The sequence below is a fragment of the Sabethes cyaneus genome, chromosome 1 (genome assembly GCF_943734655.1).
Source record: "Sabethes cyaneus chromosome 1, idSabCyanKW18_F2, whole genome shotgun sequence".
Classification (NCBI taxonomy): domain Eukaryota; kingdom Metazoa; phylum Arthropoda; class Insecta; order Diptera; family Culicidae; genus Sabethes; species Sabethes cyaneus.
Genome location: NC_071353.1, coordinates 92,902,780 through 92,974,868, shown reverse-complemented (window position 1 = coordinate 92,974,868; position 72,089 = coordinate 92,902,780). Strand labels below are relative to the sequence as shown.

Below are 72,089 nucleotides of genomic sequence, written 5' to 3'. Positions count from 1 at the left end.
ATCCTTTTTTTGATATTGTAATTTTTGTATTTTTTAGAATTGTTTAAAGTCCATTTTTTCGTACCGTACCCGTACTTTTATGTTTGAATATCCGTCATTTTGTTATGCGTTCGAATTTAAAAAAAAGGATGGGTCAAACACGAGATAATTTAATATACTTTCATGTCGTTTTGGAATTTTTCATTTTGGATAAGCCCCCGAGCGCCAATCCATGGTACCGCATTTCATGTTTTTTTCGAATGATCATGTTCAAGGGGCCGTAGGGGATGGGGGAAGAGGTTCCCATATGTAAACAAAATTGTAAATATTAGTACAAAATACAATGTTTACAATGCAAAAAACCCGAATCGATTCGCCTTTCGCGTTATCAAGAAAAAAATATTTGAAATAAGGCCAAAAATATGGCGTAAAAAGTACTATGCCCCCTTAATGGTGATTGTGTGCTTTTAATGAGTATAATAGTTTTTATCTAGGACAGGACGTGCCAAGTGTCAACCGCGGCGTTGACCCAAAATTGACCCAATTTCTGATTGGCTGAAAGTAACGAGCAACCGTTCACTGGAAAATATAACGCGGAATCGCTTTCAGTGTTGCTGAAACTCATTAGTGGGAATACGTCAATAAATGTTATTTCCGAATTTTGATTTCTTTTGTATTCTGTAGTTCTATGCTTGGTTCTATATTAGTTTTGTTTGTACACGAATTTTAATATTCAAAATGAAATGCAAAACATGATTTTGGTCGCATTAATTGTGGCGTATTCGGGAGCTGTTTTTCGGCAAACGAAGTTATTCTTAAAACAATATGTGCAGGCAACAGTGGTGCAGAGTGTAAAAAGAATATTCAATCGGGATGGCGGTCATAATCAAAAGAAGAGAAAGAAGCCAGTTGGCACGTCCTGTCCTAGGCTTTTATTACATATTAAGATAACTACTAGAGAGCCTTAGAGAGTCGCCATCTTAAACCGAAAATTCCAATCGAACAGAATCAGTTGTCAAAAATAAGTCCAATCGAACAGGAGACTTGTCAAAAAACCGATTAGAGAGCCTTAAAAAGAGTAACGACTAGAGAGCCTGTTAATGATAGAGATACGCCATCTCAAATCAAGAACATTTTTTGAGCAGATTTTTCTGAATTTTTAGCAGCTTTTTATGAATTATTCAAAATAAAAGCTTCAGAGAAAGGTAATTCGAGTATGTTGTTATTATACAGTCAACTTTCGTTCGTTGGGCTATCTTTAACTGGGCTACGTTTTAATCGGGCTCCCGTTAATTGGGCTATAGCCCATCTAAAACGAAGTCAAACGTCATTTCTGACAGCGTATTTTTTCTTCCGAGGGGCTCTTGAATATAGTTCATTTAAGTTTGGAAAATAATTTATACAGAAAATATTAAAATTAATTGAATGGAACACAATTGCATCATATCGTTTTCCGATCACTTATGAACTTGACCCTCCTTTTTTTAGCATCACGGTGAAACAGTTAAAAATGCCAATATATATTAACATTGTAGCATGAAATTCAGCTATATACTTATTAAACAATCTAGAACTAAATTTCAACAATGAAAAGATTAGGTTCCACTTTGATTCTGTATTTAATATAAGTGTATATTTTTATAAACCTTTCTGCGACGATTTCGACAAAAACAATCGATATATCCCTCGGTTTTGACATCTCAGCCCAATTAACGAAAGTCTTTCACTAAACGGGCTAAGAGCTTAGTGCAATTAGCGAAAGTTGACTGTATATAGCACCGAGAAACTCGAAATCTTTAATTTAAATCGCTGGTTCTCAAAAGAATTAGCAATTACAGAAAACAGCAGCATAACTATTTACGGTACGACCATTAACTGTAGTAAAATTATCATGAAAAGGAAAAGCAATATTTTAGATATATCAACCAGCAGAATCGTATAATTTTGGTAGGTATTTAAAGCCAACATTATGGTGCACCATGTTATCATGTAGTTCAATCGGAAACTGATAAATTGAGCGTTCAAATTGTTTTTACACACTATCCCCCGACATAATCCCTCCATTACTGGAGCATCTACCCTAATTCAAAAATTGTCATAAAAAACCCGCGTCAATTCAAAAATCGTAAAAAAACGTGTAAAATGAGACTTGAGTGTATGTAAGCACCAGTCGTATGAGACTAACCTGGATATTCGAAACCCCTGTTGTAAAACCAGTGATTATTTATTTATTGATCTCCAAAAACTTAAGACTTCTGTCTTTTATGTTCAAGTGCCGAGGGTAAGACAAGTGATACGCGTGAAAAATTAACAATAAGAAAATCTATACATGTAGAAACGTGAAACATTGATTGATTGAAAAAAACCTTAATTTGAGAAAACTCAAAAGAAATACTCGAAACATAATCTTCTGAATCCTACTGTTGAATTGTTTAACTGTATGCTAGATGGTAACTCATTCCATGTGCTGATACATACCTCTTACAAATAACGAGCTACCATAGTGGGATTACAGGATTACAAAAATTAAGATCAAAAATTCCCCCTTTTTATAAATTTAATGTAATGGTAATGTTACTAACCAACCTTAATTTGTTAATTTATATCAAAAAATATGCACATGCGAGATTTATGGTGGTTCGAAAACCTCTTGAATTTATTATATCTGAAAACAAAAATCGGGCATAATGAAACGAATCAATATAGTCCCTAAGTTGATAAGCATTTCCTCCTATCAACGCTAATATGCAGAGATATAGCGCCCTAGAGATATGCTAATTACCAGATGATACTTTTTTTTTAACAAATAAACAAATAAACTCTAGTTTTGTGTTATTCGCAGCTAGAAGACCTTCACCGTAAAGAAGCTATATCGCGTCTAACCTTATATTTTACTTACCAATAATTCTCGTTTCAATGTACCGCAACCTATCTTTATCAAATGGTTTTTTCCCAACGTCTTCATTTTCATAGCGAATGATATCATAAACTAGATATCGTGGCTTGCGCTGTTTTCCGACGATGTCTATAACCATTTCCTAATGAAAAACATGTGTTACGTACAAAGCAATCAGTTTCAGCGTTCATTATCTTACCCCATCTAATAAAGTGTTTTTTAAATGATTGTGTAAATCCGCATGGTTGGGGAAGCTGATACCATTAACCGCAAAACATGAGTTGTCACGGTCGAAGAAATATATTTCGTTTTCTTTTACAATAAGCATCATATATCTCGTACCATCAGCTTTCCATGATACTTTATAGGGCTTGAGATGTAGTAATTTAAGGTTATTGTTATCCATGGAAACAGGCTGGCAACCGGGAAAACCGGTTGATTTCCAGCCACACATGTTTTGTACTAGTTGCTGAAGCTGACTAACTCGTGGTTGGTCCTGCACAAGTGAAACACCGCTAATACCTTCCATAAATTTGGCATTCTTATTGAGGAATTCCTTTCTCATTTTTTTCCTCTTGTTTCCGCCAATAGAATCATTTATCGAGGAACTGCTTTCGCCATCCATGTTGCGTTTCGATCTTAATGTCTCGTTATCGTTGCCGACATCATTCTCGATAGAATCGTCGTATTCTGCAAATAGAGACGTTATTATGTAAATCAAATCGATTAATCTGACTCGATTCAGTCAATGTTTAACCGAGCGAAATAGCTGCAGTGAGTGGTTTTTTCAGTCGAGTTACTCATGTCCAGTGCGGCTTCTATAATACCAAAATAGACCTGTTGAGTAAAGTTACACTCGACATGACTTCATTGGCCCAATTATGTAAATCTTGTCGAGTATCACTTGCTCGACTGACTTATTTTGGTATTGTTATAGAGGTAGAGCTCGACATGGCCGAGAAACTCGACTGAATCAACCGCTCAGCGAGGAAAAATTGCTTGACTTGACCGTAAGCACGCCTAATCGCCTGCACATTGATCTTAATCACGTCCAAATATAGCCAAATATATATACACGTAGCTATTGGTTTGAGAATTTTGTGAATTTTTAAATAAAATATGCGGTGAGCAGAATTAGGAACCACGCGCAGCATTAAAAGATGAATAGAGCCGTTTTCTTTACGACGTGTCCGGTTCATCGTAATACCTTTATACTATATATTTATATAGTAGAAAGGCAAAACCACTTGTTTTTCATGTCGATACATTCGCTGTAACATAAAGATTCAAAATATAGGAAATCGAAAAAAACTACAAGGTATACAGCCCTAAGGTTGTACGAAAGGGTGACGTAGGACTATATCAGATCATTAGATCAAAGACTAATGTAAACTGCATTTCAGGCATATGTATGTTTATAAGAATCTGTGAGTGCCATAAAGAGAAAAAGTGAAATATTCAGATTCAATTTTTCATTGAATGCAATGGTGGCTTTGAAAATACGTGGACGGGGGTTCATAAGTACAACACCTGCAACCATTGAGATATAGAAATTTCTTTTAAAAATCACTTGTGTGGATCATAAAGGTTGAAATGGTAATTAATGACCAGCCCACAGATTATTGTATTAAATATAATTATGCGTAGCTTTAAATGTGCTAATAATCTTACTTTAACTCCCTTGTGGCCTTTAAAAAGGTCATTAGTTACAAGTAACATTAAAGCCAAAGCACGTTAATCGTAAATATGACGTGCCATTCGAATGTCCTTCTCTTTTGACATGAATGGCAACAGTCACGTAAGTTAGCGGCGTCGATTCACTATCTTTTGCTTCGATAAGGTTTAACTAGCTTACTATCACACCTTACCGCTTGTTACATAGCAGAAGGGGCAGGACAGGGGTGAGGGGTCTCAAACCATCATAAAATAAATTCATGCCTCCAAAAACCCGCACATGCCAAATTTGGTTCCATCTGCTTGATTAGTTCACGAGTTAGGAGGAAATTGGTATTTTATTTGTATGGAAGCCTCACCTCCTAAACAGTGGAGGGGCCATAATTCATCATAGAAAAAATTCTTGCCTTCTGAAACCTTACTTACTTACTTAGGTGGCCTGCCGTCCTAAGACAAAGCCTGTTGAACAAAATTTCTCCATGTAACTCGGTTGAGGGCTACCGCTCTCCAATTCCTCGGACACCGAGTACTCTCCGCCAGATCTCGCTCCACCTGGTCTAACCATCTTGCTCGCTGCGCTCCTGGTCGTCTTGTTCCTACCGGATTTGAGGCGAACACCATCTTTGCAGGGTAGTTGTCCGGCATTCTTGCAACATGCCCTGCCCATCGCATCCGTCCAGCTTTAGCTACCTTCTGGATACTGGGTTCGCCATAGAGCTGTGCGAGTTCATGGTTCATCCTCCGCCTCCATACTCCGTTCTCCTGTACGCCGCCGAAGATCGTTCTTAGCACTCGTCGTTCGAAAACTCCGAGCACCCGCAGGTCCTCCTCGAGCATTGTCCATGTTTCATGCCCGTAGAGAACAACCGGTCTAATAAGCGTCTTGTACATGGTGCACTTTGTACGGGAACTTAGTCTGCTCGACCGCAATTGCTTGTGGAGCCCATAGTAAGCACGACTTCCGCTGATAATACGCCTCCGAATCTCACGGCTGGTATCATTGTCCGCCGTTACCAGTGAGCCAAGGTAGACAAATTCATCGACTACCTCAAACTCATCGCCGTCGATCAGTATACTACTGCCCAAGCGGTGTCGTTCGGCATCGGTTCCGCTGGCCAACATGTACTTTGTTTTAGACGTATTTACCTTTAACCCAATCTTTTCTGTTTCGCGCTTTAGTCTGGTGTACTGTTCAGCCACCGCCACAGATGTTCTGCCGATAATATCCATGTCATCGGCAAAGCAGACGAATTGACTAGATTGGTTGAATATCGTGCCCCGCGTGTTGATATCCGCTCGGTTCATAACACCTTGTAGCGCTATGTTGAACAGCAGGCATGAAAGACCATCACCTTGACGAAGCCCTCTGTGTGATTCGAATGAACTTGACAATCCACCCGAAATCCGAACACAGCACTGCGTACCATCCATCGTAGATTTAATCAGTTTGATGAGCTTCCTGGGGAAGCTGTTCTCGTCCATGATTTTCCATAGCTCTTTCCGGTCGATGGTATCATATGCGGCTTTGAAGTCAACGAATAAATGATGCGTGGGAACTCTGTATTCACGGCCCTTTTGGAGGATTTGCAGCAGTGTAAATATTTGGTCCGTTGTAGACCGACCTTCGACGAAGCCGGCTTGGTAAGTTCCCACAAATCTATTCGCAATTGGTGATAGACGGCGGAAAATGATTTGGGACAGCACTTTATAAGCGGCATTGAGAACGGTGATCGCTCGATAGTTCTCACAGTCCAACTTGTCGCCCTTTTTGTAGATCGGGCAGATAACCCCATCTTTCCACTCCTCCGGTAGCTGTTCCGTATCCCAAATTCTAACAATTAGTCGGTGCAGACAAACGGCCAGCTTTTCTGGTCCCATTTTAATAAGCTCCGCTCCGATGCCATCTTTTCCAGCTGACTTGTTGTTCTTTAGCTGCATGATGGCCTCCTTAACTTCGCCTATCGTTGGGGCTGGCACCTCTTCCCCGTTTGCTGCACCGTCGAAATCGCTTTCCCCGCCGCCATGGTTTTCCGCCTGGGCGCCATTCAGGTGTTCGTCGAAGTGCTGCTTCCACCTATCCGTCACCTCACGATCGTCCGTCAGAATACTGCCAGTCTTATCCCGACACATTTCGGCTCGCGGCACAAAGCCTTTGCGGGATCCGTTCAGTTTCTGGTAGAACTTCCGCGTTTCCTGAGAACGATGCAGCCGCTCCAACTCTGCATATTCCTGCTCTTCCAGGGTGCGCTTTTTCTCCCGAAAGATTTGGTTTCGCTGCATCTTCTTCTGTTTGTGTCTTTCCACGTTCTGACGTGTGGCACTGCGCATCTTGGCCGCCCGCGCAGCGTTCTCCTCATCCATCACCCTCCTACATTCATCGTCAAACCAATCGTTCCGCTGATTCCGGGCCACATGCCCGATGGAGCTCTCCGCTACACTGCTGATGGCTGTTTTGATAGTGTTCCAACAGTCCTCGAGAGGGGCTTCGTCCAGCTCGTCCTCTTCCGGCAGCGCAGCTTCGAGTGAATGCGCGTAGTTTGCGGCGACGTCTGGCTGCTTCAGCCGCGCGAGATCTAACCGAGGCTGGCGTCGGTACCGAATGTTGTTCACAACGGAGAGTCTTGGGCGCATCTTAACCATAACTAGGTAGTGGTCCGAGTCAACGTTAGCGCTTCGATAGGATCTGACGTCGATAATGTCTGAGAAGTGCCGACTGTCGAACAAAACGTGGTCGATCTGTGATTCTGTCCGATTTGGTGACCTCCAGGTGTACTTATGGTGGATTCTGTGCTGGAAAAAGGTACTACGTAAGGCCTTCTGAAACCTCCACATGCCAAATTTGATTCCATTTGCTTGATTAGTTCTGGAATTATGAGGAAATTTGTATTTCATTTGTATGGGAGCCTCTTTGGAGGGTAAGGGGTCTCTGTACACCATGGAAAAAGTTCTTACCTCCAAAATCCCTCACATGCCAAATTTGGTTCCTTTTACTTGATTAGTTCCGAGTTATGAGGAAATTTGTATATTATTTGTATGGGAGCCCCCCCTCCTATAGAGGGAAAGGATCGTAATCCATCATAGAAAAAATTCTTGCCTTCTGAAACCTCCACATGCTAAATTTGGTTCCATTTGCTTGATAAGTTCTAGAGTTATGAGGAAATTTGTATTTCATTTGTATGGGAGCCCCCCCCCCCCTCATAGAAGGGGAAGGGGTCTCAGTACATCATAGAAAAAAATCCTGCCTTCTGAAACCTGCACACGCCAAATTTGATTCCATTTGTTTGATTAATTCTCGAGTTTTGAGGTAATTTGTTTTTCATTTGTATAGGAACCCCCCCCCCCTCTCTTACGCCCTCCTTAAAATTGCTCTCTTACCCTCCATAAAACTGCTGGTCATTTTATCTATCCAACGACATATAAATTGTTCAGTTTCATACAGTAGTTCAGAAGTTAGTACAATTTGAAATCTTTCATTCAAACGTTACACTTCAATTGTTTGTTTTCACAAAGTGCTACCCAGTCCCAGTAAATAGTAAACAAAGACGTCAGGTATCAGGTATCAGCATTTGTGGCTCGAGCAGCACGTTCTTCACAATCGTGTGGAAGATTTGTACCTTGCCCATCTTGCCCGTGTCATCATTTACCTGATGAGGACGGGAAGGAAAACAGAAGGAATAGGAAGGGGTGGATAGAGAATTTTACAAATACAAAACCACATAGATACCTAGTGATTACTGTACCCCCGAGGGGGTGCTGTAATCCTTGGTAGTTATATTATCAATAGTACACCCCCTGGGGGGTATACACATGATAAATGAGAGCCCATTAGCTCAATACCGGTTTCGGTAAGAAACATCAAAATGTCTCGCAATGTCAGTTTCCTGAAATTCGATTCATTTAAGATGTAAGATCCGAAGATCTTCTGACGTAATTGTGCTACTGCAAGACAGTTGCAAATTACGTGATACGGTGATATAACTACGTGTACCGTAGTTGGATTCACATAAAACACAATAAAAGATTCAGCAAGCTGAATCATAGCCGTGTGATAATTAAGGTTCAAACACGCATCATGAACTCCAGGAAATTTCAAAAGCAGTTTCCACGCTCAAAAACCAAAGATATGTTCACGAAAATTTATCATGGTGTTCTGGCAGACGCAAAGAACAAAATGATAACTTTCCGCGAACACCCCCCATATTCCGAGCACGAGAACCGCCCTCGAAATCCCACAAATCAATTACGCATGCTTGAACCTTAAGTTTGCAGTGACCGGTCAGTGAGCTGACAAGTACACTGCAATTTAACTTAAGGTGTTGCAAAAGAAATTTTGCCACCTTGTTACAAGGTTGATATCCACCGCTGAGCAGCATTTACACTTCTTCCCCCAAAATCACTGAAAGACATAGCAAACAGAATAGGGGTATCCACGTAGCGCCCGCGCTGCATTGCGTATGCATGTATACACTGCCGCTACTCGCATAACAGCTCCAACTCCATAGAAACTGGGACTGTAATGCGAATAACGGCAGTGCACACACGGAATACACCGTTTACGCAACACAGCAAGCGCCACGCGAACACCCCTAATATGTCTGTTAATATAGTCAATCAGCTGATAAGTTGAAAGAGCACTGACACTGCTGCTAGTGGAGTTACATGTACGGTAAATGCCATATTCACGCATTTTTCATTTGCGGACGAATTGAACCGTATCGAACTAGAACATCCACGTTCTTCGTTCTCTGTTCAGTTCGAACGCAATATTGTTTCACTGCCGCGCGCCGTGGAGAAATGGGACAGTAGTAACAATTGAAGCACTTCCCCCCACTAACAAAGCTGCCAGCAAGAGCCGTTCGTCAGACACCGTCCGATACAAGCGAATCGTTCGCTTGCATTCGTCCGATGTCGTTCGCACAGCTGGACTGATCACATTGTCAGATGGAGCAAGAAAGAGCGATAGATAAATGCATACTAATCCAGAGGGGTTCCAACAGAGTTGAGTCTGCAGGTCGCCCCGAGAGAATCACATATTTATCTTGTGTGTACAGCGTGCCACACTACTAAGAAGTGGCACGGTAGTAGGTATAGAGTTGCCGAAGAAACCGTTTTGCCTTTCTACTATATCAATATATAGTATAAAGGTATAGAAATCACTTGGAAAACCGGAAATGGAAAGAAGGTCCTGCGGGCCGAATGTCATATACCATTCGACTCAGTTTCGAAAACTGAGCATTTTCTGTGTGTGTATGTATGTGTGTGTGTGTGTGTGTGTGTGTGTGTGTGTGTGTATGTGTGTGTGTGTGTATGTGACGCTTTTAATCTCACTCACTTTTCTCGGAGATGGCTGGACCGATTTTAATGTTCTTAGTGTCAAATGAAAGGTCTAGGTGTCCCATTGGTCGCTATTGAATTTCATACTGATCGGACTTTTAGTTCAAAAGTTATGTATAAAAATATGAAAAATATGGGACTTCATTATCTCATAGGTCCCTTAACCGATTTGAACAAAATTGATTGCATATGAAAGAGGAGCCTTGCAAACCCTTAACTTCCAAATTTCATGACGATTGGGCTTGTAGTTTGAAAGTTACATAAAGAAATGTGAAAAAATAGTATTTAAAACATATTTTTGTAACATATAAGCATTAATTCAATGAAAAACATCACACATTTTATTATTATTTGAAAATTACTACTGAGATCTATCAAACGAAACCGAGTTATTTAAAATCGGACAGTTCATTCAAAAGTTATTTAAACTTTAACACTTAAGCACCGTATATTAAACCGTTAAAACGTGTGAATTCAAAACAAATGTTGATTGTATTCAATGTGTGTGATGTATGTGTGTATGTATGTATGTATGTATGTATGTATGTATGTATGTATGTATGTATGTATGTATGTATGTATGTATGTATGTATGTATGTATGTATGTATGTATGTATGTATGTATGTATGTATGTATGCATATATGCTTGTATGTATGTATGTATGTATGTATGTATGTATGTATATATGTATGTATATATGTATGTATGTATGTATGTATGTATGTGTGTGTATGTGATCCCAAGCACAATGTGAGTTTGATTGTACTCTTCTGGTGGTTTTCATGACCAATTTTGGTCTTGAATGTCATCATAAGAGTGTAATAAAACTCAAATTGTTACTTGGGATGACAATTTACAATTTTTAAATTTGCATTGAAATTCAAGAAAATATGTTTCTAACTTTTCTGAATCAATTGTCTGAAATTTTTGAAGCCTCTTAGTGGAATACGAAATTTGAAATTAAAGAAAAGAAAAAACTTTTACCGACTAAATCCCACTATTTAATATTTATTCGCAACAGATACGTATACGCTTTGAAATAAGACGCTGTTGAAGCCTGCACGTCGTAGGCGAACTACGTATCTGTTGCAAATAAATATTAAATAATGGGATTCAATCGAAAAGCTTTTTCTTTTCTTTGATTTCAGATTTCAATTGTCATTTTGTTCACTTGCTGTTACTCACAATTGTACACGAAAAGCAAACAGCGAAGAAAAGCAGTTAATTTAAGCATGAAGGTATAGTGGTGTATAGGATTAAAAATGAGTTGATTTTTCCAAATAAATTTATACAAATTTCAAACAAATTTTGCGCATCAATAGATGCTCTTTTCAATCAATAGATAGAGCTTAGAAATGTTATATGAAAAATAGGAAGTAAACGTTGCACGGTAGTAATTTTGTAAGATTTGTTTTCGTTAATGACATTTTAAAGGACAGATGTCTTATGTCATGTATCATGTTTCAACAAATAAATCAAAAATGACAAACACTGAAAATCATATCGATCATATTTCCCATTCTCAAGCATGTTTAAGGCGCAGCTTTTGCAACCCTCTTGTTTTCCTAACCCTCCAACATTGTAAAAACGATGCGATCAAGCTAATGACTATCTTTTCATGAAAGTACATTCAAAAAAAGCATAAGTTTTGATTTTCATGCAAAAATAATTATCTGAAGGAGCGCCAGCTAAGAAAAAGTTCAATTTCTCTTTTTCATATCTAATGCTCTATTCAGTTATTTTTTCTAATTCAGATATATTGCAAAATTGAAACCAAGCAAACTAATAGTAAAATTTTGAGATTAATCATTTTGTTGTCGATATTCTTTGTCTTCAAAGGCGAAGTATAATAATAATTTTTCTGAACTCTTGTTTTTCAAAGATGCTAACTTTTGAACACATGGTATTAATTAATTAGCAACAAATCTGTTCTGAACACATATTTCATATTGTCAATTCAAAACAAGTTTCCTATGTGGCTCTGAAGCCCGAAAGTTTAGGCCGACCGATTATAAAACTAAATAAGGTGTTACAAGTATCTACGCACACAAGGAAAGAAAATTTAATTATTCTACGCAATACGTTGTGAATTTTACTGGCAAATAAGGATTTTGAGGAATACGGAACGGATATTTAAAAATGTAGTCAAGTTAATTATACATAGATGTTCCTGAGAAATTAAATGATGATTATTGTGACAGTAGAAAGGCTAGGTCACGCCGCTAGGTGGATTAATTCGGGTTTTTCTTTACTAGCCCTAATGAGACTGAGTGCGCACGCGCTTGTGTGACTCAAGTGGGGGTGTTCAGAAAACAATGCTAAAGAGCAATTACAATTCATATTTTCTTTTTTTTTTTTTTTTTTTATGACAAGTACCCGTCGGAATATGAAAAGGTTATAATTTACCTGAATTGGTGAATTGGAGGGGTAGACATACTTACTATCCTGGGATAATTTATAATCCTTACCCCTATTTAGGAAATCTTACCATTCAGAGCAACCATCTCTAGGTGAACGGACAATTCGCACTAGTGCGTAAGTAAAACAACATGCCATCTACTTACAACTGTTATGACGCGCCGTTCCATACTACACCATTGCGATTTCCGTCACGCAAGATTTGTTACTCTTTTGATTTAATTTCGACCACCAGAAAAACACTTTGCAAAAATGTATTTGCTTTGGTATCCTGAAATTAGTATTCAATAATTTGCCCTTTGAATACACTCGGCACTCTTGGTGCTGTTGAACATATAAGATCACTTGGTTGAGAGATGTGCGAGAGGCACTAACACAACAGTATTTGCCTTTAGCGGCAATATGGAACACACTGAGAACACAATAAAAAGTCCCGCACTGATGGCGGTAGCTTTCGTTTGATAGAAATCAGAACATTCTGATTCTATTTTGGGGCGCGTTACGAAAACACTTTACGCGCGAAATTTTAGATTACGTTTTCGCGAACACTTGGCGTACCACAGCGGTACTTTAATTCCCCGTCTTCGCGACTAACGACACATCTAAACACGACGATGCAGACAGCACGTCCACCTCCAACGAGCTCTCAGCTCGAACTCCATAGAAAAAAATCCTGCCTTCTGAAACCTGCACACGCCAAATTTGATTCCATTTGTTTGATTAATTCTCGAGTTTTGAGGTAATTTGTTTTTCATTTGTATAGGAATCCCCCCCCCCCCCCCCCCCTCTCTTACGCCCTCCTTAAAATTGCTCTCTTACCCTCCATAAAACTGCTGGTCATTTTATCTATCCAACGACATATAAATTGTTCAGTTTCATACAGTAGTTCAGAAGTTAGTACAATTTAAAATATTTCATTCAAACGTTACACTTCAATTGTTTGTTTTCACAAAGTGCTACCCAGTCCCAGTAAATAGTAAACAAAGACGTAGTCCTACGTCAAAAATTCTATGATTTAAGGCAAAATTAAGAACAAACCCCGATTTAATCCAGCTAGTGTTGAAAGGAACCTTTATTATACCATCGTCATTTGATATGGGCATCTCCAGCTCAAATATTGCTGTTCGCCTCTGAACGATCTTCTGGCAGTGGACTGTCTGTGGTTAAAGGTTAACTTGTCTTCAAGTTTGCTTCAAGATACTTTATTTCGTTTACGCGATCAATTACTTCACCATCAATTACAACGTTAACGTCTGTTTTGGCGTTAGCCGAGATGATCAAATATTTTGTCTTACTAATGTCCCCAACAAGGAAAAAAAAATTAGTTTAAGCTGTTCAAACTTCAACCAATTCGAAAAATAATGTAAATCTTGGTTCAAAAGTGTTACAATTTCATTGGTATCCTGTGGCGCACTTTTGAATGGATTTTTTTTCATGCAATCAGCAATAATACGTGCAATGTGTCATATTTCGATAAACTATTGAAAAGGGCCAATCAATCAAATGTAAACATACAGAGTGATAGTTCTTTTTCGCTCCTCCAGCATTGAATGGCCCCTTCAAATGCTTATCGAGATATGTTTGACTGAAGTTTTTGGAGTGTCTTAGTAGAATACGAAACCTGGAAATTAAATAAAAAGAAAACTTATCCAATTTAATTCTACTAAATATGTATATTTTGTTCTTGACAGATACGCATTTCGCCTACGACTTGCAGGCTTCCTCAGTGTCTGTTTTCGAACTTTCGAGTTTGCGTAAGCGTAGGCAAAATACGTATCTGTCAAGAATAAAATATGCATATTTAGTAGAATTAAATTGGATAAGCTTTCTTAATTTCCAGGAGATATGTTTGTTAAACAACAATTATTGTTCGTTGAGCATACTTACGATTACACCATTGAGGAAGAGCAGGTGCAGGTGTGGCGTCATTCTCATCTTCATACCGTCGGAATAATTCTTTGATATAATCAGCCTTATATATACCGGGTGGTCGTGCTTTAGCGAACGCAGATAATCCTGCCTCAACTGACCAATCTAACTTCTCTACCACGTATGATACAATTAAAAATCCCGTACGGTTAAACCCATGAGTACAATGCACTCCGACAATTTCCATAGGATGATCTCGATTGAACTCATCCACAAGTTCAATAAAAGCATTGGTTTGTTCCTGCGTTGGAGTTTCTCCGTGTCCACGACATTGCAATTTTACATATTTACACTTGTTCTGCTCGACATCATTACGATCGTAAAACCGGTCTGTATTAGTCAAATCTATCCAAAGTCCAATTTTTACCTGTAGTGAAAAGATGTTGAAAAATATGTATTCGTTTAAGTAATCTTCTCACTCACATTATATGTTTTCATCAACTGGAAGAGCATTTCTGGTGTAAAACAACATTCAGCCGGCATCTGAGACTCGAAATCATCTTTTAATGGTGTTTTAAAAGCTAGAAACTTTCCTGCTATTAGTGTTTCGGACTGGCGTGGGCAATAAAGCCATCGATTCGGTAGTGGACCAGGACCACGAGACATCATTAATGATAATCTAATATCCACCCGTATTTCTTTCGTGTTTTAAAATATTTTGATTGCAACTACTATGTATTATGTACCATAATACGCGTCAGGTTGTTAAATTTCAGGTGTAAAACTGTTAATGCGTCAAATTTATAATTGAAATGAGATATGTAATATACACATAAACCGCTCTTGTTTGCTGGATAAATATACAACAGTAGATTAATAATAACTAAAACATTACATATTGCCTGACGATCGCGAATAATTATTGACTACCGATACCGAACCGAACTGATGTCGAAAAACTGTTTAGTTCAGTTCAGGCTTCAGGGTTTTACTAGAGTGACTATATACAGAGTGGCGCCAAGTCATCCCAAATGTATGCAATGCGGCTTATCCTAGGTTTTTCTTTCTCTTTCCTGCATACGCGTTGGATAGGTTGTCTGCTCGATTGGAATGACACTGACAGATAATTATCATTCCAATTTTGACATTGTCGCCACTCTGTATATAGTCACTCTAGGTTTTACTTTTAGCGTGAGAAAAAAAGAAAAGGAAATATTTGAAGAGAGAATTAACAAAAGGGCGAATGTCGCAAGCGTAAACAAACCGAGTGAGGGTTACTTTTCCTATGCTGGTCCAGCAAAAAGTAACTCTCACCCGTTTTGTTTACATTTGCGACATTCGCCCTTTTGTTAATTCTATCTAGATTTTTGCTTTTGTCATTACATCAGGCACACGTTGACAGTCCGCTGCACACGGAAAACTGAAAGTACCCAATATTAAGTTCCTTCAACCCAATTCGTACCACGCGTACAGGAAGCTAATTTTGGGTATTTTCAATGGTTGTACAACATTTTCCCGAAAACCGTTTCCCCGAAACCCAGTTCTCCGAAAGATATTTTCCCGAAGCCTATTTCCCCAAATGAACTGTTTTCCCGAATGTACCACTTTCCCGAAAACCATTTCCCCGAATATCCAGCTTTCCATGAGGGATAATGGCGGATATTGAGCGCAAGTGGGCACAATCTTTTGACATGCATTGGAGGAGCGCCGAGTGGAGGAGCGTTCGTTCGTACACTGAGAAAACTTTTCATATACACTCAACCCCCGCTAATATGAAAAACAGCTCGTTCAGATTGGGCGAGTTCATTTTTAATCTGAATATTTGGTAACTCTATTCATTTTCACACACGCGCAAGACGCGCACCCTATGAACTTGTTGTTTTGATTTGACGAAAACAAACGTTTTGAAAACATTTCAAACATGCGCGAATTCTAAAGGTTCGGTTTGTATGAGACGAAATTGGCTCGGCAGTTTCGACTAAAATGGACCATTTTGAGTGCTGGAGAGAGGTAAGTTGCATATGAGCTATATTGCCAAAGCTCCTGAGCAAGAGGAAACGCATTAAGATTTTTTGCTTTTTTTAATTTACCGGTCAACTTTAACGTCAATTGTGTGTGACGCTTGATTGGTTTTTAATGTGAACGCATTCATACCACAGGGGTACAGATTAAAACTGTTCAGATTAAAGTAGGCCATACCAACGGGGGTACACGGTAGTATTTATGTGTTTCGCACATAGATTTTTTCCATGTGCCCCAAGGATTAGATGCTCTAAGCAAGCTTTATTGCCGTTACCGGCATCAAAAGAGATTTTGAACACTGCTCACACTTGCAGGAAATCTTGCGAACGTACGCGTGATAACAGAAAAAATGCTTCCCTCTCTTTTTGTCTTACGCAAAATCCTGCACCGCCGATTGAATAAACATCAACACGAATCTATAGGCCATATGCATACGGATAATATGCAAGAAATATTTCTATACATGTATGCCATCACATAAAAAGAAAATAAAAGGTAGGTAATTCTCCCAAAGCGCAACTTATGGAAGATATGTGAAAAACAAAATCTTTCCCTCCATTCCGCCTTGATAAGCAAATCAAACATCCGAGTTAAGAATTTCGGTAATTTAAGTAGAGCTATCGACCTTTTTGCGTTCGTAATGGCGGCTAGTGGGTACAGCTTTCGGAAAACGTTAGCATGGCTTTGGCAACTTTGTTCACGTCAGATTGATACTTCCAGCTTTGATTGTTGTTCCCAAAAGCAAATAAACGTTGTCAAAAAGTGTACCCACTAGCCGCCATTAGGCACGCGAAAAGGTGGATTGGCAGCTGACTCGCAACTACCGTTTACAGATCAACTGGTAAAGGCGTTGCCCTACTCCTCTATTCCTATTCCTATCGACAGATTGGCTGGCGGTTCAATTCTAACCGAAAAAGAAAATAACAAAAAGCAATCTTGAAACGTCAACAAAGTACGCCATATAAGCATAACAGAGAGGGAAGATAAAAAGGGTGTACAATATATTTTTCGCTTTTTTTTATGTTTGACGTTTTACCGTTACGCAACAGGCGTTACGTTTTATGACTTTTGTAAAGCTCCAAGCACTAATGTAGCCGGATATTTCGCAAAAACCGGCTTTCTAGCAGCTTTTTATAGGCATATTGAACTATGCTGCACGATATGGTGTGCACCATAGGCTAATAAAAAGCTAGATTTCTGCTTCTTTAAGTGCTCACTGGTTACTTGGGCAGATCTTGTAACTCGAAGCACTAAACATTGCATTCTATAGGTTCTATTACTTTTTGGGGCATAACTTGCACTAAATACTGAGATTTCTGATGCCCAATTAAAATTCATCACTATATTTTCGCTTTTACGCCGATTTTTCTTTAATTTTTTTCGGCCGTGCCATTCATCACATCACTCGAGAAACTTAACTTGAAACACAGAAAACTTGAATTTACCACCCAAACAGTTATCTGGTAAGATATTATAATGATTTTGCCCAAACTGTTCACTTGAGTTGATATGAAAAACTTTACTTCGTTTCGATTGCAATTCCGAATCCGCGACCGACGTTGTTGATACGTTACCAAGGAAACGGGAGTGATGCCATATTTACGTTGAGCATGAAATTGGCCAATAATTTTCGCTATTAAATTAACGGTCGTAAAGTGTCGAAAATATGCTTATAAAATTCTCTGATAATAAAATTCACCGTAAACAACATTTTAAGCATAGTATACAGTTCCAAGCGAAGTGAAAATCGAAGCAAGTGAAAAAGCGTGTCTTTTCGCTCGCGGAAAATAAAGACTGTGGATCTCTTCATAATTTCATGAGCTTTCGGTTTACAGTTCATGCGAAGTGAATTGAAGGGTTTACAGTTCGAGCGAAGTGAAAACAAATTTAAAGCCAATGCGGTATTTACAAGTGGGGCAATGGTGCTGCAGTAATTAAGTGTAGCGCAAAACATTATCAATACGTTTTTAAAACCTAAAAATCAGTAATAACGGTTTGGCGTGACGTCTAATTCTACAAAAAATCCACATTGCTCGTTGCGGTATGTTTTTGGAGTCATGAAGTTTTTTTTGCCAATATTAATAAATATTTCCCTTTTCCACACCTGTACACACTCATTGGCTTGAAACGTCAAGTTTTCGCTAGCTGCAGCTTTGTTCACGAACGTAGACGCGCGCGAAAGAAAAGTACCCAAGTGAAAAAGATGTCATCCACAATCTTTAATTTCGGTGGATCACGTTTGTTTACAGTTCCGAGTGAAGCGAAATGCAGTTTTTGCGCTAGTGAAAAAGTTGAACGTTTTGTATGGGATTTTCACTTCGCTCGGAACTCTATACAGGGCTTTATGTGATAGAATTACTGTCGGATCTAGTTCAACAGCAAAAATGGATTCGCGACTCTACGTTTCCTAATTGTTCATAACAGATTATTACCTACTACTACTTAGCAACTCAGCATAAACTTAGCATAAACAAAACGATAGTGGAAACAAGTACTGAAATCATTAAAAAGCAGCTGGCCTCTGACGACCTTCACCTTAAAAACCATCGTCCTACACATTTTGCACACTAGCACCCTCTGTTATGCATGTTGCGGAGTAGCTTGCATTTGCAGGGTTTTATGCTGTAGGGTTTTGTACATTTGAATGGTTTTATACTGAAAACTCAAAGCAACACTCGCGCGCCGCGGTGTGGCCATGTTGCGAAATATGCTTTTTTGAAAAATAAGTGGTTTTTGATTGGACGATGGAATTATCGCGAGTGTCTCGTCTGTTTGTCTGTGGAAACACTTTTGATACCCGAATGATTGACATATGAAACAAGATTATCAATATTAGCACGTTGAAATTCATGTGTGACATCTTTTGGTAACGCCGTATCTATTTTTATCAGTGTATGTTTACAACCGCAAAAATTGTTTCAATAAATTTCTTGGTTGTTGCAATCAACATTTTTGGTTACATTCAGGTTTATTTCAAAAAACAATATTAGTAGTTTCAAACGTTTCAATGTTTGACTTTTCCAGTCGCTTAATCAACGCTTCATTAACCTTTATGCAGCCAAAAAAATCTATTTTTAAATTTAAAAAATGGAACGCGTAATTTTTATTTTACTTAAGATTTAATCAGTTTGTTTTAAACTAAAATTTGTTTAGATCAAACTATAAAGTTTGGTTAATATTACCTGCTGCTTTAGGAATTAACTTCAATTCAACAAATATTTGCTTGAAATAACCAGAATCTTGGTTGTTTGGTTTTGACACTTGATATCTTTTAGGTAGGACAGTCAAACCGACAGTCTACCAACGGCATTCAGTTTTATTGTTGTTTATGTACGTCGCAAGTTGTTTGGTCACTGTGCGATTACAGCTCACCGCAACAGCCTAATATTTTACATAGTTAATTTCAAGCATCGTGGTTTGTCAAAGTAACCAAGTATATATTTACGCAAATCTCAATGAGAAAAGCTGGTTAAAGCAACCTTAAATATGGTTGTTTTTGCCATACATTTTTCTCCGTGTAGAAAATTAATTTTTGTTTAAAATTTAAGAAAACAAAAAGAAACGTTTTTAACGAAAATAAGCCATAAATGTAAAATTTATTATCGAAATCTCGGGAAATTTTTCAAATGGCCTTACCTAACATTTGCATCGAACTGAGAAAATCAACATTGAAACTATTTACTCATCATTTTAAATCCTATTCAGCTTTTTACGCGCTATCCAGCTTTTTACGCGCTATAATGGCGGACGCTATAAATTGTGTTCGTAATATTCGAACAATCTTTTTGAAAACTCTGCATCCATCAAAACTGGGCACTCTTCACATGTAAGGCAGTGTTGCTCTTTCTTTCGTTTACGTAAAAGAAGGAGAGCAATAGTTTTGTTTACATTTCGTACATTTTTGCTCTCCTTCTTGGGCGTAAACGAAAGAAAGAGCACGGTAGTGTTGCAAGAGAAGAGTGCCAGATTTGATGTATGCAGAGTTGTCAAAAAGATTGTTCGCATTAGAGTGACTATATACAGAGTGGCGACAAGTCATCCCAAATGTATCCAGCTTTTTACGCGCTATAATGATGGCCGCTATAAATTGTGTTCGTAATATGCGAACAATCTTTTTGACAACTCTGCATACATCAAATCTGGCACTTTTCTCTTGCAACACTACCGTGCTCTTTCTTTCGTTTACGTCAAAGAAGGAGAGCAAAAATGTGCGAAATGTAAACAAAACTATTGCTCTCATTCTTTTGCGTAAACGAAAGAAAGAGCAACACTGCCGTACATGAGAAAAGTGCCCAGTTTTGATGGATGCAGAGTTGTCAAAAAGATTGTTCGAATATTACGAACACAATTTATAGCGTCCGCCATTATAGCGCGTAAAAAGCTGGATACAATGCGGTTTTTCCAAGGTTTTTCTTTCTCTTTCCTGCATACGCGTTGGATAGGTCGTCTGCTCGATTGGAATGACACTGACAGATAATTATCATTTCAATTTTGACATTGTAGCCGCTCTGTATATAGTCACTCTAGTTCGCATATTACGAACACAATTTATAGCGTCCGCCATTATAGACCAAATCATCATACCGTCAACTGACAAATACTGGCGCCCTTGTTTACATTTTGGAAAATTTTCCTTTTCGTTTATAGCGAATGTAGCGTGTGTTTTACCATTTTACAGGCATAATGGCTTTTTAAATTTAGTCCTAATGCTGTTTAAACTCGGTTTAAACAACAAACTTGCTGTTTAAACAGTTGAAACTTTTTTGGATTCTGCGGTCTGTTTGTAAACAAGGGCGCCAGTATCTGCCAGATGACGTCACCTTGATTTGGTCTATAGCGCGTAAAAAGCTGGATACAATGCGGTTTTTCCAAGGTTTTTCTTTCTCTTTCCTGCATACGCGTTGGATAGGTCGTCTGCTCGATTGGAATGACACTGACAGATAATTATCATTCCAATTTTGACATTGTCGCCACTCTGTATATAGTCACTCTAGTTCGCATATTACGAACACAATTTATAGCGTCCGCCATTATAGCGCGTAAAAAGCTGGATAATGGTGGCCGCTATAAATTGTGTTCGTAATATGCGAACAATCTTTTTGACAACTCTGCATACATCAAATCTGGCACTCTTCTCTTGCAACACTATCGTGCTCTTTCTTTCGTTTACGTCAAAGAAGGTAAGCAAAACTGTGCGAAATGTAAACAAAACTATTGCCTTCCTTCTTTTGCGTAAACGAAAGAAAGAGCAACCCCAAGTAACAATTTCAGGCTGATCAAACGCTTTTATAGCTGATTTTATTCAACCTGTTGGCTGATCTATGGCTTAGGTTTAGAAATGAAAACCTTTTTTCAGCTCTTAAACATCTAAATCTGGTGATTTTATCAAGCTTCAGGCTAATTAATAGCTGCTTTCGAAGCTGCAATGAAGCTTAATAGAAACTTTTTTGCCCTTTTAAATAGCCAATTTGCGCAATGCTGTCAATTCTATTTTTAGAACGAGAAATAGTTTTACAACCTACTTTTCCAGTCGCTTAATCAACGCTTCATCAACCTTTATGCAGCCAAAAAAAATCTATTTTTAAACTTAAAAAAATGGAACGCGTCATTTTTATTTCGCCGTCAACGCGATATTTTTAGTTTCGAATAACTTTAATTCGAACAAGTAAGCTAGCTAATTAAAAATGCATATCTTTTTTCCGGGAATTGAACCCGCCATCTTTTGATCCATAAGCACTCACCGTATAACCCGCCCCATTCGCATCTGCAGAACAGACAGTGAGAATATCTTTACACCTGAAGCCAAGCCCGTCTAGCGTGAAGCAGTCGATAATGTCGATAACTGACAAACTTTTGCTGTCAGTCGAATTGCGAAATTCTATGATCTGACAGTATGTGTGCTGTGAGCCGAATGAAAACTTGGTAGAAGTTTGTAAAGCCACTTTAACACTCTTAAGCAGACTTCAAGTATAGTTTGAAAGCTGTGAGCCTAATGAAAGCTTCCACTCTACATTTTATCACCTTTAAGCAGCCGTAAAACGGTTTGATGTTTATGGCTATTTAGAAGCAGATTGTTTAGCAAAAAAAATCCGCTATTAAGCTTTTTTATCAGCTTTTGGGAGAGAACTGGTTTGAAAAACTTAAAGTAGCTTATACATCGCTTATTTAAACGCCATTTGAGCGCTTACTTTATGCAGCTTTGATCGCCTTAAACCAACCCGTAAACAGTCATTGCTCTTGCAATTCAGCTTCCGTTGTTACTTGGGGCCAGAGATGCCAGAAGTGAAGACATGTCTTCCTTTTGAAGACATTTTGGTTACAAAAGAGTGAAATGTCTTCGCTTGAAGACATGTCTTCACCATGCAATTTAAATGAGCGGAAACCGAAAGAAGACAAATGAAGACATTTTTCCTTGATTCGTGAAGACTTTTCAAAAAATCACCTGGCATCCCTGCTTGGGGCACTGCCGTACAGGAGAAGAGTGCCCAGTTTTGATGTATGCAGAGTTGTCAAAAAGATTGTTCACATATTACGAACAAAATTTATAGCGTCCGCCATTATAGCGCGTAAAAAGCTGGATTTAAAAATCCGGCAATTTTTATCTTAGTGGATACTGCTTAACGGTACTTTTTACTATGGTTTTGCATTATTGTAGTAAGGGTTCTAAGTATTTTTAAAAATAACTGAGTTTTGAGCAAAAATAAAGTATACAACGCTTCGGTTCAGTAAAAAACACATACACCCGATCATAAGACATAATGACAGCTAGCGTGTTACTCTCCACTTGGCGTAACGCACGCTATAAACTGGTGCGTTACCTTACGTCAAAATGTTGTGTCAGATTGAAAACCGTTATGTTATATGCGTCAAAATCGTAAATATGTTTACATCGTTCAATGCAATCGAATGTTACTAACGTCGAATTGAACATAAGCATATTATGCTGCATTATCGACCTTTTCGCGTGCCTAATGGCGGCTACTGTGTTACCTGACTCACTGCGAATATGCGTTGTGTTGGCGGGATCGTGTTGGTTCGAAAGGTTTCGAAAAATATCGCCTTTGTATCGAAAATATCGTTAATTTTGATCACTAAAAATAACGTACTTAAACGTTATATATCAAGTGCCAGTAGTACGCAATAATTGGATTGTGAAACTGAATTTTTATTCATGCAACTTTTTACAAATTAAATGCAATAACAAAAGCACAACTTATAAAAAATCGTTTGTTATCGATATTAATTGCACATGCGTTATAAACGAATAAAACGTATGGTTAAGTTTTATTTCAATAATACGCATATTCGCAGTGAGTCAGGTAAAACAGTAGTTAAAGCCCTATCCAGCTTTTTACGCGCTATAATGGCGGACGCTATAAATTGTGTTCGTAATATGTGAACAATCTTTTTGACAACTCTGCATCCAGCTTTTTACGCGCTATAATGGCGGACGCTATAAATTGTGTTCGTAATATGTGAACAATCTTTTTGACAACTCTGCATACATCAAAACTGGGCACTCTTCTCCTGTACGGCAGTGTTGCTCTTTCTTTCGTTTACGCAAAAGAAGGAAGGCAATAGTTTTGTTTACATTTCGCACAGTTTTGCTTTCCTTCTTTGACGTAAACGAAAGAAAGAGCACGGTAGTGTTGCAAGAGAAGAGTGCCAGATTTGATGTATGCAGAGTTGTCAAAAAGATTGTTCGCATATTACGAACACAATTTATAGCGGCCATCATTATAGCGCGTAAAAAGCTGGATGCATCAAAACTGGGGACTCTTCTCCTGTACGGCAGTGTTGCTCTTTCTTTCGTTTACGCAAAAGAAGGAAGGCAATAGTTTTGTTTACATTTCGCACAGTTTTGCTTTCCTTCTTTGACGTAAACGAAAGAAAGAGCACGGTAGTGTTGCAAGAGAAGAGTGCCAGATTTGATGTATGCAGAGTTGTCAAAAAGATTGTTCGCATATTACGAACACAATTTATAGCGGCCACCATTATAGCGCGTAAAAAGCTGGATAAAGATATCCAGCTTTTTACACGCTATCCAGCTTTTCACGCGCTATAATGGCGGACGCTATAAATTGTGTTCGTAATATGTGATCAATCTTTTTGACAACTCTGCATCCATCAAAACTGGGCACTCTTCTCCTGTACGGCAGTGTTGCTCTTTCTTTCGTTTACGCAAAAGAAGGAAGGCAATAGTTTTGTTTACATTTCGCACAGTTTTGCTTTCCTTCTTTGACGTAAACGAAAGAAAGAGAACGGTAGTGTTGCAAGAGAAGAGTGCCAGATTTGATGTATGCAGAGTTGTCAAAAAGATTGTTCGCATTTTACGAACACAATTTATAGCGGCCACCATTATAGCGCGTAAAAAGCTGGATAATGGTGGCCGCTATAAATTGTGTTCGTAATATGCGAACAATCTATTTGACAACTCTGTATACATCAAATCTGGCACTCTTCTCTTGCAACACTGCCGTGCCCTTTCTTTCGTTTACGCCAAAGAAGGAGAGCAAAAATGTGCGAAATGTAAACAAAATTATTGCTCTCCTTCTTTTGCGTAAACGAAAGAAAGAGCAACACTGCTGTACAGGAGAAGAGTGCCCAGTTTTGATGGATGCAGAGTTGTCAAAAAGATTGTTTGCACATTACGAACACAATTTATAGCGTCCGCCATTATAGCGCGTAAAAAGCTGGATACATTTATCCAGCTAGAAGCTAGATTTCTGCTTCTTTAAGTGCTCACTGCCCAAGTAACCAGTGAGCACTTAAAGAAGCAGCTTTTCTAGCTTTTTATTAGTCTTTGGTGCACACCATATCGTGCAGAATAGTTCAATATGCCTATAAAAAGCTGCTAGAAAGCCGGTTTTGGCGAAATATCCGGCTGAATTAGTGCTTGTAGATTTACAAATGTCATAAAACGTAACGCCTGTTGCGTAACGGTAAAACGTCAAACATAAAAAATGCGAAAAATATATTGTACATCCTTTTTTATCTTCCCTCTCTGTTAATGCTTATATGGTGGTACTTTGTTGACGTTTCAAGATTGCTTTTTTGTTATTTTCTTTTTCGGTTAGAATTGAACCGCCAGCCAATCTGTCGATTGACGTGACTTGGAGTGGAGGAGTAGAGCAACGCCTTTACCAGTTGATCTGTAAACGATAGTTGCGAGTCAGCTGCCAATAGCTCTACTTAAATTACCGAAATTCTTAACTCGGAAGTTTGAATTGCTTATCAAGGCGGAATGGAGGGAAAGATGTTGTTTTTCACATTTCTTCCATAAGTTGCGCTTTGGGAGAATTACCTACCTTTTATTTTCTTTTCATGTGATAGCATACATGTATAGAAATATTTCTTGCATATTATCCGTATGCATATGGCCTATAGATTCGTGTTGATGTTTATTCAATCGGCGGTGCAGGATTTTGAGTAAGATAAAAAGAGAGGGAAGCATTTTTTCTGGTATCACACGTACGTTCGCAAGGCGATTTCCTGCAAGTGTGAGCAGTGTTTAAAATCTCTTTTGATGCCGGTAACGGCAATAAGGCTTGCTTAGAGCATCTAATTAGCTTTTCATAGTGCTTCAAGTAAATTTTAATTCAGCATTGAGAATGCCATTTTAAAGCTGCTATGCTTTGACAATGCTGAATTATATCTGGCAGCATGTAACTTGCAAATATAGAACAGCTTTCAAGCTTAAGGCCGTTCCCAACGCAAAGTTTTAAATATGTTTTAAACTGCTCGACAAATTTATAATTTGCAACTGTCAAAAATAGAACTGCATCATGTGCTACGCAACGCATGTTTTAAAAATTTCGAAGCCGCCACCTTATTTTGTGTGTGTTTGTGCTGAGAATACTGTGCTGTGACGTTTTTATTCGATCGGTATGGCTAGTGAGGAAAAGTTGGTTTTTGGTAGATTTGTTATTCATTTTTGATTTGCATAAATTTATATAATTCTTTTCTAGTTTTTCGAACGGGCGTTTCAGCGTAGATTAACTGGTAGTCAGCAACCGCAACAAGCAAACCCGGTGTAGCCTTTAGCTCATAGCAAACGCTACGCGAGAGGTGCAGGTGATACTTATTCAAAACACACCGGAATCTATTTTTCGTCCGGGCAAGGAAAAATCAGGATCGTGCACGGCGTATAATCCATCTCGAGTAGAGATTGCAGAAGCGAAAGCAAGGCACGCGTTATGCTAAGGCTGACCAGACGTCCCGGCTTATGCGGGACAGTCCCGAAACTGGATGGCTTGTTCCGGATTACTAACCGTCCCGGAAAGTGTCCCGCATTGATTAATTTTTGAATCGAAACAGTTTCTGAGGATGAGATATAGGAAATTATGTAACATAGCATGAAAAAACCTACTGCTGGCAGCTCGTCCGCCGGTGCACACCCTCCCCAGTTACGACCCCGGCCAGCCGTCACCTCGAACTCCTCATCTGATCAATGTCGTTGGTGACTGTTTTCTTCATCTTTAGCTTTCTCTTCATTATCTGTCAGTAATTCAATACTAGACGAACCCGGGGACAATTTGGTGCACTCAGCTCTTTTGAGATAAACTGAAGTCCATTGTCCATTGTAGCATACAAGCTGAAACTGTGTTAGGCTATCATGGGGCTTAATGAAGGGTAAAGGTGAGGCACCTTGTATATCTCCGAATTCTTATCCATCAAAAACACTGGTTTTCACACGGATGCCAATGAAACAGATCCCTTGCCAAGTCATGACCTTTTATAACGAACCCCTCCCCAAAACCAATCTCGAATCTGTTACAAACCCTACAGCGAGTCAGAACATGAAGAATTTAATCCCTGGGTCCCTGAAATCGGCCTTCTCTGAAGCTTATTCATCGTCAAATCAGACACATGCATCGCGTTTCGTCACACCGGCCGCAAAGCCTTTGTTTATCGTTTGAGGCTTCTGTTGGGCTCCCCACTTGCTCGGGATCACTTGCAGTACTTCCGAAACGGATTCGCCGTAGCAGTCTGTATTCAGTTCTTTCGTCAAAGCACATTCCGTGATGTTGAGAACAGCCTTGACTTTCCGAATGACACTCAACCGCAGTTGACGATCAAGAGTTCAACTCCAACGTTTGACCTGCGCCTTGCGGAGCCCTGAGAGTATCCTTGCACCCCTCAATTATTTACACCACTGCTCTTTTAGAATAGTCCGTCAGTCCCGCCACCTCCCGAGCCGACGTTGATGGATTCTGCAGGTGACCGCACATAATTACTTTCATTTCTCCTCCTGCATGATGAATATTTCAAAAGCATGTTACCTTTAAACTGCGGAAAAAGTATATCGAGCAGAACTGTTTACAAATAACACAACACTATACCAAAACCTAGCATCCATGGCCACTGGGAGCGCCGCTTTCGCCAAAATAAAGTGCCCAATTTCTAAATGATCCCATCTTTACTGTCCAACCGATTTAGCAAATAAGCCATTCAATATATCCCGCATTCTTCCAAAAAAAAATCTGGTCACTTTATAGATAAGAGCTACCCGACCCTAAAACAAATCATAACAATGAACGTACCGTTAAAAATTGATATATTCTTATTTTAACATACTTCTATTTAATTTAATCAATCGTCTTGTGACCCCAGAAGGTATGGTTGACATCGTGCATTCAACACGTGGACTGCAATCTACCGTGAACGTATATCATATTCTGCGCAGTTAAGACATTTTTATGATTCTTTCGCTATTCTGAGTATTCTAGATTTAAATTAACAACGTGGATAGCAGCAACGTGTAGTGCCACTGTTTATAATATCTGGTAAAAAATATAGGAATTATAAGTCGACGAACAATTGAGTATATTTTTCGTTTTGTAAACTTATCCACGGTGCCTAATTCTGCGCACTTTCTTGCCCATGTTCCTAATTCTGCGCATGTTTGCTCCTAATTCTGCGCACCCAAAAAGTGAAAATAAATACTCCTGCCATGCTGTTTATGTCTTTATACGCTGAAAGCACATAAAAAAATCCGGCATTAGTCATTACCATAATTAAATCCAGGATCCGGCCTTCTTGTGCCACCCGGGCAAAGGAATATTGTTATCATTTTGATTGCCTCATTTTAAATATTTTATTCTCGATAACGTAAGGTTTTCTGCATACTGAACATTGCACTTCAGACTAATACTAAAATTGTGTTTTCATATAGAAACCACTTCCCCACTCTCTGACAGCTTCATGAGGTAGGACATTAAAAAAAATAGAAGACATGGCTTCATGAATTGGCGCTCGTAGGTTTGGACCCAGATACACAGCAGAGGATTTCAATCAATACAAGTTAAATAATCTACTTGAATTTTCATGCCTCTATACCTCAGCCATTTAGGTGAGGCTGCGTATTCCTTCGCGATTTCTTCGTAGGATATATTACTGCGCAGAATTTGGAACATGAACAAAAAATTTGTGCCTAAATCTGCGTATATTGCATCGCATTTTTCTAAGGAAAGTAATGCATGCAATCACTTTTTTTGTCTAAAACATGACTAAAACTAATTATTCTTTCTAATTATGTTGGGTAATTTGAACATTGCAAAGAATTTCGATCATAAATTTGTTAATTTTCTAGGACAATCTTAGCGTTGGTGCTAACGATGATGTTTGCTGCCATATAAAATACTTTCAGTTTCACGTTCAATTATTTCGCTCTCAAATATTATGACCCGTTTGTGAATAATGGCGTAATATTCAACAGACATTTATAAAAAAAACTACAAGGTATACAGCCCTAAGGGTTGTACGAAAGGGTAACGTAGGACTATATCAGATCAACGACTAATGTAAACTGCATTTCTGGCATATGTACACACTTGAAAAACTCAGCAAAATTAACCGAGATTTGGACAGCCGAGTGTTCGGTGAAAATTTCAGTTTTGCAAATCGACGTTCACGGATCTTTCCTAACGTTTGGCATCATAAAAAATTTTACCAAACGCTCGGCTGTCCAAATCTCGGCAAAATTTTGCTGACTTCGGCACTTTCTTTAAGTGTGTATGTTTATAAGAATCTGTGAGTGCCATTAGGAGAAAAAGTGAAATATTCAGATTCAATTCTTCGTTGAATGCAATGGTGGCTTTGAAAATACGTGGACGAGGGTTCATAAATACAACGCCTGCAACCATTGAGATATAGAGATTTCTTTTAATAATCATTTGTGTGCATCATAAAGATTGAAATAGTAATGAATGACTAGCCCACAGATTATTGTATTAAATATGATTATGTATAGCTTGACACGTTTCAATAATCTTACTTTAACCCCCTTGTGACCTTTAAAAGGGCCATTGGTTACAGATAACATTAAAGCTAAAGCACGTTCATCGCAAATATGATATGCCATTCGAATGTCCTTCTCTTTGACATGAATGGCAAGAGGCACATAAGTTAGCGGCGTCGATTCTCTGTCTTTTGCTCCGAGAAGGTTTTACTAGACTTTCACACCTTACCGCTTGTTACATAGCAGAAAATATTGCACATACGCAAAAATTTCTGTTTTATTTGTAAGAGTCCTTATCCTCCTACCACAGGGGTGAGGGGTCTTAAACCATCGTAAAATAATACCTCCAAAAACCCCCGCATCCCAAATTTGGTTCTATATGCTTGATTAGTTCTCGAGTTATGAGAAAATTTGCATTTCATTTGTATGGAACCCCCCCCCCCTCCTAAACAGGGGAGGGGTCATAATTCATCATAGAAAAAATTCTTGCCTTCTGAAACCTCCACATGCCAAATTTGGTTTCATTTGCTTGATTAGTTCTAGAGTTATGAGGAAATTTGTATTTCATTTGTATGAGAGCCCTCCTCCCTCTTAAAAGGGGAAGGGGTCTCAGTACACCATAGAAAAAATTCTTACCTCCAAAAACCCTCACATGCCAAATTTGGTTCCTTTTGCTTCATTAGTTCTCGAGTTATGAGGAAATTTGTATATTATTTGTATTGGAGCCCCCCCCCCCCTCCTATATAGGGGAGGGGTCATAATCCACAATAGAAAATATTCTTGCCTTCTGAAACCTCCACATGCTAAATTTGGTTCCATTTGCTTGATAAGTTCTAGAGTTATGAGGAAATTTGTTTTTCATTTGTATGGGAGCCCCCCTCTTAGAAGGGGAAGGGGTCTCAGTACACCACAGAAAAAAATTCTGCCTTTTGAAACCCCCACATGCCAAATTTGGTACGATTTGCTTGATTAGTTCTCGAGTTTTGAGGTTATTAGTGTTTCATTTGTATAGGAGCCCCCTCTTACGCCCTCCTTAAAATTGCTTTCTTCCCCCCCCCCCCATAAAATTGCTGGTCATTTAATCTATCCAACGACATATAAATTGTTCAGTTTCATCCAGTAGTTCAGTAGTTATTAGCATTTGAAATCTTTCATTCAAACGTTATACTTCTATTTTCGTTTTCACAAAGTGCTACCCAGTCCCAGATAGTAAACAAAGACGTAGTCCTACGTCAAAATAACGCAATGATCATGGTTATGCACACTGTTAAAAATACTTATATAAAGAAAAATGCGCAGAATTAGGTGCGGTCACGGTATACCTATACAAATGGATTTCTGTCTGTCTGTCCGTATGTTCCTTATAGAATCGAAAACTACTAAATCGATCGGCGTTAAAATTTGCAGTGGGGCCAGTGAAGGTTCTTATGATAGTTAGAGGGGGGCTCCCATACAAATGCAACACAAATTTCTGCATAACTCGAGAACTAATCAACCAAATTTGGCATGTGAAGGTTTTTGGAGGCAAGAATTATTTATATCAGTGGTGCCCAAGCATAGGCATGGTGCGGGCCAAATCAGATCGCTATTGATTGCCGCGGGCCGCATTATTCTCTGGCCATTCCTGTATATAACAAAATGTAAAACCATTTACTAGGAATCCCCACAAGATTTAAACCGCAAAGCATTCAGTTGCACAAATGCACGAGGTATTACGACTAAACTGAGTGACTCTTATGTCATCAAACAATTTTCTCATAATTCCACCATCTTTCACATCAGTCCGCGGGCCGCACGAATCATCTTGAAGGGCCATATGCGGCCCGCGGGCCGCAGTTTGGCCTTCACTGATTTATATGGTGTATTAGGAAACCTCCCCACTTTAGGAGGGGGGTTTCTTATACAAATGAAATACAAATTTCCTTATAACTCGAGAACTAATTAATCAAATGGAACCATATTTGGCATGTGGGTGTTTTCGAAGCATGAATTTTTTCTATGATGAATGAGGACCCCTTACCTTTTTAGGAGGGAGCTCCCATACAAATGAAATACAAATTTCTTCATAACTCCAGAACTATCAATCAAATGGACCAAATTAAGTATGTGGGTGTTTTTATAAGCAATTTTTTTCTATGGTGCATTGAGACCCCTCCCCTCTTTAGGAGGAGAATTATATCCCCTCCCCCTTCAATAGTGGGGGCTCCTATATAAATAAAATACAAATATCCTCATCCTTTTTGTTTTTTTTTTGCTCTTGAAAAATTTGTCACATTAAACACTTTGTATCCAGCACAAATTTAGACTTCCGAAAAAACGGCAAACGATTTTTCTACCGTGCCGTACATTAAACCTGTGCGCTGTATAGCGGGCCCTATTCTCACAGTCACCTCACCTAAATTTTTCAGGTGAGGTGACAATTTGCGATTCTCACAGTCACCTATAGGTGACCCCGCTCACCATGTCTCATATGCTATACAACTCACTAATTTCGACACTAGGTTTAATGTACGGTACGGAAAAAAAATCGTTTGTCCAAGGGGTCGGACACTCAGCACATAGTGCCCCGGCACTGCAGAGATAGCAAACGGCACACCTCTAAAGCCTTATAAAAATAACATTTATAGGGCTTTACACACCTCCGGTTCAATTTTACATATGAAATGGGAGCACTGCCAGTTGTCAAAATCATCTCGCACGGTTGCCAGATCTATCAGATTTTAACGAATTTAACAAATCTTCCAGTTCGGCACTTTCGGTACAGCACCGGCACAGTTCGGTTCGTTTCAAGTCGCCTAACATAAAAACGGCTGTGCCGAGTGACCGACCCCTTGCGTTTGTCGTTTTTTCGGAAGTCTAATTTAGTGCTGGCGACACAATACTTCCAATTTATTCACAGTTATATTGATCTGTGTTATTCCAATTGCGTATGAAGGTACATTACTGTATGTTACAACAGTGGGGGATTTTTACTCGTTTTACATTAAAGTTACGTTTGATTTGATTTCAGCTTTAAAATGCTTTAGCTTCATGCTTTAAAATGCTCCTTACTTCTTGCTAGTCCTAGTGACAGTATCGTGAATCGCTTTGGCGACGTATTTCACATTGTTTTTTTATGAAAATTGCACATACTGATTCAGTCAGTCTATAGCAAGCAGATGCTGTATCCTTTAATCTGGATTTCTACTGGTTCTGCAAAACGAAAAACAATATTAATCAATTTTTAACAGATAAAAAACCCCTCACCATTGAGACCCATAGAGAACATGCCAAACTGTTTGGTGTAATGCTCGTAAGTTTCGGGTTTCTTCAGCACTATTAACCATCGTACAGCTTTCCGCATGGCAATGATACGGGAACTCATCGTTTTCATGCATTCCATCCATTCGGCTCGCAGAGCGGCATCACTCAATACCCAACTGACAACGCTACTTCCAAAGGTCGGCGGTTCGGCGTACATTCCGCGAATCGGAAGCGTGATTTGCAATGCTTCTGCTGCATTGAACAACCGTCAGATTTCCGATACGTATATCTGTAACGATAAAAACATGAATTATAATTTATGCTAAACGTACAAAAGGAAATACATACTGTACAAGCGAAAAAGTTTAGCATAACTCTGAGCTCAGCGAAACCTTGTTCAACAAAACATCGTCCCGCAAATGCATCCTTGTTCAGGTCACAGCTGACAAATCCCTGGTAGGCCGACTCGAAGAAAGGAAACAGCTTCTACTGTTTTACATACGTCAACAATCTGCTTCACTGTTCTTGCGTCAGATTGATATCAGTTAGGTTTGTAAGCGCATAATGAAGAATATGACTGCTGCTCCCATGCCTTCAAATAGACAATCATATCATATCGAAATCGATTCTGAATTTCTTCAGATTCCAGTAACATTCAGTTCAGTTTTGCGAAACCAGCATACACCAATACTTTTTCATGGTTATTCATCATGTCAGCAACGAGTAGAAAGTGGTTCGCTTCAATATATGCGACAGGACCCACTGGCAAAGCACCGATTGTTGACAGGGTTTGCACTGTTGCATTTTATTTTGTTGCTGATTATTGTCTCCCAATCGTCTGCCAATAGTATTGTGATGGTAGCATTTGTCACAGGCACTGGCAGGTATTTGTGATTCAAACTGCCATCGGTCACAATTGCTCTCGCTTTTTTCTCTACCGGAAAGAGTAATGAATTTCCTTGAAATTATTTTCCCAATAAAACTGTTATAAGTAGCATAAACTATATAATTATGATTGAATCGTTACTAGATGGATTTTTTCCTTTCGCGGAACCTACCTCCAACTCTCAGCTTGACCTTGTGTGGATTACAATCGCAAGCATTCACGCAAGCTTTGTTCAGTACGAAAACCTCCACTACTATTTCAGCGATTTCAGCAAACAGGCTTATTTGGGTTGCAAAATTATAAAATTCTCTTCGTTAGCACTGCTTTGACGGCACCGAACTGCGAATTGTATATAATCAGTTTTATTTTCACTTTTGAACAGAATAGAATAATAGGAGGTTGTGAAAGCTACATTAAAGTTCCAAAACATTTTTCTTATTTTCACTTTTTGACAGTACTTAACCTGTCATTTCGGATGACATGTCGCACACATACTGACAAAAATATTTAAAACAGAGTTATATCCGTGTTTCAGATTCGGTCAAAAGTAGAACAGAACTGTCGAGCAGTTGTAAATTCGTTTCAAAAAAGAGCTCGAAAAGTAGAACTGCAACTCAGCATTGCGGATGAGCAGTTTCAGTTGTAGTTATAAAGTAGACCAGGCCATACAAAATATAACAGCGTTGCGAACGGCCTAATTCAGTGCTTAGCGGTTACCTGATGGGTGGTTACTTGGGTAGGCTTTTACGTAAACAGTGTTGTGTTTTGGTTCGTTGTTCGTATCCAAAGTAAATTGATATATACCAGGTATGTGACCATCAAGGGTTGCATTAGTGTGTGTAGAAAGAAGAAGAAATAGTTCTGAAATATGGTGGAACTTGCATGAAAATTAAAACTAAATTAATTGTAATTAATGAATGCAGCTATATTATTCCAGAGAAATATTTGAACATTTACAATGAAATGTAAGGAATATATTTTAAAGTCATTTGCACTTGTAGCCTTCTTTATTATACGTAAAAAATTTGAGAACATGGATGACTACAAGGGGTCGGACACTCAGCACATTGTGCCCAGGCACTCCAGAGATATCAAGCGGCACACGTCTAAAGCCCTATAAAAATAACATTTATATGGCTTTACACACCTCCGGTTCAATGTTACAGATGAAATGGGACCACTGCCAGTTGTCAAAATAATCTCGCACGGTTGCCAGATCTATCAGATTAGAACGAATTTAACAAATCTTGCAGTTCGGCACTTTCGGTACAGCACCCAAGCAGCACTTGCAACATCTTCCACGTGGCTATTAAGTCTTGTTTAAATTGCAAAAAACTTCACCGGTTACAGTATTGAAACACGCAACAAATAAGCAACTTCATGTTATTAATATGTTGGATTCAGGTTATCCAATACTTATACTGGCTGTCACAAATATATTAGTCTATATCTAGTAACATGAAACTTCATCGCAACATCGTGTCATTATAATGCCATCGCTAAACAATAATGTCACATGATGTTGCATCATGTTGATTACGGCATATTGTTAAATAAAATGTAACCAAACAAATACAATCAATGTAACATCATATTCTGCCATATTTTGATGTAGGACTACGTCTTACAGCAAGTTTTGAGATAGGGTGTCATTCCAAAAAATCGAAAAACGCGAGCGTCACGAAAAATGAAAGGTTTTGAGCGCTAATAACTCAGCGGTTTTCCGATCGATTTTCGATATTCTTACACCAATCCATCGGAAAATTTTCTAAGAATTGACTCAAATGAAGAAAAGTATGGATTCTTGATGTTGAACTATTGAAAAATTGAAAATAATGAACCTATGTTTTACCAGAATTCTCGCTTCGTCATTGGTTGGAAGATTCTATACGATGATCTAAACCTATACCAATTTGATATCTGTGCTTGGGAAGTAAGCCAAAACAAGTGACAAAGTTTCCTCATTTCAACAAGATTTCTTAACACCGCGGTTCAACCTAGACCATTTTGATGTCCTTGCTTGGGAAGTACGGCAGAGAGAGTGACAAAGCCCCCTCGTGCCAACAGATTTCTTACGAACGCGATTAAACCTAGTCCAATTTGATGTCTGTGTTAGGGAAGTGTGCCAGAAAAAATGACACAAGTTCGTAGTCCCAATAGATCGCAAATTCTTAACTGCGTGACGATTAAACCTCGGCGAATTTGATATCTGTGTTGGAAAAATGTGCTACAGCTGTAGTGTTCGGTTATAATACGGTTCTGTATGAATACGCATGCTTGCCGTTTCATTAGAAGTGTAGTGAAAAGATGTGCTGTTGATAAAATACGATTGAATTTGTGAAATCACTTCAACGTGGGAAACCATGGATAATTAAAACAATTTTTAATTTCAGTAAGGTAGCAGGAAAGCAATAGTTTGTGGTCTTGATTTTGTTAAATTGTTTTCAAATGCACAATCTTTTGAGAATTGAACGTATGCAATGTTACTACTTTGATAAATGTTACATACAACGCATGTATAGCATGTATATATGTTACATATAGCATGTATACATGAAGAATCGAATGATTACAAGCATGAATACATGCTACTATCACTATACAAAGAGACTTACGTAGTCCTGCGTCACCTATATATGCGGTCTTGTCTTGTACACAACCCCTCTGATTTTTTATGAAAAAATATTTTTCAACGAAGGAATGTTTTTATTTTAACAATAATTACACGAACATTCATCAGGAATCCATGGCATTTACTAAAATATTATTTGATTGCAGTATCTAGTTCGATTTTACACCGCATTTTTCCATCGTAAACGAATTCTTAATCTGGCTGGGTTAATTCTTTAAACTTGAAAATAAATAAATTAATACCCAGGTAACCAATAAGCATTTCCAATGCAATTTAAATGCAAGCCAATAAGCATTTAAGTTGCCTTAAATGCTACTTAAATGCTATTTTGGCAAAATATGCGGCTACTTTACTGCTAGCCCTCTTATAGTGCTGGCAATGCTTATTTGCAGCTAGTTACCGACAAGAAGATTTTAAATCGAATTATGGATGCCAATTTACAACAGTTATGCAGTCAAAAGGCTGATAAACAGCAACCTGCAGTATAAAACGCAAGGGATGCTAATAAATGATTGATTTACTGCTTATACTAATGCTTATTGGTTACCTGGGTAACTTTCACGAGGCGCATCAAATAATACAAAGCAAAATTATATTTTGCACGATAAATTTTGAATGGCATGGAGATTAGCTCATAATAGGCCCAAAAAACTAAAGTCGCATTAAGAATATTATTGCAAATTGCATCAAAAACGCGAAATGCAAAAATCTTGCAAACAGTTTACAAGTAAAATGCTACCAGCGAGCTGTCAAATATTTATGTCAACTTATTGCACGTGTCAATCCCAATAAATTGACATGAATAATTGACGGCTCACTGCTGGAATTTTGCTTGCAAAATGTTTGCAAGTTTCTTGCATTTCGCGTTTTTGATGCAATTTGCAATAATATAAATAATTTTCGTCTTGGAGCCCTGAGAGGAAATCCCGGTTCCCGCTAAACATAATTCGTGATGAAGTTGCTCATACCCAGGTAACCAATAAGCATTTCCAATGCAATTTAAATGCAAGCCAATAAGCATTTAAGTTGCCTTAAATGCTACTTAAATGCTATTTTGGCAAAATATGCGGCTACTTTACTGCTAGCCCTCTTATAGTGCTGGCAATGCTTATTTGCAGCTAGTTACCGACAAGAAGATTTTAAATCGAATTATGGATGCCAATTTACAACAGTTATGCAGTCAAAAGGCTGATAAACAGCAACCTGCAGTATAAAACGCCAGGGATGCTAATAAATGATTGATTTACTGCTTATACTAATGCTTATTGGTTACCTGGGTAATTGTTTGGTTTTTGTGCGAGGAAAAAAGAGAAGAAAGTATTTTTGTTTTTGTTTTCACGCAAGTTTTGACAACGCGGCATAGGATTTCGTGGGAGTGCGAACAGGCTTAAAATCTCTTTTAGTATCGTAGTCGCAAGTTTTGACAACGCGACATAGGATTTCGTGTGAGTGCGAACAGGCATAAAATCTCTTTTAGTGTCGTAGTCGCGAATACCTGCTTGTATTTAGATAACGCGCATTGGTTTTTGTGCGAGAAAAAAAGAGAAGGAAGTATTTTTGTTTATGTTTTCACGCAAGTTTTGACAACGCGGCATAGGATTTCGTGGGAGTGCGAACAGGCTTAAAATCTCTTTTAGTATCGTAGTCGCGAATGGATAGATAACGCGAATTGATGTTCCATAAAACATCTGTGTAACTAGAGTGACTATATACAGAGTGGCGACAATGTCAAAATTGGAATGATAATTATCTGTCAGTGTCATTCCAATCGAGCAGACAACCTATCCAACGCGTATGCAGGAAAGAGAAAGAAAAACCTAGGATAAGCCGCATTGCATACATTTGGGATGACTTGGCGCCACTCTGTATATAGTCACTCTATGTGTAACAATTGGTTGCATATAGGCTCCACCTCTTGCGCTTTTTCAATCACATAACAGTTCGATAAAGGTAACTGATGCGAACTTTTACCATATTTGAATGTTTCAATTAGAGTTGCGTAACCCTTCATGCAACAAATGGTGCTGCTTGGGCATCGGCACAGTTCGGCTTGTTTCAAGTCGCCTAACATAAAAACGGCTGTGCTGAGTGACCGACCCCTTGGATGACTAACTATTTCGATGTGCAATTGAAAAATGAATTAATGTTTCTAATATTGTCAATTGCAAGGAAAATTGTACCATCCAAAGTGCGATATCGCTCATAAAAGTGCTATTTTGCATTAAATCGTTTCGGTATCTTCAGCACACTTATTGCTTGGAAGATAATGAAAAAGTGCGCCGAAGATACCGAACCGATTTAATGCAGAATAGCACTTTTATGAGCGATATCGCACTTTGGATGGTACAATTTTCCTTGCAATTGACAATACTTCACGATCAATACGGTATAAGGTTGCTTAAATTAAAACACGTTCCATCCAACATTTTGCTTGCATGATGCTCTTGAATATCTGCCTTTGATGTCTTCTTTTAAAAAATAGTTTTATTCGAATAGATGCTTGTGCTACTGCTTGAAAATCCTTAAGTTGAAGTCACTGTTCCAAGATGATACCTTTTTATCATAAATTTATCCGTCTCAACACTACGTAGAAAACCATAAAAAGTAATCTTAGATTGCTACAAAACGGTCTTAAAAGATAATTAACACTTTAAAAGCTTATCAGAAATCAGACGAAAAATATCGCGGGCGGATAACAATGTTGCTCATGCTGCTTATTGAACAATCATGTCCGAGCATTTTAAAAAAAATCTTTTTTGTTTTACTACTTGTAGGAAAGCGATATAACGACATTTCTTTGAGATATCTTGATACCGTTTTGACGAAAAAATTACCGCTTGCAATTTGGAATGTTGCACTTCATTGTATTCATGAAAATACATACTAGATATAATGTTCTAAGCATAAACATAAAAACTGTGAGAGAAAAAATAGACAAATTTTGCGTATCCAACGATTTTTTAAAAAATCAGAGGGGTTGTGTACAAGACACAACCGCATATACAGGTGACGCAGGACTACGTAAGTCTCTTTGTAGTGATAGTGGCATTTATTCATCTTGTAATCATTCGATTCTTCATGTATACATGCTATATGCAACATATATACATGCTACGTGCGTTGTATGTAATGTCAAGAACACAAACAATTGCTTTTCTGCTACCTTTCTGAAATTAAAGATTGTTTCTATTATCCATGGTCTCCCACGTTGAAGGAATTTTACCAATTCAATCCTATTTTACCAACAGCACATCTTTTCACTACACTTCTAATGAAACGGCAAGCATGCGTATTCATACAGAGTCGTATTGTAACCAGTGGTTGGAGAATTCGCGAAAAAGTGATCGTTTGAATCGATGAACATCCCTCATGAACACACACTATTCGCCTGCCTCGTCGATAATGCATGCATCAGCTTAGAATTTTATCACGAACAGTACCTCAATGTTGTCGTGAACCGAAGTGACTGGCTTGCGTTCATCCACTGCTGCTGCTAAGCCGTAAGCCGAAAGGTCCGCGCTGGTGGGTATCAGCCACCTTTTGCTGCGGCACTTTCGGACCAGCTATCAGTATTGCCACTGATTGTCCTGCCTGCTGCTGCTGCTCCAGTGGATGTCCGTCCTGCTGCTGATGTTGCTTCTCCAACGTTCGTCACAAGAATGAGGGTCCGTGCGGGTGGCGTCCGTTTATATAGTATCGCTCGGCAGCTGACGCGCCGTTGCCATATTGGACTATAATACGTTGCATTGACAGTGTTGTCAGAGGAGACCGATGTGAATCGCTTTATTATTTTTTTTGTTCATGATGTTTATTCATCATTAATTATTATTATTATTCTTATCTCCCACAAATGTGAACATCAGAATTCGTTCAAAAATTGAATATTGAACATTGAGTGTGTTCGATTTATCGGATATAGAATGTCCGGGGCAGTGTTGCCACATGTACAGATTTATCTGGAAAAGTACAGATTTTTCCGATTTTTTTGGTACAGATTCTGTACGGTACAGATTACAGATTTTTGTCAAAAAGTACAGATAGGTACAGATTTTTTTAGGTGTCAAAAACTCATTTTTTTTCAATATTGTTACTCGAAATCAATAGAGTAGCACCTCTTGGCATGAATGCAAACAAAACAAAATGTATCTATGTTTAAATTTAACAAGAGTATGTATAAATATCATTATAGAAATAAGTAATTTGTTTAAAGCTAACAAACCAGGTTTTTCTATGCAACAAACAAACTTAGTGGTACCGATTTTGGTACAGATTTTTGAAAGCAAACGTACAGATGAAAAAGGTTTATTTACCTCCCAGTACAGATGAATATGTGGCAACACTGGTCCGGGGACGCCGGAAAGTATTCAAAATAATATTACCACGAAAAGAGAATAGTTTAAACTAGTGTTAGTGGCTTTACAAGCAGCAGAAAGCAGTAATTTGCACTTTTGCGTTGCTCACGATATTCGTATATTCAGCGATGCTATGAAGCGTGAGTGTATGATGCTCATTGTTATAGGCGAATTGAACCACTCGCGTAGCTGTTTTATCATGATAAAAACCGTTTGCCGATGCTCGGCGTATCTATTCATTTTGCGAGTTTTCCAACCTCTGATTGTAACCGAACACTACAGCTGTAGCACATTTTTCCAACACAGATATCAAATTCACCGAGGTTTAACCGTCTCGCGGTAAAGAATTTGCGATCTGTTGGGACAACGAACTTGTCATTTTTTCTGGCACACTTCCCTAACACAGACATCAAATCGGACTAGGTTTAATCGCGTTCGTAAGAAATCTGTTGGCACGAGGGGGCTTTATCACTCTCTCTGGAGTACTTCCCAAGCAAGGACATCAAAATGGTCTAGGTTGAACCGCCGTGTTAAGAAATCTTGTTGAAATGAGGAAGCTTTGTCACTTGTTTTGGCTTACTTCCCAAGCACAGATATCAAATTGGTATAGGTTTAGATCATCGTAAAGAATCTTCCAACCAATCACTAAACGAGAATTCTGGTAAAACATAGGTTCATTATTTTCAATTTTTCAATAGTTCAACATCAAGAATCCATACTTTTCTTTATTTGAGTCAATTCTTGGAAGATTTTTCGATCGATTGGTGTAAGAATATTGAAAATCGATCGGAAAACCGCTGAGCTATTAGCGCTCAAAACCTTTCATTTTTCGTGACGCTCGCATTTTTCGATTTTTTGGAATGACACCCTATCTCAAAACTTGCCGTAAGACGTAGTCCTACGTCAAAAAATTAACTAATTTTCCATACAAAATGCTCGAAATCTCAGAACTAGTGTAGATGTGTTAGTGCAAAGTGTATATGACAGCTCGCATTGTCATATACCTGGTATATATCAATTTACTTTGGTACATCCTTTTTATCTTCCCTCTCTGTTATGCTTATATGGCGTACTTTGTTGACGTTTCAAGATTGCTTTTTGTTATTTTCTTTTTCGGTTAGAATTGAACCGCCAGCCAATCTGTCGATAGGAATAGGAATAGAGGAGTAGGGCAACGCCTTTACCAGTTGATCCAAGGGGTCGGACACTCAGCACATTGTGCCCAGGCACTCCAGAGATATCAAGCGGCACACCTCTAAAGCCCTATAAAAATAACATTTATATGGCTTTACACACCTCCGGTTCAATGTTACAGATGAAATGGGAGCACTGCCAGTTGTCAAAATCATCTCGCACGGTTGCCAGATCTATCAGATTAGAACGAATTTAACAAATCTTGCAGTTCGGCACTTTCGGTACAGCATCAGCACAGTTCGGCTTGTTTCAAGTCGCCTAACATAAAAACGGCTGTGCTGAGTGACCGACCCCTTGGGAAAACATCTAGAATTTAGATGGTATTATCAATTTCCCACCCTTTCGTACGCGATGAATTATAACCGTTGCGGGCGAAACCGTCGCCAGAATCGTCGCGGGGGCAAGAATCATTTATTTTGTCAAGTAAATCAATAGCTTACGTGCTAGACAAGCATAATATATACTTATTACTTAAATACAGTCAAGCAGATTCTTTCTGCGACGATTTAAAGCTATCTAAAAAAGCGAGCAGCGCGTTTTGTTACCAAAGAAACGGGCAATATCAATCGATAAACAAAGCAAAGCCTTGGATATAATTTCCTTTGAGACTGGACCCTTGTTTACCGACAGACTTTACAGCAAGTTATTAGCGTACAGGGCAATTACGAGGTTAATGCAACAATTCTAGTGACTCTTGATTGACTGCCCAGCCGAGAGTTTAACATATAATGACTGGCATATTAGGCCAGTATATACATTTAAAGGGTTTCATGCAAGGGGTCGGTCACTCAGCACAGCCGTTTTTATGTTAGGCGACTTGAGACGAGCCGAACTGTGCCGATGCTGTACCGAAAGTGCCGAACTGCAAGATTTGTTAAATTCGTTATAATCTGATAGATCTGGCAACCGTGCTAGATGATTTTGACAACTGACAGCGCTCCCATTTCATATACGTAAAATTGAACCGGAGGTGTGTAAAGCCCTATAAATGTTATTTTTATAAGGCTTTAGAGGTGTGCCGCTTGATATCTCTGAAGTGCCGCGGTACAATGTGCTGAGTGTCCGACCCCTTGGGTTTCATGTTTGACCTGTAGGAATAATTCATTAATAAACTGCTAAATCTAGGCGAAATCTGCTGATATGGTAACGTTGCTTTTCTGGTGTCATCGAACGGATTGATTGTGTGTTCACTTTCCGTTTTGCGTCCGTTTTTAAATTTGCCCAGGTAACCAATAAGCATTTCCAATGCAATTTAAATGCAAGCCAATAAGCATTTAAGTTGCCTTAAATGCTATTTTGGCAAAATATGCGGCTACTTTACTGCTAGCCCTCTTATAGTGCTGGCAATGCTTATTTGCAGCTAGTTACCGACAAGAAGATTTTAAATCGAATTATGGATGCCAATTTACAACAGTTATGCAGTCAAAAGGCTGATAAACAGCAACCTGCAGTATAAAATGCCAGGGATGCTAATAAATGATTGATTTACTGCTTATACTAATGCTTATTGGTTACCTGGGTAGTATAAAACGGATCAAACGGATAACTAGACGTAAACTCCAACGCTACCATAAAGTATTAATTGTGCGCAGCCCTTTACACATCCGACTCGGTTGTCAGCTTGAGCCCATCTATGAAGCTGTCAGCTTGGGCCCGCTCTATGTTGGCTACGTTTTTTTTGTATAGGTTGGTATTGGAAGTGTCATTCCCGTGGAGATTCCCCTTTTGATGAATCTCAGGCACACACACATGGATGGTAAAATGGTTGAATAATGCGCTCCAGAATTACCACGAAGTTCCACAGCCTCTTATTTAGCAACTCCTATCTCTACCTCCTCCTGGTACCATCCGGGATACGCTCCTTAGTGGAAATCGGACAACCGGTGGAAACTAGGGTCGTATGCGGACAGAGAAGGGGGCACTCATGCGAAGGCTGAGTGTAAACTCTCCGCCTGCAAATGACGGATCTCGGTAGAAGCATGTTCGATGAACCTGAAAATACCGAGAACCGGAGAAGAGGGTCCAAAGCCCCCAAAGGAGGATGGTTTTAATAGCTATTATCCATGACTAAAAGTAAAAACATGAATGGATAAACCCCTAATCCAAGGTGTCATGCGACCCGTGCCGAGGGATGAATGGTGGGGGGGGTTCTATAAATACTCAGCCTCAAACGGAGCCTGTGGAGTACCAGAGCGCCCTCCACAGTAATCAGCCCTTACCGCATCATGAGGGGCTCTGATGTGGCGGACTTTTCTTTCCCCTCAACTCGTGGGATTCTTATGGAAGACAAAATCAAAAATACAACAAGTGTGGATACGGTGGAAAACCCGTTCGCTAGAGGAGGCATCCAGCGTTCTCCACCAAGGGTGGAGGAGGATGCAACTAGGAGCGTGGCAAAGGCAGCGGTATGCCTACCACGCCGGACACAGCGATGAACGGCCCAGCGCTTATCAGGGCGATGGAGAAAAATAGAGACGCTGTACCTAAAGTGGTAGCAGTGTCACAGCAGCTCGATGTAATAATCGAGTTTACGTCAGGTCGCGGCAATTTCTCCAAGGACCTGAAGCAGAGCTTGCTCATGCTTCGGAGAACCTTGAATGCAGCGACCAAAACGCACAACGACCTCGTGGCGCGTGCAGGAGAGGTTAAGAAGGTGACCGTGAAGGTGTCGAAGGCAGTACAAACGGACGCTTGCCCGTTGACGGAGTGTCGTAACGCGGCCCAGGAGGCTACGGAAAGCGCTACCAGCAGCGGTAAGGCATCCGCCAAGCGCCCGAGACAGTCCCCGGGGGATAGCACCCCTGGCGGACCGAAAAAACGCCTGATCGGTAAAAGCCCTCAGGCTAGCGGGTTGGCAGAGCTAACCGATAAACCAGCGGGAAGCTCCAAGACAGGTGGCCCGTGGACCGAGGTTAGGGCCAAGAGAAAAGGCGGAGGAGGCTCCAGTAAAAAAACTGCTCCACCTAAACCGGCAAGAAAGCGAGCGAAGAAGAGCGACGCTCTTATCCTGAAAACCGACGGGTCGAAATACTCGGAGGTTCTGAAGGCCATGAGAGGAGACGCCCTACTCAAGGATCTGGGCGCGGACGTACGGAGCATCCGCCGCTCACGCACGGGCGATATGATCTTCGAGTTAAAGAAGGACGCCACAAAGAAGAGTTCCGCATACAAGTCCATAGCGGAAGGAGTGCTCGGGGACGGAGTGCAGGTACGTGCTCTCACACAAGAAGTGACTCTCCAGCTTAAGAACCTGGACGAGATCACCGAAGTGCGTGAGGTCGTACAAGCTCTCAAAGAGCAAAGTGGAGTGGTGGTGGCAACCGAGGCGGTTCGCCTACGCAAGGGTCCGGCCGGGACCCAGGTAGCCACCATACGACTTCCGCTGACTGACGGAAACAAAGCCCTGAAAGCTGCTAGGCTAAAAGTGGGGTGGTTGGTATGCCCACTGAGCGTGTTCAAGCAGTCGGAAGCTTGCTTCCGGTGTTTCGAGCACGGACATAAAGCCTGGAACTGCAAGGGGCCAGATAGGAGCCAGTTGTACAGGAGATGTGGCAGTGCTGGCCATAAAGCAAAGGACTGCGCGGAGCCTCCCAAGTGCCAGATCTGTACCGGTAAACGGGACGCAAAGCACGTAACGGGAGGTCCAAGGTGCCCGGCCGGTGTGCCGGCGACTAAGCCACGTTCATAGTGCAAGTGACACAACTCAACCTGAACCACTGCAGCACGGCTCAGCAGCTGTTACACTAAGCAGTTTCTGAGTCAGCAATGGACATTGCCATAGTCTCGAATCCATATCGCGTCCCTGCCGGAAACGGCAACTGGGTCTCGGATAGGTCTGCGACGGCGGCTATTTGGACGACAAGCAGGTTCCCGGTTCAGGAGGTTGTGTCAACTGCAGACGAGGGATTTGCGGTTGCCAAAGTGGGTGGAGTGTTCTACTGCAGTTGTTATGCTCCGCCGAGTTGGTCTATCGAGCAGTTTACGCGGATGGTAGACCGAGTATCAGTTGTGCTGACTGGTTTAAGGCCGGTGGTTGTGGCGGGCGACTTTAACGCTTGGGCGGTAGAGTGGGGAAGTCGTCGCACGAACCATAGGGGTCGGATTCTGCTTGAAGCTCTGGCAAAGCTTAACGTAGATCTGGCCAACGTCGGCAACACAAGTACCTTCAGTAGGAACGGTGCGGAGTCTATCATCGACGTGACTTTCGGCAGTCCTGGTCTGATAGGAGACTGGAGGGTAGATAATGGCTACACTCACAGTGACCATCAGGCGGTCCGCTATGGTGTCGGTCAGATAACGAGGCGGCAGGCGGCGAGTAGGGCCAACACTCCAACCATCCGTGGATGGAAGACATCATACTTCGATCCCGAAGTATTTGTGGAAGCGATCCGGAGAGAGTGCGGTGATCGTGGTATGCCCGATCCGAACGCTGATCATTTGGTTGAGGTACTGTCGCGATCGTGTGACGCTACCATGCCTAGGAAAAGTCGACCTAGGTATGGCAGGTCACCGGCTTACTGGTGGACAGATGAAATTGCGGAACTCCGCGGAGCGTGCTTTCGTGCGAGGAGAATTATGCAAAGAGCTCGTTCGGATGAAGGCAGGGCTGAATGTCGAGTAGCACTTGTTGCTGCACGCGCAGCGCTTAAGAGCGGGATAAAAACTAGTAAACGAGACTGCTTCGAAAGGTTATGTGCTAGTGCCAATGCGAACCCGTGGGGTGATGCCTACAGAGTCGTAATGGCAAAGACCAAGGGTGTGATGGCGCCCGCTGAGCAATCGCCAGAGATGCTGGAGCGGATCATCGAGGGCCTCTTTCCGTGCTACGAGCCAAGGCCCTGTCCCCAGGCCGCTGAGTCGTCCCACGGCCGACGTTCCAGTATCTCAGACCATAGCGTAGGATGGTCGGCCTCCCAGCCGAACATCCAAAGTAACGTGGGTGACGGCGGTTTGGAGGTCGGGGAGGAAGTGACGGTTACGAACGAGGAACTCATTGATATCGCTAAATCCCTAAAGGTGAGCAAGGCACCGGGGCCAGACGGTATCCCGAATATGGCCATTAAAGCGGCTATTTTAGAGGCTCCCGAATTATTCGGGGCAGTAATGAATAGATGCCTGGAAGCTGGCCACTTCCCGGACAGATGGAAGCGACAGAACCTGGTCCTATTGCCGAAGCCGGGAAAACCTCCGGGTGTCTCCTCGTCATATAGGCCGATCTGTCTACTCGATACTGCCAGCAAGGTGCTGGAGAGGGTTATCCTCAACAGACTCGTACAGTACACGGAGGGTACAAACGGTCTGTCAAGGAACCAATTCGACTTCCGAAAAGGCAAATCTACGGTGGATGCCATCTTGTCTGTCACTAAGACAGCCGAGGCGGCAATCCAGCCCAAGAGGACAGGTATTCGTTATTGCGCAGTTGTCACGCTCGACGTGAGAAATGCGTTTAATAGCGCTAGCTGGGACTCCATAGCCAGCTCGCTTCGGAACGTCCAAGTGCCGGTGTCGGTCGCTGTACAGAATTCTGGAAAATTATTTCCAGAATCGTGTTACTATGCTACAACACGGACTAGGGTCAGAAATGCGTTCCAATCACCTAAGGGGTTCCGCAAGGTTCCATACTGGGCCCGGTGTTGAAGCTAAAGTTCCCGGTAGGTGTGGTGATAGTTGGCTTTGCGGACGATATCACCTTGGAAGTCTATGGTGAATCTATCAGAGAGGTTGAGCTGACGGCTGCCCACTCTATAAGCATTGTTGAAGATTGGATGCGATCCAGGAAACTGGAGCTAGCGCATCATAAAACGGAGGTTATCGTGGTGAACAACCGCAAGTCGGTACAGCAAGCAAAGATCAGCATCGGGGACTGCACTATTTCGTCAACGCGGTCCTTAAAACTTCTGGGAGCCATGGTCGCCGACAAGCTCAAGTTCGGTAGCCACGTCGACTATGCCTGCAAGAAGGCTTCCACAGCTATTTCGGCATTGTCTCGTATGATGTCTAATAGCTCTGCGGTATATGGCAGCAAGCGAAGGCTTTCAGCCAACGTGGTCCAGTCCATACTCAGGTATGGCGGGCCGGAGTGGTCATCGGCGTTAGGTACCAAAAGCTATCTAGCCAAGCTGGAAAGCACCTATCGTCTCATGTGCTTAAGAGTGGCGAGTGCGTACCGCACAGTTTCACATGACGCAATCTGCGTCTTAGCGGATATGATGCCTATTGGTATCATCATCAGCGAGGACGTAGAGTGCTTCAACCAACGTGTAACTAGAGGCATACGGAGTACCACAAGATCGGCCTCGATGATCACATGGCAGCGGGCATGGTCTGATTCCACAAAAGGCCGGTGGACACATAGACTTATCCCGGAACTATCCGGATGGGTCAACAGGCGCCATGGCGAAGTCAACTTCCACCTGACACAGATTCTGTCAGGGCATGGTTGTTTTAGATAGTATCTGCACAAATTTGGGCATGCGGAGTCCCCCGAGTGTCCCGAATGCGCGGACGTTGAGGAAACTGCAGAACATGCTTTCTTCATATGCCCTCGTTTCGCGGGCGTGAGAAGCAACATAATGGCAGTTAGCGGACAGGACACTACTCCGGATAACTTAGTCCAAAGGATGTGTTCTAGCTCGGACGTCTCGGGTGCGGTCAATGCGGCTGATACCCAGATCGTACTTGAGCTGCAAAACCGCTGGAAAGCCGATCAACGGCGAATAAACAGCCTAACTACCATAGTCCAGTAGTTATCTAAGAGCGTGCGTTAAGCACAATAGCCCCTCCCTGAAGTAATACCTGTTGTGTATCTTTGATCATTTTCGAACAATCATAAATATTTCTGGCATCGCTGCCAATCATTCTCAGTTATTCATTTAAATAATGCGCATATCGCTCTCATCGTTTATCTTTTCAAATTTAAATAAGTGCGTTCGGTAATAAATATATACCAATGTTAATCGTATAAATGTCGTTTGTACTTCCAATATCCCAAAAAACACAACATTTTGGTGTCAGAAGTGGGATTCCGCGGTTTTCCGGTCGAAAATAAGACGCGTTCGCTTCGATCTCGGTTTTTAAAAGAAAAGCAAGATGGCTACCCCAGAGCTAATGCAAACTCTCACACAAATGTTAGCGGATGCCATAAAATCCTCCATTCAGAACACTTTGGGACAAGTGAACCCTGCTCCTGGAGAACAAGCAGCACCACTTGTTAAACCTCCATCGTTTTCAGTTCCTGAATACCGTTCCGCAGACCACACAACGGTGGCAGACTATTTCGAACGGTTCGAATGGTCACTACAATTGAGTAAAATTCCTGCTGACCAATACGCACACTATGCTCGAGTGCATATGGGAACGGAACTGAATAACGCCATTAAATTCCTGGTGAGTCCCCGCGATCCAGTGGAAATTTCTTTCGAAGAGCTCCGTACCACATTAGTTGGCCATTTTGATCAGGTAAAGAACAAGTACGTCGAAAGCATCAAGTTCCGAGAAATTATGCAACAAAAAGACGAATCCGTATCTAGTTTCGTTCTTCGGCTCAGACAAGGTGCTGTGTACTGCGAATATGGAGAATTTCTGGATAGAATGCTAACGGAGCAAATGTTACACGGCCTCGATTCTCGTGAGTTGTGCGATGAAATTATCTCCAAAAAACCGGCCACTTTTAAGGATGCTTTTGAAATCGCCCACACTCTTGAAACCACCCGCAATACGGTCAAGGAAGTAAGAACGGTGCAACCCACGTTAACTCCAGAATCTACCAACAAGTTAGGTTATGAGCAGCCGAAAACACGGAGAGCTAATTGGAACTCCCGTTTCTCGTCACAAGAATACAATGGCAGAGAGAAACCTGTCATTAGCAGTAGCGTATGCAGTGGGTGTGGTGGTCAGCACACACGAAGTCAGTGCAAATTCCGCAATACCACTTGCTTCACTTGTGAGAAAAAAGGACACATCGCTAAAGTCTGCAGATCCAGTAAGCAGAGATCACCGGAGCACACTGCTTCACAAGTACAGTCAGAGGAATTGCCAACTCCACAAATGGACGAGGCTCAGTCGCTAAGTAAAATTAATTCCGTTGCTCCGTTCGGGAAAAAGTTAATCAGCGTAAAGATCGACGGTCACCCTGTAAAAATGGAAATCGACACTGGAGCGCCTTGTGGTATCATCAGCGAAAGCAGTCTGCGAACAATCAAACCCACATTCAGGTTAAAAGAATCTGACCGACAATTCTCTAGCTACACCGGTCATCGGATTACGTGTTTGGGTCGTCTGCCAGTAAACGTCAGTATCGGAACAAGTACACGCAAGCTTGATTTACACGTTGTATCTGGAGACTACGACACCCTATTCGGAAGAGAATGGATTTCGCAATTCACAGCAGAAGTGGATCTAAATACGTTGTGCAATCAGTAGCACATACGTCGTCACCGTTATCGTCTGAGCAACAAAAGTCGCTTTTGTAACCGGTGGTTCCAATCAGCATAGTCTTGTGACTCCATCCCAAGTTCAAATCCTCTTTCCCTTCATCAGAGTATTCGAGTCCCAACACCCTGTATACGCCCCTGACCAGATTGTCAACATTGCGAGAGCGGTGAGTGCGCATCTCAATGTAGATGTCACAAGCCTCGTCCACACTGAACAGTTTTCGGGGAGAGGGTGTGAACGTACTCCAATAAATAAATAGTTGGTAGCGTTAGGGGACATTCACTAGCGACGTCACTAAGGGATATGTTGCGGAACGGATGTGACCCAAAATGTCAAAACTCGACAGTTTGTCGAGTTTTAGTCCATCTAACTACAATAATTAGCTTCCTAGGCTTGGCATCTAACGGGATGCTTTCTTTCCGTCCTTGACTCTGAACCCGAATAGAAGTGCGCGTCGGGAATTAAAGTTAGTTAATATATAAAGTGTGTACCATAAGTAGGGTAATCTAGCTAAAATATTTTGGTGTGATGAGTTTTTCTAGAGCTAAAGTAAAAAGTAAAGCCTAGAATAAAAAGAACAGTGTGCTCAAAGGTAGTGTTAAAACTTAAAAGTTAGGCAACAAAGACAACACGTTAAAAGTTTATTATAGTGGTCAAGCTAAAACCTTACTGTAATAAAACGCACACAGCTAAAATTAGAAGTAAAACTTAGAATAAGATGTACAGAGTGCTTAAAGATAGTGGTAAAACTTAAAGGTAGAACAATACAACACGTTAAAAGCTAATCTTCTTATCAAACTAAAATCGTGAAATAAAAAGGAAGGACGAACACCACGTGTAAGCACAGAGAGCAAATAAAAAAAAGATACAAGAAGGTCCATCAGGGCCTTTTCTTTGTATCGGAAAATATTTCCGACGTTTCTTTCTTCGTAGCCAACGAACAACCCTCTTGGTAACCTCTAATTTGGACGGAAAATTGAACGATTTCACCCGATCGGTTTAGGCTTCGAACTGGATGAAAACCCACTTCATAACCGTACAGCATATCACTTTAACGAGGCTGAAGAAGACATACCATTGAACCGACCCTGGAACAACGAACGGTGTGGTTAACTCGAAGGGACATCCTTAAATGATAACCTCGATCGAGTTGCGGATACTCTCTCCGGCGGACCATCAAGGGACAACCCCTCACAACAGACGGCGGACGCTTTCCTCCCCGCACCTGGCATACTTACCATAGAACGGTGCTTGTTGGTGGCCCGTGAGTGCTTAGAATTTAAGTATAAATTATAGCTTAAGTGCGTTCGCTCAACACGGAATATTTAGTAAGCTTACCCTGTTTCTTTTGCTATTTTTCGGCATACGCAACCCGTCAAAAGGGGCTTTCATTCCTAGCAGGTTCTGAGTCCGTTCGGAAGCGAGCATACGTGGCTTTTGAGCAGTCCCTAATAGTTAGATTCCGTTCTGGGATGTTGCTCACGGCGGCTCGCTAGTTCGTGTACTAAAAATTAGTTAGGTGAGATAGTTCCCCTCCGTCCACTGAGATCTGTTCACTGTGGCTCACCTGATTGCCGATCGCGGTAGTGGTGAGCATAACCGACCCTGAGATCCCCTCCCTGTTGGAGCATGCCCAAGCAACCAAAAGTTCGAATATTACTTGACACGCGAACTCGAAAGTTCATAATTAGTTCAGATTCAGTTCCGTGGAACTTTCACGCTGATTAGTAGTGTATATCAAGTATATGTGGAACTAAATGCTTTAAGAAGTGCTGCGAGTACTTCATAGATACTTCAAAGCTATTAGGATGCTACATGAAGTTCTGAAGTAACTTTAGTTGCTAACAAGTTCTGCGTGTTGCTTTTTTGTTTATATTTCTGGTGATCAAACCAGCAGAACCTGAAACTATTGAAGATTAATTTTTATTTCACTTGAATAAATTTAATCCTCGCACATTTCTAATTACAAATATAAATTAGAATGTAATGCTCTTCATTATTGTGTTGTGTAGCATATGCTGTCGGTATCTCACTACTACAGTTAATTGCCTGGTTCCAAACTTTATGTTCTATAATTAACTCGCGCTGCATAAAGCTGCTGCAAGTTCTAAATCGAACTTTTACTTAACAACTCATTGGCAAAATTCACATCGCTTGTATACGACAAAGGTGACGCAGTGGATCGGTATAGGTTTACAACGCGGAGCACCCGGGTTCAAACCCAACAGCAGGCAAATGCAACGAATATAGAAGTTAGGTAGAAGTATAAAAATAGAACATATAAAAGTGCTGCTAAATTTGTTTTTTCTTAGTTTTTGACAGTTTATTTCGAAGCTGCTTAGCGTTCTATGCAGTGAACCCAAGACAGCTTGAAAGTTCGGTTAATTACTTAAAAGTGACGCTGCTTAGAAAGTTATAGATTGATATACATAAAGCTGTTTAACCCTTGTTAGACACCATTATTCGAACTCTTGGTTACTTGGGTGAACTAGCTAGATAGGGGAAACTGGGGTGTAACTTACAGTTACAAAATTGGCGCCCAACTAAAACGATTTGAATTTCGAATACATATTCACTGATCAGTTTTTCGTTACGGATAGCGGGGGGAAAACAGATTCTGTTTAACTAAAAATCGTTCTCCAAACGATTTAGCGGTGAGTTTTACAAATTTGAAAAAGCCACAAAAGTGATTTATAGCCCAAGAATCCCGGGCCGCTTTTAAAACTGTCCTGGAGTGGAGGTCAATAAGACTGAAACGGAGAAGGGTTAGTACACTGGAAATCAGAGGGAGTCTGTAGAGGGCACAGACGCTGACCTGGTCGGGATTCGATTGATAATTACTTTTGTGTCCGTATCAAATTGTGTGGAAAACAAATTTCAAAAATGAATGTAGAAATCCAAATGCTTTATGATAGCTTGCTGGTACATCACCTCGAGCGAAGGGAAATTGAACATGAATTGACCGTGCGCGCGGTTCAGTTCAACGATACAGAAAGTGAATCTGCACTAAAAAGAAGATTGAGAGAGCGATTTCGGGAAGAAAAAAATTCTAACTGTAAAGATATAGATTTTAGTCGCTGTGATACAACAGTAGATAATGAAATTAAAATAATTGATGAAAATGTTAAAGGAATTCGTGATATCCTAGAGAATAAAATAAGATTCGAAGGAATCCGAGATTCTCTAAAATCTAGACTTGTCCACTATTATGCGAGAAGTGTTAGAGTGCAGGAATTTGCGGAGCAAGACGAAGATCTTGAAGACCTAGATAAACTAAAAAGTTCTATTAGCGAATTGTTTAATACATATTTTTCTCCTTTTTCGCCTGTTCCGGCGATTCAGACGGAAATGGTAGCCCAAATAGCACAATCACTGTCTAGATTGAATGTTCACTCGGGTCAATCTAAGTCAGATGAGCCTAACAAGAATCATAACGCTGAAGATACACAGTCCGACGAAGCAGAGGTAGAGAGAAGAGGTCGTTTGCCCCAGGCACCGATTAGACAGTTAAAGTCTATAACGAAGAACGTTCACGCGAATGTTCCGTACTTTGTAAATCCGTATAGTTTTCTTCCATCGTTTGATTCATTTCCTACGCGAGGTGCGTTTGTAGATGAAACACGTGAAAGCAGAGCAAAGAAATTTCCTTCGAGAAGTAGGAAATCAAATCGAGAATCGCGACATGTAAGTCCAGAATCAGAAGTAACCGAGTCAGAAAGATCAAGTGGCGGATCGCCGCCACGTCGTAAATCTATAACTAAAGGTCGAAAAAAATCAAGCAAGAAATATAGGCCGGTATCGGATTGGAATTTGCGTTATGACGGTAGAGACAACGGTCAGGGTTTGATGAAGTTCATTCGCGAGGTAGAATTCCTGGCTCGATCGGAATGGATTTCGCAAAGGGAACTATTTAGATCCGCCATTCACTTGTTCAGCGGGACGGCTAAAACATGGTTCATGACCGGGGTTGAAAATGAGGACTTTAATTCATGGGAAGAACTGGTACGCGAAATGAAAAAGGAATACCTTAGTCCAGATCATGATCACGTCGTGGAAATTCGCGCGGGAGCACGAAAGCAAGGCCCAAGAGAAAGTTTCCAAGATTATCTGGCCGCCATGCAAAATTTTTTCAATTCATTAACCGAGCCGATCTCGGAAGCAAAAAAATTTGATACTGTCTTTCGTAATATGAGATCGGATTACAAAGGCTATGCCGTTGCGTCAAAAATTAACAATTTAGCGGATTTGAAAGTGTTCGGTCGTCGGTTAGATGCCACGTTTTGGTTTAAGTATAGTACACATGCCGAAGAAACAGGCACGCGAAATCGAGGAATTGTAAACGAAATTTATACGAGGCCGAAATCGAAAAATCATTCCAGTCAAGGAACGGGTCAGCCGCAGCGAACGCGAAATTTTTATCGGTCTCAAAAAGGCGCGGTTTCCGACGAGGAAAACTGGAAAAAATATACGCGCGAAGTAGCTAATGCGGAAAAACGCGAGGCGAAAAGTAGCTCTAACGGTGCGGGACTAAAGACTATTCTGCAAAACTATACTCCGCCAAAGGAAGGGGTGTGCTTCAACTGCAGGCTCCCTGGGCACCATCAAAATGAATGTCGGCGTCCCAAACATCAATTTTGTGATAATTGCGGTTTTCACAATGTGGAGACTACCTCATGTCCCTATTGTACAAAAAACGCTTTGTAGACCGTTTGACGAGGCAAACGAGTCGAGTGCCTCTCGAAAATCCTCGCCAGTTTGAAAATCCTCCTACGATTCCAGTCGATTGTCCTTCTGACTTCGAATTAAACAGCCTCTTTCTTCGGCTAGCAAATGATGATAGACCATTTATCGAAGTTCGTGTATATGATATTCCATTGATTGGACTGCTAGATAGCGGCGCTAATCGCTCAATAGCACAGAAGCACAGAGCACAGAATTTAATCCATCGATGTCAACTACAAACCTATTCGATAGATATAAATATTACCACGGCGAGTGGAGAAAAACTAGATGTGTTAGGATATGTGAGTATGCCTGTTACCTTTAACGGCACCACTAAACTGATCGATATGCTGGTAATACCGTCTCTGAAACGTCGGCTCATTTTAGGATCCGATTTTTGGAATAGTTTCGGAATCGTTCCAGCCGTCGAACCCGATTGCTCAGTTGAATCGGTAGACGAGAAGGCAGAATTTCTTTTAACCAGCGAGGAACAGTATGAGTTAGATCTTGTTAAAGCTTTGTTCAAAGCTACTGAAGATGGACGATTAGAATCCACCTCGTTAATTAATCATCGCATCGAGTTGACTGATGAGGCAAAAAAAATGCCTCCGGTGCGCATAAATCCATTCCCCACTTCACCTAAAAGACAAGAACAAATAAATCGTGAATTAGATAACATGTTACAGTGTGGTATTATAGAACGCTCATATAGCGATTGGGCCTTGCGATTGGTACCCGTGGATAAACCAGACGGCACTGTTCGCTTGTGTCTTGATGCGCGAAAGCTAAACGAACGTACGGTGAGGGACTGCTACCCTTTACCCCATGCGGATCGTATACTCAGCCGACTTGGGCCGTGTCGTTTCATATCGACCATTGATCTATCGAAGGCCTTTTTACAGATCCCATTGCACCCAAAATCAAAAAAATACACCGCTTTCTCGGTATTAGGACGTGGGCTTTTTCAATTTACACGCATGCCGTTTGGGCTCGTGAATAGCCCAGCGACACTATCACGGCTGATGGATCGCGGGTTAGGAGGCAATGAAATGGAACCCTATGTCTTCGTATATTTAGATGACATTATAATAGTCTCCAACACGTTCAAGGAACATCTAGAACGATTGCGGGAGGTGGCCACTAGACTTCGAGCCGCAAATCTCTCCATAAATGTCTCCAAATCGAAATTTTGTGTGAATGAAGTTGCTTATTTAGGGTACATTTTAAGCATACAAGGTTTAAGTCCAAACCCAGATAGAGTAGCGTCGATCGTAAACTTTGAACGACCGAAATCATTAAAGGCCTTACGCCGTTTCCTTGGAATGTGCAATTATTATCGGAGATTTATCTCCAATTACAGTGCTATGGTACAACCTTTGACAGACATGCTCAAAGGCAAACCCAAAATGGTCAGCTGGAGTGATTCTTCAGAAAGCGCCTTTATTAAGATAAAGGAGCTTTTGATATCCGCACCGATATTGACGAACCCGAATTTTAAACTTCCATTTTCCATACACTGTGACGCGAGTGATTCCGCCATAGCGGGGGTTATAACCCAGACATACGATGAGGTGGATCAGCCGATTGCTTATTTCTCCCAAAAATTAAACACTACCCAGCAACGTTATTGCGCCACCGAGAAGGAAGCCTTAGCGGTTCTCAAATCCATTGAGAGGTTTCGCTGCTATATTCAAGGGTCGCCCTTCACGGTCTATACAGATGCCTCTGCGCTGACGTATATCTTGCGTAGTAGCTGGAAAACGTCCTCCAGATTGTGTCGATGGAGCATAGAGCTCCAGCAACATGACCTAGAAATTAAACATAGAAGAGGAATAGATAATATTATCCCCGATGCTCTTTCGCGAGCTATAGAATCGTTGAGTGTATCACCCGGTAAAAAGGAATGGTACAACGAAATAAAGGTGAAAGTAGAAAAAGAACCGGAAAAATATAGAGACTTTCGATTAGATAACGGAGTATTAAAAAAATTCGTGGCTAGTGCAGAAGACGCGGTAGATTTCCGTTTCGAATGGAAAATATGTGTACCTCCAGAATTAAAGGAATCGGTTTTGCTGGAAACTCACGATGATTCATTACACATGGGGGTAGATAAAACACTCGCGATTGTAAAAAAGAAATATTTCCCCGCATGTTGCCAGGGACGTCAAAGCCTATGTACGAAAATGTTTAATTTGTCAAGTAAGTAAACCTAGTAATAGCTCTCAATGGCCAGTGGTGGGGCAACAAAGGCTCACCACTAAACCCTTCCAAGTGATTGCTATCGATTTCATTCAATCCTTACCGAGAAGCAAACACGGAAATAGCCACCTATTGGTTATCATGGACTTGTTTTCAAAATTTTGCTTACTAGTCCCGGTACGGAAAATTTCTGCCTCTCAAGTGTGTACGATTCTAATGCAGTGTTGGTTTCGTCGCTATTCCACTCCAGCGAACATTATTACTGATAATGCATCTACCTTCATATCGAAAGAGTTCCAAGGACTCCTCGGAAAGTATAAGATTCGACACTGGCCTAATTCCCGCCATCATAGCCAGGCTAACCCTGTCGAACGTCTCAATCGGACGATAAACGCCTGCATTAGAACATACGTACAGAAAGACCAAACACTATGGGACACCAGAGTGTCGGAGATAGAGTATGTGCTCAATACTACTCCCCATTCAGCAACCGGGATGACACCTTATAAAATCCTATTCGGCCACGAAATAGTGAGCACTGGCGATGAATACCTAGACGAAACACATTACCTTTCGGATGAAGAAAGAGTGAGTAAAAAACAAGAAATAGATAACTTTATTAGGGAATTGGTTCAGAAAAATTTGAAGAAACAATATGAAAAAAATGCTAATACTTACAACCTTCGATTTAGGAACCCAGCTGCTACGTATGTGGCAGGTCAAAAGGTCCTAAAACGCAATTTCCGTCAGTCCTCCGCCGTGGACAAATATAATTCCAAACTAGGGCCATGTTACGTACCCTGCGTGGTGAAGTCGAGAGTAGGCACCAGTTCCTACGATTTGATCGATGAATCCGGAAAACCCTTAGGTATATTTTCATCAGCTGACCTGAAGGCGAGAAAATAAAAACCAAAAAGAAGGTCTTGCCGTAATAAAGTGGGAAGCACAATAAAATGAGAAAAAAAACTTATCCTTTAAGTAGATCCTTTAGCCATCTGTAAGCACTGATCAGAAGGAATACACATACAGGAAACCAGCGGTGTTGGTACCACACCTGGATCCAGAAGAAATATAATTACGTGTTCGGCGTTGTCATCCATTGTATTGTGGTTAGTCCAACTAGATTATAATGAATAATGAACTTGCCTTTACGAATGATTCTCGCAACTAAAACTTCCTGTAAAAAGAAAATGATAATAAGACTGATCAGTGAATTCACGTTTTTTGGGAGGTTTTGTTGAATGAAGCGCTTCAACATTCGAATTTTTCGCTTTGGCGACTTAATTACTTACCTGCATAGAGCTTGCTAATCTGCAGTTGTGTTGGTGGTTTGTTTTCCCCCAGTTTGAAAAACGTCATGGAAAAACCAACAGCAGCAGCAACAAATCGCGTGTACGTATACGCCGGATAGTGTGCGTACGGTAGCTGTCAGCAATCTCAATTTATCTAGATTTGCGAGTGACACCCAACAAAATGGAAAAATTATGAAACGTTGAGTCGGAGTTGTTACTCGATTCAACTCGCACGTGAACTCACATCGTGACGGGAGAGAAACTGGCAGAGAATACTTTCTGGGCTTTCTCTCGTAGGAAAACCTTGAAATGGTTAGGGCCAGAAAAATAATGTAATGACAATAACTAAGAACCCAATATGCTCGGCTATTCTCAAAATGATTGGATTCATTTTGAAATTAGTCGGAGGGGTATTGTAACCGGTGGTTCCAATCAGCATAGTCTTGTGACTCCATCCCAAGTTCAAATCCTCTTTCCCTTCATCAGAGTATTCGAGTCCCAACACCCTGAATACGCCCCTGACCAGATTGTCAACATTGCGAGAGCGGTGAGTGCGCATCTCAATGTAGATGTCACAAGCCTCGTCCACACTGAACAGTTTTCGGGGAGAGGGTGTGAACGTACTCCAATAAATAAATAGTTGGTAGCGTTAGGGGACATTCACTAGCGACGTCACTAAGGGATATGTTGCGGAACGGATGTGACCCAAAATGTCAAAACTCGACAGTTTGTCGAGTTTTAGTCCATCTAACTACAATAATTAGCTTCCTAGGCTTGGCATCTAACGGGATGCTTTCTTTCCGTCCTTGACTCTGAACCCGAATAGAAGTGCGCGTCGGGAATTAAAGTTAGTTAATATATAAAGTGTGTACCATAAGTAGGGTAATCTAGCTAAAATATTTTGGTGTGATGAGTTTTTCTAGAGCTAAAGTAAAAAGTAAAGCCTAGAATAAAAAGAACAGTGTGCTCAAAGGTAGTGTTAAAACTTAAAAGTTAGGCAACAAAGACAACACGTTAAAAGTTTATTCTAGTGGTCAAGCTAAAACCTTACTGTAATAAAACGCACACAGCTAAAATTAGAAGTAAAACTTAGAATAAGATGTACAGAATGCTTAAAGATAGTGGTAAAACTTAAAGGTAGAACAATACAACACGTTAAAAGCTAATCTTCTTATCAAACTAAAATCGTGAAATAAAAAGGAAGGACGAACACCACGTGTAAGCACAGAGAGCAAATAAAAAAAAGATACAAGAAGGTCCATCAGGGCCTTTTCTTTGTATCGGAAAATATTTCCGACGTTTCTTTCTTCGTAGCCAACGAACAACCCTCTTGGTAACCTCTAATTTGGACGGAAAATTGAACGATTTCACCCGATCGGTTTAGGCTTCGAACTGGATGAAAATCCACTTCATAACCGTACAGCATATCACTTTAACGAGGCTGAAGAAGACATACCATTGAACCGACCCTGGAACAACGAACGGTGTGGTTAACTCGAAGGGACATCCTTAAATGATAACCTCGATCGAGTTGCGGATACTCTCTCCGGCGGACCATCAAGGGACAACCCCTCACAACAGACGGCGGACGCTTTCCTCCCCGCACCTGGCATACTTACCATAGAACGGCTTGTTGGTGGCCCGTGAGTGCTTAGAATTTAAGTATAAATTATAGCTTAAGAGCGTTCGCTCAACACGGAATATTTAGTATGCTTACCCTGTTTCTTTTGCTATTTTTCGGCATACGCAACCCGTCAAAAGGGGCTTTCATTCCTAGCAGGTTCTGAGTCCGTTCGGAAGCGAGCATACGTGGCTTTTGCGCAGTCCCTAATAGTTAGATTCCGTTCTGGGATGTTGCTCACGGCGGCTCGCTAGTTCGTGTACTAAAAATTAGTTAGGTGAGATAGTTCCCCTCCGTCCACTGAGATCTGTTCACTGTGGCTCACCTGATTGCCGATCGCGGTAGTGGTGAGCATAACCGACCCTGAGATCCCCTCCCTGTTGGAGCATGAACTAGCTAGATAGGGGAAACTGGGGTGTAACTTACAGTTACACTTTCGCAGTTGCTAACCAGTTTCGAGGACGTTTTTAGCGACACACCTGGAAAGCTAATCGGACCCCCCGCTTCAGTACACTTGAAACCTGGATCAGCCCCGGTCTTTGCAAAAGCGCGAGAAGTACCGCTAGCTCTGAAAAGCCAATATGCAGAAGAAATCGACAAAAAGTTGGCATCGGGCGCCTATGTGAGAGTTGAATATTCCGAGTGGGCCTCACCTACACACATAGTGGTCAAGAAAAATGGAAAGCTACGCATAACTGGCAATTACAAACCAACAGTAAATCCTCGGATGATCATCGACGAGCACCCATTCCCAAAGATCGAAACCATTTTCAATCAAATGAAAGGAGCCAGTCTATTCTGTCATTTGGATGTGACAGACGCTTACACACACCTTCCTATCGACGCAGAGTTTCAACACATTCTCACACTAAACACGCCGACACACGGATTGGTGCGGCCGACTAGAGCAGTTTACGGAGCAGCAAACATTCCTGCGATCTGGCAAAGGCGTATGGAGACAGTTTTTCAAGTTTTCAACAGATTGCGTCAGCACGGATTGCGTTTGAACCGCTCTAAATGTGTATTTGCCACTTCTGTTCTTGAATGTCTGGGACATCAGATCGATGCTCATGGGCTGCATAAATCGGACAAACACATAGAAGCAGTTCGAGATGCGCTACGTCCGACTAATGTGGACGAGCTTCAATTGTTTTTGGGAAAGGCCACATACTATAACGCGTTTATTCCGAATCTGTCATGTCGCTCCCGCTCGCTGCGTGATATGCTACAAGAAGAGTTTTTTGAATGGATCCCTGAGAGAGTTGCTGCATACGAGGATATAAAATCAACACTCATTTCGCCGCAGGTTCTGATGCAGTACGATCCAGCTCTTCCACTGATACTAGCAACGGACGCAAGCCAGATCGGCTTAGGGGCTGTGCTCTCACACAGACTAGAAAACGGTCTGGAACGACCGATAGCGTATGCCAGCACATCATTGTCGAACACCGAACAGCGCTATCCGCAGATCGACAAAGAGGCTCTAGCCATCGTATGGGCAGTGAAAAAATTCTTTCATTATCTCTATGCTCGCAAATTTACACTGATCACGGACCATAAGCCGTTGAGTCAAATTTTGCACCCTACTAAATCGCTCCCGACATTGTGCATCAGTAGAATGGCTAATTATGCCGATTATTTATCTCATTTTAATTTCGATGTTGTTTACAAATCTACGAAAGAAAACATCAACGCAGACTACTGCTCGCGTACCACACGAACACCAGCGGGTGGTGAAATAAACAAACTCTCTCGTTGCGAAGAAGGAGATAACAGTGAAAATGGAACAGACGGGTTCGATTCGTTTGTTTTACGTCAAATTGCACAACTACCAATACGCGCTGAACATATCGCCAGTGAGACGCGAACGGATCCTTGTCTTGGTAAAATTGTTCAACTTTTGGAAGCTGGCACTAATTTGTCGCGAGTAGGATATAAAGCACCAGAAGCAAAGTATTCACTTGCTGCTAATTGTTTATTGTTTGAGCACAGAATGGTAGTGCAACCCTCTCTTCGTCAGGCAGTGTTAAAAGATCTCCATGTAGCACACATTGGCATTGTGAAAATGAAAGGGCTCGCTCGCTCGTTTGTGTATTGGCCGCGAATCGATGCGGACATTGAAAATACGGTGAAATCTTGTTTTGAATGTACTCGGCAAGCGCACGCTCCCCCGAAATTTAGTGAACATCATTGGCAATATCCCAAAGGGCCCTGGGAGAGAATACATATTGATTATGCGGGTCCGGTGGCGAATTCGATGCTGTTAATTGTGGTCGACGCGTACAGTAAATGGTTAGAAGTGAAAGTTACCAACTCTACTACGACAGCAGCAACCATCAGTATCATGGATGAATTGTTTTCCAGGAATGGTGTACCGGTCACGGTAGTGTCGGATAATGGTCCACAATTTACGGCAGAGGAGTTCAAGGTGTTTTTACGAAACAGCGGAGTCCAGTTTCACAAACTGTCCGCTCCTTACCACCCTGCAACAAACGGTCAAGCCGAGCGTTATGTGCAGACTACGAAAGATGCATTGAAGGCTATGGGAACGACACCATCGACATTGCTTTCGAATTTGAATAGTTTTCTCCAGCTTTATCGCATATCACCGCACGTAACCACCGGTGAATCGCCGTCAAAATTGTTCCTAGGACGGACCCTTCGAACGCGATTTGATCTTTTAAAACCAGAGGATGTCCAACTGAAGATCACAGCAAAACAACAAGCTAGTTTTGAACCATCCTATCGTGTATTCAGTCAAGGTCAACCGGTACTTTTTCTCTCTGGTAACCCTCGATTAGATAAGTGGATATCAGGTGTCATTGTAGCACGATTGGGGGATCTCCACTACGAGATTGAGTATGCCGGGAAGCGATTCAAGCGACACGTCGATCAGATTCGTGCAAGTTTTCGGAAGAATGGACTCGATGGAACCGACTCAACAGTTTGTAGTGAACATGGTGCACCAAGACGCGTGCATTTTTATGAAAACAATGCCCCAGCAACACCGTCTACTCCTGTCACCTCTAGGACTGCTCCCGCTAACCGAGATTCCCCAGAGTTTCATACGCCACCTAGTAGTCCGGTTCTTCAGGATTCCAGTCATCCGTTCATCATTCGACGCTCAAACAGAGAACGCCATCCTCCGTGCAGATACTCACCATAGGCAAATTATTTTTGACGAGGGAAGAAATGTTGTGTATCTTTGATCATTTTCGAACAATCATAAATATTTCTGGCATCGCTGCCAATCATTCTCAGTTATTCGTGTAAATAATGCGCATATCGCTCTCATCGTTTATCTTTTCAAATTTAAATAAGTGCGTTCGGTAATAAATATATACCAATGTTAATCGTATAAATGTCGTTTGTACTCCCAATATCCCAAAAAACACAACAATACCGATAAGGTGGTTCCAGGGGGGATTGAAGCTGGAGACTCGAGTAGGGTTTTAGTGGATATGGATCCTCACGCCCCAGTAGGGGGGTCCGGATACCAAACCCCACTCCCTGAGTTGTCTTCTCAGGTGTCTGATAGCAGATTTTCCTACTCGTTAAAAAAAAGGCACACACACATATGCATATATAATGCATAAACATTATCTGAGCATGTGTGATGTTTACCACGCGCACTACAGCGACACTGGCATTTTATATATATTGATTATACTGTTTTTAGCCCTAACTTTATCGATACAGACTAAAAACGAGATAGGATTACAATAGGATAGGACAATAGGATTAAACAAATTTTAGCACTAGTTTCACTCGTGTTCAGTTTTGTTCTGCGTCCATTTGTATTATTGAAACGTCATTCAGATATCCGATCCCTCCACTGGTCGGTGGGTGTGGTTGACGTATGCGTTCGGTGGTAGTCGACTCAACCAGGGCTGGGTTTAGCTCGCTGGTCGACGTTGCGCATTTAATAGTGCGTAGTATTGTCAATTGCAAGGAAAATTGTACCATCCAAAGTGCGATATCGCTCATAAAAGTGCTATTTTGCATTAAATCGTTTCGGTCTCTTCGGCGCAGTCAAAAAGTCAGTTTGTCAAAAGCTTGCTTGGAATATAACGAAAACGTGCGCCGAAGATACCGAAACGATTTAATGCAAAATAGCACTTTTATGAGCGGTATCGCACTTTGGATGGTACAATTTTCCTTGTAATTGACAATATTATGGTATACCATAATGGTGGGTGGGGTATCCAGCTTTTTACGAGCCATAATGGCGGACGGTGTTCGTAATATTTGAGCAGCATTTTTGACATTTCCCTAGTACATCGCACGTTTTCTTTCCGTGCATTCCTTTAGTATTACCGTGAACGCGCTGAAAGCAAACGTGCGATGTATTAGGGAAATGTCAAAAATGCTGTTCAAATATTACGAACACGTCCGCCATTATGGCTCGTAAAAAGCTGGATACCATAATGGGTGGGTGGGATGGTATACCATAATGTTCTGCAAGGTGACGTCACGAATGAACCGGAATGAACGCAATTCACCCATTTGACATCCACTCGTGGTTTGTTCACTATTTGTTAGGCGAACGCGATATGTGTAAATTTGAGTTAAACGTTTTAAAAGCGTATTATGTAAACAAACTACTGATAGACGTCAAAGAAGCGAGGTTATGCTCGCCCGTGCAAAACCTTATACCATCAGCACAGAAAATTAAACTCTCAAGGGCCGCGCAGAATTAGTACTTTATGGCTAGGACAGGACGTGCCAAGTGTCAACCGCAGCGTTGACCCAAAATTGACCCAATTTCTGATAGGCTGAAAGCGACGAACAACCGTTGACTGGAAAATATAACGTGGTATCGCTTTCAGTGTTGCTGAAACTCATTAGTGGGAATACGACGAAAAGTTATTATTTTCGAATTTTGATTTCTTTTGTATTATGCTTGTTCACCATTAGTTTTGTTTGTACACGAATTTTAATTTTCAAAATGAAATGCAAAACATGATTTTGGGTTCATAAACTGTGGCGTATTCGGGAGTTGTTGTTCGGCAAACGAAGTTATTCTTAAAATAATATGTGCAGGCAACTGTGGTGCAAAGTGTAACAAAGAATATTCAATCGGAATGGCGGTAAAACCCAAGTAACAACGGTAGCTGAATTGCAAGAGCAATGGCTGTTTACGGGTTGGTCTAAGGCGATCAAAGCTGCATAAGATAAGCAATTAAATGGTGTTTAAATAAGCGATGTTTAACCTACTTCAAGTTTTTCAAACCAGTTCTCTCCCAAAAGCTGATAAATAAGCTTATATCCTCTAAGGTCTACATCATTTTTAGCACCGCAAAATTCACTAAAATGACCATGACTTTTTTATCTTTCAATATTTTTTAACCAAATTTGGCAATTTTGCCGAAAATATTTTCTATTTTCATAATATCTATCCAGCTTTTTACGAGCCATAATGACGGACGTGTTCGTAATATTCGAACAGCAGTTTTGACATATCCCTAATACATCGCACGTTTTCTTTCCGCGCGTTCACGGTAAAACCAAAGGAATGTACGGAAAGGAAACGTGCGATGTACTAGGGAAATGTCAAAAATACTGTTCAAATATTACGAACCCGTCCGCCATTATGGCTCGTAAAAAGCTGGATAGATAATGGCCATATGTCACATGGTTCCGGAGTTATTCCGGAGTTCCTTGATGGAGGACCGAGACATGGCTTTTCTAGATAAAGTTGCCAAATATTTAAAATTTGTTTGAAATCTGTTGATTTTTGTAACCATATCATCGACTGGGAACATATCAGTTACTTTGCCGCAGTTATGGGCCATGATGCGCACCATCCGGATCCGGGGGGACACTATAAATCCGGAACCGGTTCCCATAAAGGGACATTTCAGCATCAGTAAAGTATGTCGTGTCGCATATCAAAAAACATCAGCATCAGGTTCCGGGCCTGGGGAGGGTTTCTTTTCTGATTCAAGCACGGAACAAATTGTGTGGGAGAACTGTCAGATTAACGCAAACGCAACCGTAAAGTACCAATTCTGCGCGGGGCTTCACTCGGTTTGTTCGCACTTGCGACATTCGCCCTTTTGTTGGTTCTATCTTGAAATTAATGTCTTCACATCTGGCATCTCTGCTGGCAACTCTGATTGAATTCGCTTTTGCACTTTGCTTGCGCTTCCAAAGCTTCCAAAATCGAAAACGAACAGTTTTGGTGCAAAAAAGCTACACCGGTGTAGCCTCGGTGTAGCTACACCGCAAAAACGAAAACGACATTGGCCTTGCCAGCGTTGCTGATATTGTTCAGGGTTTTGCGTGAGAAAAAAAGAAAGGGAAGTATTTTTGCTTTTGTCAACACTCACGCGTTGACAGTTCGGCACGAGATTTCCTGTAAGTGCGAGCTGCGAGCAGCCTTCGAAGCCTTCGGCCAATAAGCAGGGATGCCAGATATACAGACAAATCTATATTATACAGACTTTTCGTTTTCTGATACAGACATGTTTTTGACTACAGATTTTATACAGACATGCTATAATACACGACTAGAGGAGAAAGCTGGGTGTCGTTTCGATGTCCGCCGATTGGGAATCCCAAGGCGAAAAGGGTTTTTGATCTAACAACTTGAATTCCGAGCCTACCCAGGTAACCGCTAAGCACTGAATTAAGCTTGAAAGCTGTTCTATATTTGCAAGTTACATGCTGCCAGATATAATTCAGCATTGTCAAAGCATAGCAGCTTTAAAATGGCATTCTCAATGCTGAATTAAAATTTACTTGAAGCACTATGAAAAGCTAATTAGATGCTCTAAGCAAGCCTTATTGCCGTTACCGGCATCAAAAGAGATTTTAAACACTGCTCACACTTGCAGGAAATCGCCTTGCGAACGTACGTGTGATACCAGAAAAAATGCTTCCCTCTCTTTTTATCTTACTCAAAATCCTGCACCGCCGATTGAATAAACATCAACACGAATCTATAGGCCATATGCATACGGATAATATGCAAGAAATATTTCTATACATGTATGCTATCACATGAAAAGAAAATAAAAGGTAGGTAATTCTCCCAAAGCGCAACTTATGGAAGAAATGTGAAAAACAACATCTTTCCCTCCATTCCGCCTTGATAAGCAATTCAAACTTCCGAGTTAAGAATTTCGGTAATTTAAGTAGAGCTATTGGCAGCTGACTCGCAACTATCGTTTACAGATCAACTGGTAAAGGCGTTGCTCTACTCCTCCACTCCAAGTCACGTCAATCGACAGATTGGCTGGCGGTTCAATTCTAACCGAAAAAGAAAATAACAAAAAAGCAATCTTGAAACGTCAACAAAGTACCACCATATAAGCATAACAGAGAGGGAAGATAAAAAAGGATGTACAATATATTTTTCGCATTTTTTTTATGTTTGACGTTTTCAAGGGGTCGGACACTCAGCACATTGTGCCCAGGCACTCCAGAGATATCAAGCGGCACACCTCTAAAGCCCTATAAAAATAACATTTATATGGCTTTACACACCTCCGGTTCAATGTTACAGATGAAATGGGACCACTGCCAGTTGTCAAAATCATCTCGCACGGTTGCCAGATCTATCAGATTAGAACGAATTTAACAAATCTTGCAGTTCGGCACTTTCGGTACAGCATCGGCACAGTTCGGCTTGTTTCAAGTCGCCTAACATAAAAACGGCTGTGCTGAGTGACCGACCCCTTGGACGTTTTACCGTTACGCAACAGGCGTTACGTTTTATGACATTTGTAAATCTCCAAGCACTAATTCAGCCGGATATTTCGCCAAAACCGGCTTTCTAGCAGCTTTTTATACGCATATTGAACTATTCTGCACGATATGGTGTGCACCAAAGACTAATAAAAAGCTAGATTTCTGCTTCTTTAAGTGCTCACTGGTTACTTGGGTAGGAACTGCTACCTGGTGGAACTGTCCAAGAGCAATGGACCAGCCCTAGGGGTGACTCACTTCGCAATTTTGCATTAGCTTTTTACATCATTTGCATTCACTGCAAAAATGCAAGCGAGATTTTTTTGCTGCAAGATTTTTTTATTGGCGGCAACCGTCAGCGTGTGACAGCAACAAATGTCATTGAAATCGATTCTATAGACAAGCAAGAGTCAAGTTTATTTCGGATACGGAATTAGAATTTGTTTTAGGTGAGAGGGAATTCGGTCGTTATTAGTTAATAGGTTATTTGTGTCACATTCATTCGTATGCTGTTCGTGACTCTGAAGTCAGTGGTCGTACCATTTGGAGCATTTATCGTGAGGATTATCTGGTGAAATTTGAAGAGTATTATGGCTGTTGTATGTTTTTATTAGTAGGATGATACTATTTTTTTTTCTTTGTTTTAGAGCATCGCCATGTTTAATCATATTCAATGGAGACGGGGTGTGGGGTAGATAGAAATGATTACAACAGTTTTACGATCATAGCCCGGAAGTGAGTTATCAGAAATAAAATGGTACTTCCGTGTGGCTGAATGAGTTCACTACCAACACCACTACCACCATCGCCGTTACTGCCATCTGCTCCGTTAGAACGGAACCAAAAGAGGCGCGTAATGTAATGTATGATTATTATCTTTTCATTGATTGGTTAGATTCGTGCTTCCGCGTGCTGCGAAGATTTTCCTGATCACAATCATCGAGGTACATTGCCTACTGGATATAACATAGCATAAAGAAATTTGCCATAACGACGACAAAACCAACGTTTTTTTAATGGACGATTTTTTTTCTCATGCAGGCATGCCCGCTGAATCCGACCCCAGAGCTGCAATCAGAGCAGGAGTTTAGTCAGCGCTTACCCCGGGGTGATTGACTTTGCCGACATGATGCTTCCAGATGCTGACCCCGGACGACAAGTTCACACTGCTGAAGACCGATCTGTTTGATGCGCTGTTCGTGCGGCTGAGCGGCTTGTTCGATATGCAAATCAATTCGATCATCTGTTTGAACGATCAGGTGATGCGGCGCGATACGATCCAGAATGGTGCCAACGCACGATTTCTGGTCTATTCGACGTTCAACTTTGCCAAGCGAATGAACTCGATAAACCTAACGGATGAGGAAATTGGTCTGTTCTGTGCCGAATCGGCCCGGTTTGCGGAATACGAAACTGATCGAGCAGATGTACTCGAAGCTAAAGGCCTGCCTTCAGTGAATTGCATCACAAAATTGCTAAGCTAAGCCAGAATTCATGCATCAACTACTCAGAACAATATCGGATTTGAGGACGCTCAGTACGATGCACACGGGAAAGATTGTAGAGTTTCGAACGGAGCACAAAGAGATGCTACGTCAACAGATGTGGAATTGGGAAAATCCCACAAAGAGTCCCAGCTCACATGGCACGTGGAGTTGCGAACGCATCACGTACACTACCGGAAACTGAACTCACCCAACGATTCTGGAATCGAGTTCGGAAATGAGAAACACGACCATAAACCGGTTAACAACCTGTTCTTGTCCACGGTCAATCGGACGATAAGCGCCCAATTGTGGAACATATGCCAGTTTTGAAGCGAGTCCTCCAGGCTCCTCCCTTGTATGATACGAACAGTTTGATGGACGAGGCATACAAGCCTCACAAAAAGTTCCGGGTTATGCACCAACGAGAAAGTGAGGCAGAATCTCATCCAAGCTCACCCCCATCGTCGTCCACAATCACAACCAGTCAGCAGCAATTGCTCACAAAAGACTGACTCCGTTCAACAGCAAGAGGTTGCTGAAGTGTTAAAGTTGCAATTGGTAAAAGATCAAAGTCAGTAACAACGACCATCGCAGCAGCAACATTTACATGAAAGCAAATGGTGGGGAAGTACATGCTCTGCTCCGGATGTCGTTGTTCAGTATCATGACATGCTTTCGTAACGAATATTGGTAAGTAAGAGCATTAAAATTTTGATAAGATTTTTGACGTAGGACTACGTCTTTAATAGGGTGGCATGCTGCGAAAACAAAAATGATCGTGATACGAAAATTGATAGATTTTGAACGATAATAACTCAGTATAAGCGTTCTACGATTACCTCTTCTGAGCCTCAAATCTCTGCAAATCTGCTGTATCCAGGAGACTTGAACAAGCTCGTCAGTTCTAATCGTGTGCTTGGTAGCTGTTACCTGTGTACTTGGTAATTCTAAGTGAATGTTGGAAAAGTTTTATAAATCCTCTACCAATAAGCCTCTTTAAGAGCCAATGGTTGAAGAAGTCTTAGAACTAATTTTCTATTCATTGAAATTAACTCTTCAAGTTCTAAAGGTATCACCGAAACCAATTAAAATGTTCATTTATGTTTGTGTTCCAAGCCTAATTTTAAGTCAGTTTTCAGTAATTCAATTCGACTTTTGTTTCAAGTTTGCTAGATATTTTTTGAAACTCAAGCGTGTAGGGTGCTATATCATTGCATATTAGCGTTGATAGGAGGAAATGCTTATCATCGTAGGGACTATATTGACTCGTTTCATCGTGCCTGATTTTTCAGGTATAATAAATTCAAGTTTGTCACGAGGTTTTCGTGCCACTGTAAATGTGGCATGTGCATATTTTTTGATATAAATGAACGAATGATGGTTGGTTATGTAGTACCATTACCATTATATTAAATTTATAAAAAAGGAGTATATTTGAAATTAATTTTTGTATTTACGAATATCCAGGATAATCTCATACAGCCGGTGTCTACATACACTCAAGTCTCTTTATACACGTTTTTTTTACGATTTTTGAATAGACGTGTTTTTATGACGATTTTTGAATCACGGCGGTATTTTTATGATTTTTGAAATTCACATTTTTTAAAATTTAATTCACATCATTTTTCGAATTAACGTTGTTTTTTAGCAATTTTTGAACTTGAGCGGGTTTTCCGACAACTTTGAATTAACGCGGTTTTTTACGTCGAATTTTGAATTGACACGATCTATTTTATGACGGTTTTTCAATTGACGCGAATTTTTTTACAACATATTTCGAATTACGGCGGTTATAGGACTAGAGTGAATAGAATCATCACGATATGGGAAATGAATGATGCGCGGTAAAAAGATTAAAATAGTAATCTATACCTATAAAGAAGGATTTCTGTCTGTCTGTCTGTCTGTCCGTATGTTCCTTATAGAATCGAAAACTACTGAACCAATCGGCATGAAAATATGCATGTAGACGTTTTTTGGGGCCAGGAAAGGTTTTAGTGATGGTTAGAAACCCCTCCCCCCACTAAGAGGGGGGGCTCCCATACAAATGAGACACAAATTTCTGCATAACTCGACAACTAATCAAGCAAATAGAACAAAATTTGGCAGGTGGGTGTTTTCGGTGACAAGAATTTATTCTATGGTAAATTGAGACCCCTCCCCTCTTTATAAGGGGAATTATAACTCCTCTCCTCTTTAAAAGGGGGGGCTTCCATACAAATTTCCTCATAACTCGAGAACTAATCAAGCAAATGGAACCAAATTTGGCATGTGAAGGTTTTCGAGGGCAAGAATATTTTCTATAGTAAATTAGAACCCCTCCCCACTTTAAGAGGGGGGGCTCCTGTACCAAAGAAACACAATTTTCCTCATAACTCGAGAAGTAATTAAGCAAATGGAACCAAATTTGGCATGTGGGTGTTTTTGGAGACAAATTTTTTTTCTATGATGAATTGGGAGCCCTCCCCGTTTTAGGAGGGGAGAATCCTATACACATGAAATACAAATTTCCTCATAACTGAAGAACTAATCAAGCAAATGGAACAAAATTTGGCATGCGAAAGTTTTCGAGGGCAAGAATATTTTCTATGGTGAATATGGACCGCTCCCCCCTTTAAGAGGGGGGGGCTCCTATACAAACGAAATACAAATTTCCTCATAACTCGAGAACTAATCAAGCAAATGAAACCAAATTTGGCAAGTGAGTGTTTTCGGAGACAAAATTTTTTTCTATGATGAATTAGACCCCTCCCCACTTTAGGAAGGGGGGCTCCTATACAAATGAAATGCAAATTTCCTCATAACTCGAGAATTAATCAAGCAAATGGAACCAAATTTGGCACGTGAAAGTTTTCTATGGCATGAATATTTTCTGTGGTGAATTAGAACCCCTCCCCA

General features: G+C 40.8%; 3 protein-coding genes and 1 pseudogene across 3 annotated transcripts in view; 2 read left to right on the top strand and 2 right to left on the bottom strand.

The window, feature by feature from the left end:
• LOC128737353 (mRNA-capping enzyme) overlaps nucleotides 1-15,179 on the bottom strand; it is a 123,517-nt gene extending 108,338 nt beyond the window's left edge. Inside the window, exons 1-4 of the mRNA XM_053831979.1 lie at nucleotides 14,657-15,179; nucleotides 14,192-14,600; nucleotides 3,075-3,565; nucleotides 2,879-3,017 (exon numbers count right to left, since the gene is read on the bottom strand). Of these exons, the coding sequence (XP_053687954.1) occupies nucleotides 2,879-3,017; nucleotides 3,075-3,565; nucleotides 14,192-14,600; nucleotides 14,657-14,842 (1,225 nt within the window). The 5' untranslated portion in view covers nucleotides 14,843-15,179. The remainder of the gene's footprint in view (nucleotides 1-2,878; nucleotides 3,018-3,074; nucleotides 3,566-14,191; nucleotides 14,601-14,656) is intronic.
• A 17,303-nt stretch (nucleotides 15,180-32,482) lies between these two features.
• On the bottom strand, nucleotides 32,483-48,558 carry LOC128745954 (aspartate aminotransferase, cytoplasmic-like; annotated as a pseudogene).
• A 273-nt stretch (nucleotides 48,559-48,831) lies between these two features.
• Nucleotides 48,832-50,163, top strand: LOC128745953 (uncharacterized). The gene has a single exon (XM_053843010.1). The coding sequence runs from the start codon at nucleotides 48,832-48,834 to the stop codon at nucleotides 50,161-50,163; it is 1,332 nt and encodes a 443-aa protein (XP_053698985.1).
• An 11,839-nt stretch (nucleotides 50,164-62,002) lies between these two features.
• On the top strand, nucleotides 62,003-63,175 carry LOC128745952 (uncharacterized protein K02A2.6-like). Its single transcript, XM_053843008.1, has one exon. It carries the CDS (start codon nucleotides 62,003-62,005, stop codon nucleotides 63,173-63,175), a length of 1,173 nt encoding a protein of 390 aa, XP_053698983.1.
• Nucleotides 63,176-72,089: the final 8,914 nt, after the last annotated feature.

What these genes read in the sequence shown, in the direction of transcription:
- LOC128745953 (XM_053843010.1), top strand. Translation starts at nt 48,832, where the DNA reads ATGGCTACCCCAGAGCTAATGCAAACTCTCACACAAATGTTAGCGGAT.
- LOC128745952 (XM_053843008.1), top strand. Translation starts at nt 62,003, where the DNA reads ATGGTAGTGCAACCCTCTCTTCGTCAGGCAGTGTTAAAAGATCTCCAT.